This window comes from Mesocricetus auratus, unplaced genomic scaffold (assembly GCF_017639785.1).
Source record: "Mesocricetus auratus isolate SY011 unplaced genomic scaffold, BCM_Maur_2.0 Super-Scaffold_15014, whole genome shotgun sequence".
NCBI classification, from domain to species: domain Eukaryota; kingdom Metazoa; phylum Chordata; class Mammalia; order Rodentia; family Cricetidae; genus Mesocricetus; species Mesocricetus auratus.
Window position 1 is genome coordinate 61,605,822 of NW_024429186.1, and position 72,089 is coordinate 61,677,910.

A 72,089-nucleotide genomic window follows, 5' to 3' on the forward strand; every position below is an offset into this window, starting at 1 on the left:
TACTCTCACGATTTAATATCTACTTGTTTCTTTTAGTCAGTAAGCCTCTGGTGTCAGTTGGTATGATCCAAATACTTCTGGGTGTGGGACCATCCACTGGAGTAGAGTCTATAGGAGCCCGCACCCTTAAGGAACACTGGAACTCACTCTCCCAGAATCCATCGATTGTCCACAGCTCCTCGGTTAGGGATGGGAGTCCGTGAGCTCCTTCCCCTACCATGCTAGAGTGTAGCCTGTACCCATCTTGTGCAGGTCTTGCGCAGGCAGCCACAGCTGTAGTTGAGTTCAGGAGAGCAGCAGTCCTGTTATGTCCAGAAGACACTGTTTCTCTCTGGCCCTCCCAGACCCTGGCTCTTAGAATCTTTCCGCCTCCTTTTCCACAAAGATCCCTAAGCCTCAGGGAAGAGTTTGAAAACAGATGTCTTGTTTGTGGTTGAGCACTGTGCAGTCCCTTATTCCTGGCATTTTGGCCAGTTGTGAGTGTTTCTGAGATTTTAAATTCCTTAACTATTATGGACATAATAGCTTCAGACACAGAGCTCACAAACATTCTTTCCCATTCTACAGAGATTTTCTTCATGTTGATGACTAGTGGCTTTGCTGTGCACTTTTTAGTATGTGATAGTTGAATTTCCCTCCTGTACCTTTAGAGTCTTGTGCATTCTAATGTCCTGAGCATTTCCTCCAATGGTTTCATTGTTCCAGGGCTTATGTTTAACTCTCTAATCCATTTGAGTTGATGTTTTTGCAGTTGGAAAGCAGCGCAGATCTAGTTCCATTCTTTTGCATATGGATACCAAATTTTCTCAGCACCATTTACTGAGATCTGTTGTTGTTGTTATGATGATGATGATGATGTGTGCCTGTCTGTCTGCCTGTATGTCTGTGTCTCTCTGTCTGTGTGAACACCTCTGTGCAGGTGCCCTCAAAGGTCTGGAGAAGGTGTTGGGTCCCCTGGAGCTGTAGTTACAGGTGATTATAAGCTGCCTCACATGGGCGTTGGGGACTGGACTCATGGTTCTCTCAAAGAACAGCAAGTTCTCTTAACCGCCCTCAGCTCCACTTATTGAAAAGACTGGCTTTACTGTGTCTCTGCCTCTCTCTAGCCATATAATCCTGTTTACTTTCCCTATGACTTCCTTGTCTCATCACTGGATGGGGATGATTATAGCACACATGTACAGGCTTCTGTGAAGGGTACCTCAGTTCATCTCACATGCTTCAGGAAATAGCAGCCTAGGTCGTGAAGAGCAAGAGGTTTGGAGCCCAACAGCCAGGGTCTGAAGGTACCCTGACTCTGCATTGCCCGGCATGGGGCCAGCTACTTTACTCCCTTGCCTGGTATCCTTTTTATGGAGATCATTTGGTTGTCATGAAAATGAGTAAGTTAATCTGTACAAAAGGATCAGGTGACACCTGTACTCAGCAAGTATTGTGGGCTGCAATTAGCATGATGGATGATACAGCAGCAGATTGAGTGCGGCTTACAACAGCCATGAAATAATATTTTCATTCCACCGGAAGCACAGATTAAAGACAGGAGCTCGAGGAGGGACTCCACCCGGTGCAGCTCAACGGATCTCGTGGTGTCTCTGTGGGTGGCTGAGCTACTTCTGCTCCCACAGGTGTGGTCACCGTGGCATCATGCCTTTTTGCTCAGTCACCATACCTTCGCTTCTGGAATATCCACCCAAGACATTGTTCCACCCTCACATACAGCCAGGCAGAGAAGCGGCTACCGCCCCCACCCCGTGTGGGGTAGCTGACAGCTTGCCGGAACCCTGGGACTTTCCTTTTGCCCTGGGCTCTGACTGTGAAACAAAGCACATGAAAAATAATTTCCTTAAGGAAGCTGTCCTGGTAGACAATGCCTCTTTGTTTGCAGGTAAATGATGCTGCTGAGGCCTGAGATTTTGTGGTCTGGAATCTGAACAGCTGGGCTGACTTTCTGGCGTCTGGGGCCTGCTGGGAACGTTGCTTCTCCCCGTGTCTCCAGTGTGCCCTTCCGCGAAACCCTGTCCTACTGGCTTTCGCGTGTGCTGTCGAAGCTTGGCTTGCACGGAGAGACAAAGGGCAGGTTGGGAGGTGGCTGAGAACCAAGGCCCCTGCAGGGGAGATCCCAGAGCACCAGGGCATTGGAGCTGCTTCCTAAGGTCTCCGAAGTCACACTCCTGTTTAACCCCTGTGCGCCTCTTCTCACAAAATGAAGGTGACATTAACTGACTTTGGCGAATAGCCCGAGACTAATTAAATCTTTGGGAAAGAGTTAAGGAAATAAAGGTGATGGTTTTGTAGACAAAGCAGTTCCACTTATCAGACCCCCAGGGTTTCAGGGCCCAAGGGCATGGGGAGTTGAGGAGAGTGCAGGTAGGAGGGCTGCATAATTCTCCCCATCATGCCGCCTCCATTTCCTCTGATTCTGCCTCCCCAGCGGCCTCCTCCAAAGACCTGGGAGGCTTTTGTGAGTGGCTGCTCCCTTGAGCAAGTCTGAGAAAGTCACACGTTAGCCTGCAAAATTTACCCTTCTCCTGGAACCTTTCCATTTCCTGTCAGCCCTTAGCCTCCCTGGGAGCCTTCATTGGCTTGACTTAACTGTCCTTCGGTTTTAAACAAAAAGGAGCCGGTGGTTGCTAGGTTCCATCACAGCTGCCACCCGGGAACCTGCTCTGCGTGTGTGTGTGTGTGTGTGTGTGTGTGTGTGTGTGTGTGTGTGTGTGTGTGTGTTTGCCTTTCCCTCTGGAAACTATGTCTGCTGAGAGCCCAGAGAAGGGTGCATTTCATCCTGTGTGCTCAGGCCGGTGTGTGTGTGTGTGTGTGTGTGTGTGTGTGTGTGTGTGTGTGTGTGTGTGTGTGTGTGTGTGTGTGTGCCTTTCCCTCTGGAAACTATGTCTGCTGAGAGCCCAGAGAAGGGTGCATTTCATCCTGTGTGCTCAGGCCGGTCTGGTAACACTGCAAACCATAGCCCTGCTGTTTCCTAGCTCTAACATTTCTCTACCAGGCATCATTTCTCCTCAGAGGGTTTTAAAGTGGCTGCTACACTCCCATCTCTCAGGCCTTGGGTGATGAACTAACTCAGCAAGTAAACTCACCGTGCCCAACGTAAAGCCAGACAGAGAGCAGGAGGACGAAATAAAGCCATCTCCTTCAAACTCGGATTTAAGCTAAAAATTCTAGTCAGCCACCAGAGGGTGCCCACAGAATTCTCTGAGAATGGCCGAAAACATGAAGAATTACAGGAGAAAAAAATTTCCATTGTGTATAAAACCAAGACAGAGTGTGCCCACCCCTGACTTAGGTGGGGAGTGGGATAGAAGCCGTGAAGAAGGCAGGAGTGGGGACCTTAGGATGGGAAGGGGCGCGTGATAGAAATTACCAGAATTTGAGCTGAACAAGTTGCTTCTGGATTTTAAATTGGCAATTGAAATAGCACTTTGTGTACTGGCCCAGGAAGCGTTTCTAAGCAAAACTCTCTACCCTACCCATCCCCCATCTCTGTGTACAAAGGAAATGCAAATACATGTAAATATTAGTCTAAACCGAAGGCTTCCTGGAAGGTAAGGCAGCTGGTACTGCTGCTGCGCAGAGAAAGAAAAGAAAGAAGTGAACTGTGATGGAAATGAAAGGTTAGATTTTTTTCTGAGCATGGGTCTTGTCCTAGGGTGGGATTTCAGAAGTAAGAAGTGTGGATCTTCTAAAATGGAGGTCTGGGTTGAACTGAGCCAGGCAGAGAGCAGACCCTACCCTCTTGAGCAGGGCCTGGCTTGTAGGCAGGGTCTGGCATCTCTGGCTCCAGGGTCTGGCAAGATGACCTACAAGTAGTGGGAGCCTGTGAATGTTTGCTGAAGGAGTCATGAGTGACTGGGAGGAGAGCTGGGGAAGATGGGACGGCCCATGCCGGCTGGGAGCCTGTGCCGGCTGGGAGCCTGTGCCGGCTGAGAGCACGTGCCGGCTGGGAGCACGCAGGGAAAAGAGTGGGCTGGGGTGGAAGGGTGGTTCCCCCATGGGAAGTTCTGCTGCTGATGACTTGGGGGTCACATTCTGCGCAGACAACAAGCCAGGCTCTGCCACCCATCCTGAATAAGCCGATTAAAGGAACCAAATTAATAGTGGAAAGCAGAAAGAGGAGACTCACTCAATGTGGCCATTTGGGGAAGGAGGGACAAAGAGTCCTAATGACTTCCCCGAGTCTGTCTTTGAGGGTTCTAACATGTTTAAATAGAAAGCAAGAGATATGAAGCATAATGAAACAGTCTCCAAGGAGCGGTCCCCTCCCCCCATTGCCTCAGCTTCAAGTGTCTCCCGCAGGTGAGTCTCTCCTACAAGGTCATCCAACAGGTGCATTTTCCTCCTGGAAGCAAGTTCTTCCCCCTGATGCCTTCCCCCCAGCATAGGCGACTTCTGAGGACACTGCAGTTACTTGGGGTCCATTCTTTCACCAGTCTGATAAAGAGGCTAAGGGCAAGGGTCTCTGTAGAATGGATTTGTTCCTGGTAGACAGACAAGTTACACCGTGCTGTGTTAAGTTTGAGTTACCATGACAAAATGACTAAGATACATAACATATACCTTTTGGCTCATGACTTCAGAGCATGACCAGGGGCCTCTAGTTGTCTCTGGGCTTGGGGTGACACAGACATCATGGTGGGGAGCACTTGGTGGAGCAAAGCCACTCACCTCAGTGTGGTGTGACTTTTCTTGGGGAGATGTTAAAGAAACACTATATTTGCCCCAGATATCTTGCCTACAGACCAGACACGGATTCCACCCGGGCCTAGGCTGCTGGACCAGAGAATTTTTTGGGCCACTTACCTTGCAAATGTACCATCTGGGAATCCCAACCTCTAGTATTGACACACAGGGTGCTGTACCCCAATAAGACTTGTACCTCCTACATATGCTAACACCCCAATTACCTGCCCCAATTCTGGGGCAGGATTGCATGCAATTGGGGAAGGGGCAGGAGGGAGTAATGACTGGAGTTTGCAAGGGAATGTTGACTTATTTGTTATTACTACAGACTACATTATTCTGTTTATTTCAATGCCATGACTATGGGCCAAAGTTTTCTATAGGTCACCACAGGACTTCTGCTTTGAGGTGGTCAAAGGCTGTCACATGTGTCGCATCTGCTGCGCGGCCTGTGTCCGAGAACGTGCGGAGGGTGTCGGGGATTGACAACACAGAGACTCGTTCAACGGTGTAAAGAAAACTTTAAGCAGGCTCCAAAAAGGTTCAAGAAAACTTCCTAAGAAAGGCTCCCACCAGAGAAGCTTCTGCTCTCTCCTCTCCCCTGGCTGGTTCTGCTCTGACCCCAGAAACTGATCTGGGCGTGGCAGAAGAGGCGGTTAGTCTTTGGACAAGGTCGAGCTCAGGGTGGTTTCTGTGGGCAGGCCTTTTCCAGGAACTTATTGCCCCCGGGCATTGTATTGTTTTTAGTAAACATGTTTTTACTAAACATTGTCTTACAGCTGCCTACTCCCAGGCAGAAGGGGAAGTGGGTTTCTGCTCAAGGTCTGGTGTTCCCACACACATGTTCATGGTTGTTAAGAAGAAATAAAAAGGAAGGAGAGGAGAAACAAGCAAACAGACCAGGTATAAGCACATCCTTTAAGGGCACATCTGTGACCCAATTCCTCTAACTAGATCTCACTCTCAAAAGTTTCCACTAACTCTCAATAGCCCATTAAGCCACGATCCTATCAATTGATTAACCTACTGATGAGGTTAGTAGAGCCTTCCTAGTCCAATCACCGTCCATATGCCTAGCTTCCAAACACTGCTGCACTGGGGATTCTGGGGACATGAGCTTTGGGGAAACATTTCAGATCCAAACTAACACATGCTCCTTCTAGGATTCCTCTACCTGCAGCCTTGGACGTTAGCAGCAAAGCTAACGTCCAAGGCTGCAGAACAGAAGTGTGACTGTATTGACTTTGTCCTTATGATAACACTTGTCCTGTTGAACACTCCGTTCATTCACATAGGTTTCTATTCATTCAGAGTTCTTGAGTTCTTGACTCTGGCCACGGCTTGTCCCAGACAAGGACCACAGTCTCTCTTAGCCACCCCACCCCCCCCACCCCCACCCCCCCACCACCCCCCGGGTAAACTAGGAAAGTAAATGTTGGAGGAAGTAGGCCCTTACCAGTATCCAGCAAGATCTCAAGTTCACTGGGAATCCAGCCAGTATGGAATGAGGCTGAGGAACTGGTTGCTGGGCAACTGGGCTGCCATTTATCTTTCTGGGTAAGTGAAAGCACTGTGTATACATGTGTTTTCTTTCTCTCTCTTTCTCTGTATGTATCTGTCTCTGTCTGTCTGTCTGTCTGTCTTTCTGTGTGTGTGTGTGTGTCCATGCAAGCTGGAGAGGGCTTAGTGATGCCTTGCTCTGACATGGGGTGTATCACTTACACAATGCTTTGGCAGGCTTTATTGTCTCTTTCTGGTATATGCAGGAAGAGTAAATATGATTCACGTTTAAATTTAGGAAGAACTGTAGAACTATAGTTTGGAGACATTGTTTCCCTTAGGTTTCTGTACTTCAGCACATCACAGAGGGAATTACAATGTTCACACCTTAGCCATGACATAACAAGGTAACTCTGCATGTTCTCCTTTCAATACTTCTCCCTTGAACTTATTTCTACAAAAGACAATAGTTTTAGGAGTTGTCCTGCTTCTCCCTCCCATGCCCATGGCTGTGTCTGTCCATCTGACTAGTCCTATAGTGACCATCTTTCACCAGACAGACTGGGGATGGCTTTCTGGCTTGGAAATCTTCACATTGATGAAGCCCTGATGATTCCTGGGTCCTGTCTGAGCCTGCTAGGGTCCATATTTTGAGAGGCATTTGAGAGTAGATTGTGTGTGCTTCAGTACATCTACAGCACTGTTTAGCCAGAGAAGGTCAGACTCAAGACATGTTTGCTCTCAAGAAGCTGCCGGACAGTGAGAGAAGCAGGCAAGAGAGCAGACAGTAGCAGAGGGACAAGCTCGTGACCACTGTGGGAATCTCCTGGTCCATTGCTGTAGAAGGAACCCAAGACTCACTCCTCAAGTGCTGGGTCAGAGATGGGCATCTAGTGATTGGCAGGAGTCAGCTTCCCTGGAAAAACAAACAAACAAACAAAACCACACCTGTAATGCTTAGATATAGGGACTATGCTTCAAGCTGAGAGACTTGGGGCTGAAGCTACCTTGGTGAGCCATGTACAGCCAAAAGAAATCCAGGAGAGAGATGAGACGGATTCATGGAGAGGGTCAACACCGGGGTGTGGGTAGAGGGTGACTTCCTTTCCCAACCCTCAGTTCTGCATTACAAGGCAGGAAGCTTTCATTCCTTATCTGTGTTCTGTGAAATGTGATCCCTCCCTCCCTCCCTCCCTCCCTCCCTCCCTCCCTCCCTCCCTCCCTCCCTCCCTCCCTCCCTCCCTTTCCTTTCTTTTCATATGTATTGGTGTTTTACCTGCATGTATGTCTGTGTGAGGGTGCTGGATCTCCTGGAACTGGAGTTACAGACAGTTTTGAGTTGCCATGTTGGTGCTGGGAATTGAATCTAGGTCCTTTGGAAGAACAGTCAGTGTTCTTAGCCATTGACTCTCTCTGGCCTGACTATAATCACTATAATTCTTTAATATAAAATTCCCTCTAGGTATGTAATCCTTTCTTTTTTTCTTTCTCCCTTCTTTCTTTCTTTTCTTCCTTCATTCCTTTCCTCCTCCTCCTCCTCCTTTTTCTTCTTCTTCTTCTCCTCCTTCTTGTCCAGTTGAATGTTCCTTGATTTTAATTTATAGTATTGTAAAACGAGATATTAGTCTTGTAGGGCTGTGACAATTGATGACTTAGTACAACAAAAGTGTACCCTCTCATACTTGTTGAGGCTAGAAGTTTGTTGGTTAGGTGTTTTGTTTTTGGTAAACTTGATATAATCTAGAGCCATCTCAGAAGACAGAACCTCAACTGAGAAATTGCCTGCATCAGATTGGCCTTTGGGCAAGCCTGTGGGTCATTTTCTTGATTGATGATTGGTGTGGAAGGACCCAGCTCACTGTGGTAAGTGCCATCCCTGGCAGTTGGTCCCAGGGTGTGTAAGAAAGTAAACTGAGCAAGACAGTAAGCAGCCTTCCTCCATGGCTTCTGCTTCAGGTTTGTCTTGAAGTCTTGCCTTGAGTTCCTGCCCAGACGTCTCTGGACGACAGACTCCAAGCTGTAAGATGAAATAAACCCTTTCCTCCCCAAGTTGGTTTTGGTCAGTGTTTTAACACAGCAATAGAAAGCAAATGGATAGAGAAACTGGCAATAGTATTGTGGGATCTTGTTATGACAGAACTGACTGTGTTGTTTTTGTGGGGATTGTGAAGTGTTTGGAATTTGGACTGGGGTCAAAGCCCTTTAGTGCTCAGAGCTTAATTGGACGTTCTGAGAGAACTTGCAAAAGAAGGATATTGAGAGAGGTGTAGTATGAAGTTTTAGAGGGAAATTTGAGAGTCTCTCAAAGGTTTTCGAGGCCATTTGTGGGATATTTTGAATTGAAAATATGTGTTTTCTGAAGGTCCTGCTAGGGATAAAGAATCAGCTGTGGATGAGAAGAGGCCATTGCTGCTGAAGTAAGACCCTCCTCTGTTGGAACAGCTGGTGCTGGCTATTAAGGGCTAAAAAATCAGCTTCGATTAACTTGTTAATCCAAAACTAGCCTCTTTCTTAGGATCATCAAAGAGAGCAGTGATCTAGAGGAGGCCAAGGCTGCATCTCGAGCTGGAAGTTAACTTGGTAGTGTGTGAGTCTTCTATATGTTATTGATTTTTGTGGCAAGCGTGTTGTAAGACTGAAGGAGCAGCTGTAGCTTAGCCTTGTGAGAGGCAAGGAGAGGCCATTGAGGAGGTACAGCCTCAGTGTCAGTAGACACGCTAGTATGTTGGAGATTCTAGGACTGAGAGATGGCTCCAAGGACAGAGGCAGATATGGAGTGGAGCTGACCTGAGCCTAGGAGACAAGCCATGTGTGTTGTTTTGCACAGCTAGAGAAGGGAAACTTCTCAAGCCCTCTGGAGCCCAGAATATCACGAGTGACTGAGCCCTGGCATTGCACACTGAATTGTTTATGCTCTTGGACTTTGGTTTTGCTCTGATTTGATTGTGATTGTGCTTGGTTATTTCTTTTTTTTTTTTTTTTTTTAGGAACCCATAGTTAAGATGCTTTGCATTTTTAGAGAGACTTAGGATTTGAAGAGAGACTGAATTTCCTAGAGTGTTAGGAATTTTAAAGATCACGGGACTTTTAAAGTTATACTATGTTTTATATTGGGACATTAATATTAACATGAAGTGTTGGAAACAAACAAGAAGGAAAATTTATGGTTTAATAGTGATGTGTCTCTGTGTTAAGTTAACAAAGGATTAGTTGTGTTGGTTAATTTTTTTGTTAAGTTGATACAAGATATTGTCATCTAGGAAGGAGCCTCAACTGAGAAAATGCCTTCATCACATCTGTAGACAAGCTTTGGGGCATGATCTTGATTAATGTGGCAGCATCCAGACCACTGTGAGTGGGCCCACTTCTGGGAAGGTGGTCCTGTGGCATATGAGAAACCAAGCTTCTAAGCCTGGAAGTGGCGTTCTTTCTTGGTCTCTGCTCTAGGTTCTTGCCTTGACTTCCCCAATGATGGACTGAGTTTGAGAGTTGTAAGATGAAATAATTTAGTCAATGTTTTATCACAACAATAGAAAGAAAACTAGGAGAGAAGTTTAATCTTTGGGTAACGGCAGAGTTGATGATTTCTGAGGGAGAAACCATTACAGGCATCTCACTATCCGTCCATGATATCCTTTGATTTCTGAACACAGTACTTCAATCTCTACCTTCATCTTCACCTGGCTTTCTCTCCACTGGGTCTCTGAATTATTATTCTTATTAGTTATTTTGTCTCAAGGATATTTGCCATTGGATTTAGGACCAACTTAATCCTGGATAATCTTGTCAAGAAATCCTTAATATAATTATGTCTTCCAAGATCCCAATTCCTAGACCCCAACTCCATTTTGATGATTGGAGTTGCCATACCTTTGATGGGTAGACATAACTGAGAACACTACCAATGGTGTGTGTTTATGGATAGATTACTCAGCTGGCAGCTTGATTATGAGATGCAAGAGACTTGCAAGTTTGTTCTTCTCCCCCAAGTACCCACCCTCTTCCAAACTGTCATGTTTGGAAGTCTCCCCCATCCTGGGTGGCTTGATTGATCTAAGAGACATCTCATTTACTTCCCAGTGATTGATTCAAGAGTGGACATGTCCAGTAATTGTGGCCCATGACACAGAAAACTTCTGAGAAATGTCTCTTGGTTCCCAAGGGTAATAGAAGAAGACACTTTCTCCTCTTCTACAGAGTCTCATCAGATCTGGGGAGGGCACCTGGAAAAATCCATCCCGTATTTCCATAGCCAGACACAGGATGAGGATCAAAGTCTGACTCTGGTGATGGCAGGACCCGGAGTCTATCTGTCTTTGCCTCCCCGCTAGAGGCTGCAGCTCTGCCAAACAATGCATTTCCTTGTGGCTGAAGGTTGTTCCCTCTGGGCTCTGCGACTAGAAACTGAAGGCAGTCTGACAGCAAGGCCTGCTCTTTAATAGCTTCTAGGCTTGATTTTAAAGTGTCAGGCATAGGGCTAAGAAGGTTATCTCTCTCAGGAGTCTGGTCATGCATGTACTAGGATTTGGGAATGGGAACTATGGTGTCCTCTGGTCTGGTCCTCAAGAGCTTGAACTGGCTTCACTTATTTGGCTGTACCCCTCGAAGGGCAGAGAGTAAAGCTCTTTTTCCAGACAACCGAGTAAAGCCTGGCTGTGAACCCTCTGAGGGAAAGCTACAAAGCCATGAGGGCTGAGCCAGAGAAAACTCGCTTCTGCCTAGCCACTGGCCAAAAGGAAAGCTTGGGAGACATGAAGGTTTTCTAAATTGAAATATAATTAGCTTGAATTTAGCTTTGGAGACTTGAAGCAGCATGTGGGGTACATGGATGGAGCAATAAAATAGGGCCGGGTAAATTGAGAAGGGAGCCATTCATGCTCACACGTGCTATGAGTAGAAAACTCTGAATCAAGAAAATTTCATCTGCACTGACCATGTGCAGATTCGCTCTTTCCATTGGTCTCTAAACAATGTAAGCAGATAATATGTTATATTATTTATGTGCCTGGTGTCTGCATGTAAGTTGCTCACTTTGTACCTTGCCAGACATTCTAGATGGATGGGTAGGAGATTAGACACACACACACAAAATTGTGAATGCTTTATTTTTAATTTAATTGTTAAAATTTAATTTTCATTTTATTCATGTGTATGCTTGTGTGTCTGCCGTGAACGTATGGGTGTCCTTAGGTGCCAGAAGAGGGTCTTGAGTCCCCTGGAGCTAGAGTTACAGGCGGTTGTGGGGGTTCTGGACCTCTGGGAAAGCAGTGAGTACTTATAATAGCTCAGCCATCTCTCCAGCCCACTAAAGCTTTTTAAACTAATTTATGGCTGAAAAAAATCCAAAGTACAACACAAATCACAGCAGTCATTAAATAAGAGATTAAAAATTTAGCTACATAAAAAACAATGCTCTCTGCATGCAGAAATGGCCATAAGCAGAGTCAAGAGTCAATACTGAACAGAGGAGCAGACTTACAGCGCATTGCTACACAGTCAGTACAGAAAAGGTCCAAACCCAGGATATTGTATCCTGAGTGGCAATTTGGCAGTCACTATCAGGATTACAAATAGCATTCTCTGGCTCAGCAACTTGATTTGTAGGCATTATTGATAAGATCTATCTCATATGTTAATGTCAGTTCTATTAAATTACTTGTACACATCTATAAGTAGAAATCACTTAGGTAGAAAGTGAATTATTATAGATTGTTGGAATGATCATTGATAGGGAGAATGGTTGAACAGAGGAAGCTGTGCTAAAGTAATAGCTTACCATCCATCATAAAAGATTGTATGCTGGTGTGGAATGATCTCTAAATTAGTGAGTGAAGACAATTGAGAGACAGAGCATAATGGCAAGCTACCATTTGTATAAGTAAAAGACAGTGGGTGGTACTTTTATACAGACTCACTTAAATACTTCCTCAAAGAAAAGTAATATGCCCTGGGTTGGGATGAGAGCTGGGGGCGTGGAGCTTCAGGGAGCAGGATGGCCCCACTGGATACAATTATGCGCCTGTTGAATTAAGAGTTACAGGAATGTGTTATCTACCCCAATGCATATGTTATAGTTCAAAAATATTTTGAAAGACAGTATAAGAAATAAACTCCAACACTTGAGAAAAACTCAATAGGCATAGTAGCAGATAGTTGGGAGGTTGAGGGAGGTAGATCATGAATTCCAGACCAGCTGGATAATACAGTGAGTCTCCACCTAAAAATGAGAAAAAAACAAAGAAAATGGAAAATAAAGAATTGTGAATCAGAGCCTGTAAAGCCAGTGTACTCATTCAACAGGAACAGGACCAAACACCCCCACCTGAATCTCCAAGTCTACCCACCTCGGGGCAGGCTGAGGCTTGATTAGCCAGCCCCTTTAGCCTCTTCCCATCCCTCCTGGTCAAAGATCAAGTCTGTCAACCAGAGATTTGCCTCTGTGCATCTATCTTCCATTTGTTCTGGGAGATCTGGGGCAGAGCACCCAAGCGAGGTCTCCTAGCTTTCTTGGCTGGGCACATACAGCTCATGAGTACACACAATTCTTTGTCTGAAGAAAAGAAAGAGGAGTGAAGATACTTAATTGTGGAAAATTTGACTATGACAAAAAGAAATCACTCCATTGTGCAGGAGGTCTGTACCTGCAGGATGGGGCAATGTGGCAGGACGGACCATCATGTAAATTCTAGAAGGCAGGGGAGCCTCCTGCTTACCACAGTTCCACTGAATCTGTCTCTCTTCAGAGCTCTGTGGTTGACGCTTTACGAACACTGGGGGAGATCTGATGGCTTGTTGCATCCTGCCCTGACTTCTGAAAAGGACGGAAAGCGGAAAGTATGGAAACCAAAAATCGATTGCGTTCTTTAGTTTTCACCATCCCTTCGCGGAGCCGTGGACTAGAACTTTGAGTGCCTTCGTTGTTCAGGTTATTAATAACAAAGAAGCCAAAGCATTTCAATTCCTAAAGAGTCTTTCATCTCAAAGGAGCCGATGTAATTCACTAATTCAGTTACCTGAGCTACATTTGGTAATTATTTGAGGATCACTTCACCCAGAGGTGAATTTCGACGAGTGGTGTGACACAGTCCATAGTCACTTCATTCTCCAGTCTGTGCCAAAGAGAACTGCATAGCTAATCGGGATGCCCTCCTGGAGGGTTTTCTCAGTGAAAACTTCAGGGAGATGGATGCTGAAAGAATGTAATTAACTGCCCGAAATTAATATCTCCAACCTTACTCAAGGTCTCCTGACCTCTTTACTAGTGTCAGGGTGGAGAGGTAGCTTGTTTCAGAATGGGCCTCTCTGGTGGCTGAGAGACCTGGGAGCTGCCGGCACTTCACTTCACTGCTGCTCCATTTCTGCCTGCATCTAGTGTGTGTGTGTGTGTGTGTGTGTGTGTGTGTGTCTGTGTCTGTGTCTGTGTCTGTGTCTGTGTCTGTGTGTGGTTGCAGATGGCACTGTGCTTACAACTATTTCCATACACTCACTTCCAGAACCTGAAAACAACTGATTTTGCAGGCTGTGTTTGTGACCTTGCTGGGTTCACTCACTGGTTTGAGGAATATTTTTGAGGAGTTCTAGAGATTTTTCTCCTCTAGCCATGGTAGTGTCTATGAATGGATACATTTTTGATTATTTGTCTATTGTTTATTTCCCTTTCTTGCCGTATTTACCTGGCTAGCTCACCACAGCTTGCAGACGGTTTTCTCTCTAAGAGCCTCCAGGCCGAGGAGAGAAGTGTTCAGCACTCTTCCATCATGTAGAGAGCTAGGATGCTACTTGCTAAGATTTTTGTTTGCTTTGGTTTGGGGTTTTGTTTTCCTATTTTTTTGTAGATTTTTTTTTAATTTAAACTTTCTCTTTAAAATTTACTTATGTTTCTATATGTCTGTGTGGGTTTATGTGCACTACATGCATATAGGCGTCTGTGGAGACCAAAAGAAGGCGTTGGATCCCCTTGAATCGGAGTTATAGGTGGTCATGAGCTGGGAATCAAACTAGGTCCTCTGTAAGAGCAGCAAATGTTCTTGTCTGCCAAATCACCCCGCCAACCCCAACTGTAGATGTTCTTTATCTCACTGGGGAAGTTGTTCACATTCATAGTTTCCGAGTCTTTAAAGATCATGAATGACTGTTAATTTTGTAGAATATCTGTGGTGTCTGGAGCTAGTGCCAAGATCAGTACTCAGAAGCAGCGGGGGAGGTGGACAGAGAGGCCTCCGGCTGAGTCATTGTACAGCAGCTGTCTGGGTGTTTTGAAGGGACCAGTCTTTATATGGGATGTAGGTAGGACTGCTCCTTCCCCACTACAGCAACTCTGCCAGCAAAGAAGGTGAGAGTCAATAGCAGCAGGGAACTGAGAGCCTGCCAAAATATGATGCGCGTGCCCTCTTAGTGAACACACGCCTGGATTGTAAGTGATCTGTCTATTATACCCACGAAACCAATTGTTCACTGTCTGACATTATGTTTTTCCTAGCCAGAGAGACTCAAAATTCCTTTATTAGACTCGTGACTTCAATTTTATTGTAGAAGATAAGGTTCATGAAAAACAAAACAAAACAAACCCTCGCTTATTATTTGTTCAAGTTGCTTGAGACGTGTAATTCTTTCTTAAGGCATAGTTTGAATCTCTTTAGGTCATAGTCCTATTCTGCAAGAGAGGTGGCAGGTGACAAGGTGTAGGTCAGCAATATGGTTAGTCTGTGACCCAAACAGGGAGTTAGATTGTGCTTCCAGGCACATTGATCCCCGCCCTTGACCTGTGTCACTCAGGATTCCCTCTTATTTCACCAGGAGGCGTCACCACCCACTCTGTTCTTTCCTGTCTAATACAGTTGTGATGGGCACCATTGGGATATAGTGAACTACCGATGCCCGGAGTCCACTGAAGATGAAAACTGGGTGTGGGTTAACTGATCTGTAAGCAGCTAAACTCTTTTCATGCTTTTTATAAACCTCATACCAGTGCCTTCGTTTTTTCCAGGCCTTGTTCCCTTTTCCATAACTGTGGGCTTAGACTAGATGTGCTCTGTGGACACGACATTCAGACATTCTGGGACCGTGTTTCCTGCTCCTGTCACCTCCCTTTGTCTTCCCTTGGAATGTGAGTCACAAGCAGGGCTTTATTGAAGCTCTCCACCTCCTTTCTTTCTTCAGGAAGAATGGTATTAAAAGCCATCCTGCTTCCTAAGTCTCACTGATGGAGACTTGAGATTTGTATTCCAGATAGTAGAAGGTTTTCCCAATGTAGCTCTTCAAGTTAAATGCCCACAGCTATGTTATAATACCTGTTTGTTCTTGTCCTGTTGATGATATGGTTGCTCATAGGAAAGGCTGAGACAAAAACAAAATAATGATAGGATGAAGAACATTTCCCAAAAGGAAGAAATGGCGTCTGGGTATCTCATTGTCTTCTTATGGCTTCACTTATTAGCTGATTCTGTCAATCAAGAACCTTTGGCTGCCTGCTATGCCCAAGTCACTCATGACATGGGGAACAACTGATTTACATGCTGATCTGATCTACACTGCCAATTACTACTATGACATCATTCTCTGCCCCACGCGTCACGTTTTTTTTTTTTTGTTTGTTTGTTTGTTTTTGTGATGGGCTTCTCTGTGTATGTAATAGCCCTGCTTGCCCTGGAACTCATTTTGTAGACCACCCTGGCCTCAATCTCACAGAGATTCACTTGCTTGCCTCTGCCTCCCAAGCGCTGGAATCAAAGGCATGTATCATCACCTTCTGGTACATTTTCTTTAATCCTTACACTTACACACACACACACACACACACCATATAACATGGTTTATAGAATTTTACTGCCTTTGTCTTCTCTGTTCTTGTAGCCCTTACATGCCAGCTGATGACACGTTCAACCTTTGAGTTGGTGAGATCTGTTTATACATTCCAAGGGGATTTACCTAATAATCAGAAGGATGTTAGACCTCAGAGGTGGGTAATAAATAAACGGCTATCTGTGGAGTCAAGATAGTCTAAGATCATTTGGGTCAGAACCTTGAACATTCCAACTCTCTACTATCATTGGAGTTCTAGTCAGATTCAGCCTTGAAGTGTGTTTAATGTGGGTGGGGCTCTTCTGCCCTGGGAACATCACCTAACAGGATATATATATAGCTAAGGCAGTCACAGTTTATCTGGCATGATTGTAAGGTTGTTAAATGTAGTATCCTACCCACTCTCCAGCACAGGATTCAGGCTGGCCAGTCATGAAACTTCACATGCTTCTTGACAGGGCTAGGGCCTGGGATTAGGAAAGTGATAAAAGCAGGACTAACTCTTATGAGCCATGGGATCAAATACTATTTGCTGGAAAAGAACAGGCATGCATGTCTTTATTCATCTGAGCCCTAGATCTATGTTATCTACCCCACAATTACACTTGTGTTTCCATAAAGCAGTAAGTCTCTACCTTTTATTGTTGTGTGGCTTAAACTGCTAGTTCAAATCATATAAAAGTGCCATTTTTGTGGGTTGGTTATCAAAATTTCACATATTCTAACCTACGCATGACTTCTGCTGCCTGCAAGTGAACCCTGACTGATAAGGTGGTGTCATCGTCTTTGGCTCAGATAAAGAAAACCAGACAAGAAGAATCTAGGATTTTCCAAATATGGGTAAGCAAGAGCTCATACCTGGTGATGTCAGGGTCCTTCTTCTTAATAACCCAAGACCAGTCCTACACAGGGTTAGGTTTGTTTTTTTAAATGGTAACTCTCTCGATGGAGACAGCCGTGAGCTGATTTAGACCCTGGAGTAAGATGCTTGCCTCCCCCTGGACTGGGATCAGTTTTATAGACTGGCAGTAGGTGGGGTTCTGCTGTGGAATATCCTTGAGACTGCTGCCCACCTGACAGCTCTCCCCAGTTGGGGGGATGTCAATGAAAGTCATGGGTATGCCATGTCACAGCTAAAAGCTTCAGGTCATTTGTTTGATCCAAGCTGATGTCTTGAAAAGGAAAATGGAATAGACATAAGCGAAATGAAAGATCTAAGAGGTGTTAATATTTTAGCAGCAGCAGCCATCAGCTCAAGCTGGTGACGATGTCGCTCAGTGGTTAGAGCTCTTGCCTATGCCGTGTAAGACCCTGGTACTGTCTCAGGCACTGTGTGTGTTGGGAGTTTGGTATAACAACCCACAAATACTTATTTCTATGTCTCTAGAATTGCTGCAGTCCCTGTACTTTTGAGGTATACCTATTCAGCTCTACTTTTTGTGAGATTACCAATTAGCTGTTGAAGTAAATTTCTCTTGTTCTAGGCCAGCTAAAGTTTGTTTCAATAGTACATTAGCTAATTTAAGACGAGATCGGGCACGTTCAGGGTGGTATGGCCATAGACACATTAGCTAATTTAAAATATGGGAACTACCATGTCTGTGACTCTGGATTACGTGTATAATCTCCAGTATTTGTTGGCCTGTAATGATCATTGCCTATAATTCCCTGTCCCAGTAAGAAAGGTTGCTGGCTCTGCCAGGGAAAGTCCCAGTATAAAGTTGGAATAAAGAATTTATGATGAATTTCCTATCACTGAAGACTTGAAGGAGGCAGCTAATGGGAAGTCTGAGATTAAACGATGCTCAGCAGCGAGTTGAGTGCAGCCTGGGGTGGCAACAGAAGGTGAGGAAGGCAGCATGTTACTCCCACTGTTCCTGAACTGGGGGGAGAAAACAGCAAAACAGATCAGAGCAGTGGTGTTAGGAGTCACTGGGTGAAACCTTCTAGTCTTGATGCTTCTGACATTATTTCAGAGGCTGCACAATTGTCACCTGCACATTTACCCTGGACCTCTATGATCTTAGCTGTGAACGGGTTAATCTGCTTTTAAAGGCTATCCAAATGCCACTAACCTAATCCTTACATCCCTTTGTTCTTTCTATTTAAAAAAGAAAAGTACTGGCAATAATAGACACACCTGAGAGGCATAGCCAAGAGAGCTAGCCCTATGAGTGCTGTCTGAATAGAACAAAAATTAAACGTGGCATTCAGATGTCTGTGCTTATAATTCTCCATATTTCGGGCCTCTTCTTGGACAGATTCTTCAAACTCTGATGATTAAGGTACACAGCTCCCTTTTAAAATTGTGTTGTTGGACATGTAGGGAGCATCATCTGTAAGACTCCCAACATAACATTATATAGCCAGTATTTTTATTGTTCTGAATTTCAGGGCTAATTTAAGTTTAAACTCTTTATCTTCGAAACCACTAACAGCAGCTAATTAGCACATCTCATTCTGGGTGTATTTGCCAACCAATTTCAGAGACTCATTTGCCTGTTAAGAGATTTTATTGAACACCAGCACCACAGTCTCTTCTTTCTTTCTAGTAAACAGCTCATGCTTATTATCTTATTACAGGAATGCCACTGGTTAAATCAGACTCTGAATATAAATAGCCATATTACTGCCATCAGGCATCAATGTTTATTTAGTGGCTGTGAGTCATGCATACCTCTTTGATCGGGTTTGGAATGAGCCATTGCAGTTTTTGTTCAAAAAGGCTATTTGCAAAGGCTACAGAAGTATCAGTTAGATTAAACATGAAATTAATCAGCGTGGGATTTTATCAGCCATTTCAGCCACTGAACACCAGGTATCAGAGCATGTGCAAATGAGGGCCAGGGCATAACGAAGTCGGGACAGCTAAGTTGGGAGGTGGGAAAAGATCTGTTGTGATTTGAGAACTGTGTCCCACAGGCTCATGTATTTGACACTTGGTCCCCAGTGCTGTTTGGGGAAGCCATGAAAACTTTAGAAGGTAGAGCTTTGTTGAAGGAAGTTCAGCAAACTGAGGTCCCAGCCCTCTTCCTGTTCTGTCTGCTTCCTGTGTGCGAATGAAATGTGATCTGCTAACTTCCTGCTCCTGCCTCAGCGTCACACCTTCTCTGGCATGATGGACACTATCCTTTGGAACTGTAAGCCAGAAATAACCTGGCGTTCCTTTTTGTCAGGGTGGTCTATTGTAAAAACAGAAAAGTAGCTAATACAATGGCTGCCATGGGGGTGGGAGGAAGGAAGACTGAGGGCCGGAGACAAGAAGGGAGGGAGAGAAGAAAAAGCCACAAAGGGGTCTTACTGAAGGTCTCACGTCCTCTGAACTGCTCGGCCATCGCACCCACTGTGTCCCATAGTACATGTCTTAATTACATTTCTCACCGTGACAGAAACAGCTGGAAAAAAAGGAGCTTAGGAAGGAATGGTTTGTATTGCCTTGTGATTGGAGGGACCACAGTCCTCCACGCTGGAAGGCTTGGCAATGGGAGGTGAGTAGTGGTTATGCTGCATCTGAAGTCAGGAAGCAGAGGAAAATGATGTCACTGCTCAGCTCGCTGTCTTCCCTCACTCAACCTAAGATCCCAGTCTATGGCGTATCATCCACATGGAACATGCATTTTTCCCTCCTGAGTTGAATTCCCCTGGAAATATCTTCAAAGACCACATGGAGGTGTGCCTTTGGCAATTCTAAGCCCAGTCAAGCTGACAGCGAAGACTGGCCATGACAGCAGCATGCCTGAAATGGGAGTTAGGTAACCTAAGAAGCCAAGCGCAGAGGTCTTTAGAAGAAAGCTTAGTGCCTTCTTGTATCATGGAAGCAGATATGTGTAACACATAATGAACCTATAGAAAAACAGGGAAAGTGTACAACATTGCGCCTGTGTGGTGTGTGTGTGTGTGTGTGTGTGTGTGTGTGTGTGTGTGTTGGTTGTACACGTGTGTGCATAGATGTCAGAGGTGAACATTGGGTGTCTTCTTCAATTAATCTCCACCTCTTTTTCGTTTGTGTTGTTTTTGAGACAGGATTTCTCTGTGGCTTTGGAGGCTGTCCTGGAACTCACTCTGAAGGCCAGCTTGGCCTCGAACTCACAGAGATCCACCTACCTCTGCCTCCCAAGTGCTGGGACTAAAGGTGTGCGCCACCACCGCCCAACCTCTACCTTCTTTTTTGAGACAGGGTTTCTCACTGGACATGGAACTCACTATTTCAGTCAGACTGACTGGCTGGTGAGCTCCAGGGATCCTCCATTGCTCTGTTCATGTCCCTAGCACTGGGGTTACAGTTATGTCACCACGCCTACTGATTTACATGGGATCTGAAATCGGATTCTTACGTTTGAGCTATCCTCTCAGCTCCCCAACTAAACTTTTCCCTTTCATTTGTTAAGACTAAAACTATCACAGAGGGCAAGACAGGTATATGTGGACTTCGGCTGGTGGAACTGTGGGAGTAGATAAGATGTGGGGGATATAAGATATGGCCCTTTAACTGGAGAACGCACTTAAGCTGGGGCGTTCATTCATTCAACATCAGCAGTGCTGAGACAGGCCATAAATAATGCAACACCCTGTGTTTAGTGCTGTGGAGATTCCCATCATAGATTCCTGCTGACCTCATTCCTAACCAAGCCTTCCTTACTGGTCAGCAATCCGGACACATCCCACGGGTGACTCCCTCGTCCTCGAGCTTATGTCTGATAGTCTGCACAAGCTTTTGCCTCCAATTCCTTTTACTCCGTGCAATGTAACCTCTGCCATGAAAATAAATTCATTCACACTCATCTTCCCCTGCTGCCAACCAGAGAGAAGACCTTTTCACTTCCTGCCTGTGAATGGGACCCCATTTCCTCCCAGAGTTCTTCTGCCCAGAACTTTCATCTTGTGCCTCGCAATAAAACCAAAAAAACCCAAATCAAAACAAAACAACAGCAGCAAACCCCTTAACAGTAGTCTCTTCCTTGCTGATGACAAGTTCTTGAAAGAATTGTCTGCTCATGACTCTCACGGCCTCAGGCTCTCGGGAAGACTGACATAGATACTGCATGCAGGTGGATTATTTGGGAGTGCTGTTAGGAGCAACTCCGGTACAGGGCTGGCAGAGGAGGAAGTAATACTGTAGCTGTAGTAGCGGCATCTCCCAGTTCCCAGGGACTTTCAGATGACCCGAGCTGAGACCAAGAGGACAGGCTTTCTAGCCCTGCATTAACCTAGCACTGGATACACAGAGCAGGTGTAGAAACATGGAGAAGGCGGGGCCATCAGGTCCGGGTCATTCCTCCAGAGGGATCAGCTGTGAGACACGGCCAGACAGCTGCGGAGACATGAGAGAAGGAGAGCTGAAGTCTCAGCGCGGACTGTGGGTGACAGCTTAGCACACACTCTGCCCAAGTGTCAACCTTTGGCTTCCTGGTGTTGCCTCTGCCCAATCTGTGTTCAGTGCAGAGAGCTGTTCCCGTTTGGATACCACACAGGAGTGGATGAGAAAAGTCCGCTGTGGGTGTCAGTTCCAGTGCCTGAGAGCTGAGGCAGGAGGACTGTGAGTCTGAGCTCAGCCTGGGTCACATATCAAGACCATGTCTCAACGACAACAAAGTGGCCATAAAGAAATTCAAGAGCAGTGCTCCTCGCCTTCCGCCCCTCTACTCTGTTCCCCAGGCTTTGTCTAAGGGAAGACTGGCGAGTGAAGTCTCCCTCCCGTGTTTACTTCAGGGAGTTTCTTGTCTTGCCTTTCTGGGGATTCTTGTGTGTAGGGCACATCCCAAGCGAAGCCCTGTGTTCCTGGGTGCTCAGGCAGGCAGGATGGCAGACTGGTTGGCTGCTGTGATTGTTCACAGCCTTCTCTGCTCATACTCTTCCCCTTGTCACCCCGGCTTGCCATTTCCATATAACTTCTTAGCTCTCTGACTTTGACTCGGGAGAAGATGCCACCTTTTTTCTTTTTTCTTTTTTCCAAATCTTCCACTTCAAGCAACTTCTAAGACATATCAACTCCAGTGTCTAGAGAGATCTAGATACCAGAGAGGGCATTGGGTCCCCTGGAGGCAGAGTTGCAGGTGGTTATGAGCCACCTGACAAGGGTGCTGGGAACCGAACTCAGGTCCTCTGAAAGGTCAACAGACGGCCTTAACCACTGGGCCACCCGTCCAGCTCCATAAATCTGTGCCTTCCTCAGTGATTGTATTACTGCCACTGAATCCCACTGTCATTACCACTGATCACAACCTCCTCCCCACTGGCCCCCCAACATCCCTGCTTGCTTTCCTACCAACTATTTGCCAGCTGGTAGCATGACGCACAGTGACAACTTAATGAATATTACTGGCGAGAGTAATGAATGAGTTTATCCCAGGGTTATAACTGGAGTATGTTACAAAACATTGCACTGCAAAAAAAAAAAATGCCTTGGGTGTAGTAATTACTCAACACCTTATCTTTTCTTCTTTTCTCTTTGTCTATTTCTAAAGTCTCACCAGGTTCCTAGGAGTTTTAAATGCTTAGGACAGATAGGTATAGCAGGGAGCAGTGCCGGGCACACACTGAGCATAGAGCCTTGTGTAGTTATTGAATCATCATCTCATGGATTCTTACCCTACTCCTTCCTCCCATCTCCTGAGAGGTAAAATCATCTTAAAACATTCAACTCAAAATTGAATAAGTTCTAGGCAGGTGTGGTGCTACCCACCCATAGTCCTAGCTCTCAGAAGAGCCCTAAGTTTGGAGATAGTGTGGGCTACTTACCGTGTTCCATATATACAGATAGAGTTAATGTACATAAGAAATTCTAGGCTGTATCCTTTAAATTATATTCATATATGATATAAATATACATATCAGAGAGAGAGGGAGAGAGAGAGATTAAAGATTAAACTGTTTCCTACAGCTAACAGTCCCAGCAACACAATATAACAGAGAGGGCAGAGTTCAGTGGCAGAGCTGGGACTCCTACACCTCCAATACCTGGCAAAGTGATGCCTGCAGAAGGACATTGGTGCCAGCAAAACTGTAGAATGGGGACTCTTCTGCTCCCGACCCCACTGGCTTTCGTAGGAATGAGCTCTTATTGCTTCCTAGTCTATTATTCCTGCTTATGGTTTTCCCTTTATTTATTGTGGTTTTATATATGTGCTTGACAGGCTGAGGCAGGAGAATTATAAGTTTGAGGCCAGTCTAGACTACATAGCAGACCCTGTTTCAATAGCAACAAGGAGTCAATGATTCAGTTCAAAGCCCTTTGCCTCTGCTCTGTAAGCAGAGGAACTGGGTAACTCAGTAGCACCCCTCATGTCTCCCTTGTGGTTTAGTCAGTGTGTGTTTACTTTCTGGGGAGTCTTATGTGTAAGGCTCTGATCCCCTAGTGCTGCAAAAAAAATGTGATAGGAACCTAAGCCATCATCAAACAGGTATCAGAGTTATTGATGTGTCTGCAACATATTTTTGTGGATAAAAAGAGCAATTTAAACTCATGACTTGAGGCTGGAGAGATGGCTCAGGGGTTAAGAGCACTGGCTGCTCTTCCAGAGGACTCGGGTTCAATTCCCAGCACCCATGTGGCAGCTGACAACATAGCTTACAACTGCCTGTAACTCCAACTCCAGAGGACCTGACACACACGCAGACATGGATGCAGGCAAAACACCAATACACATAAACTAAAAAACAAACCTCGTAACTTCAAACTTATATTCAATTAGAAAGTAAAATATAAATTCAATTTTCTTTAAGCTTTTTATTACAAGTTAGTCTTATTTTATGAATAAACATAATAAATATTGGATTATAGTTTAGACCAAGTATCTTCAAACAATTTTGTCCCATTTATATCTTAATTACAAAATTCTTTCAAATATTTAGATTGCATTTCAAAGTGGAATATATTTTATATTTTAATTTTATCAATATATGTTAATTGTATAGAACAGGTTTTATAGTGACGTTTTTATTTTTTAAAGACATCTCTGCTCACCTTACCTGTTAAAGCCTTCTCACATTAATAAATTTCTAAAGTTTTAAAATAGTTAAATGAATGAGGTCCATATTGATTTAATTATATAGTTTCCAATTTTATTTATAAGCTACGATGGTTAACAGCATCTGTCAGGTCCAAAAGAAACCTAGGACATATGGCTAGCTGTGGTGCCTATCAGCATACCAAAGCCCATGCTGGCCTCTAGGTTCTCTGCTCCGGCACCGTTGTGGAATCCATGATGGCACCCTGGCTCCTCTCAGCTCTTCTGGGCTCAGCCCCTACCCTAAACTTCTCCAGCGCACAGGCAGCGCTTCCCCGGGCTTCTCATTCCTGTGTAAGCCTGTCATTCTGGCCATGCTTCCCCTTCGCCCTCCGCGCTCTCGGTTCCGGTTCCCTCTCTTTGTTCTCTCTTCGCCTCCTCTCTAGCTCTCTTTCTCTCTCCCCTCATAGCTTGGTTCACTCTACTGGCCACGTTACGTCTGCTGCTTTCTTTCCCTGTTCTGAACCCTCCCAGATGCCTCTGACGGTTCTCTCTCTCTCGTAGGCACCATAACAACCTTCTCCCCAAACACATCTTGGAGTTGCAGTGTCCTCATTTCATTCAGTATTGATTTCACAGGATCTAGGACCACCTAGGAGACGATTAGGGCTTGCTGATTAGGCCAGCATGGCTACCCAGGGAGCCTCTTGACTTTCTGTGTGACTACTGGGGGTCAAACTCAGTTTCTCATGCATGTGTCACAAGCACTTTCCCAACTGAGCATCTCCCTGGCCCCTGAATTCTTATTTTTATTCAATGAGTCATTACCCATTATTACAATACTACTCTTGATGCTCAGACTACCTCAGATTTGACCAGTGACTGCACCTCCCAGTAGGGTCTTGTGTTCTTTTGAAATAATCTGTTAAGGCCTTGTTTCCTTTCTGATATAAGATAGCTCAGGTTCATCCCATACTTTCTCTGGCCTCTCTCTGCTGGGGAATGATATTTCAAATTCACAATTTGCTATATTCTCATTGTTGCTAGAGCATTGAAGACTTTAGATCCTTCAGCACACAGAGCTAAGAAGCACATGAACACACATGCACACATATGCACATACACAAACACCTGTTTCCATGTCTATACGATATGCCAAAAACCCATAAAGCTATATATTGTAGTCAACTTTAATGCGATAACCAGGACCTTAGTCTTCCTTTTCATGTCGGTAGCTCCTTCCCCAACAAAAACACACATGGTTCCTACCATCCACAAAGTGTTTTCTTTCACAGTTCTTGGGATATAATCTCAGAATTGTCCATCCCTATAACCAAAGACATGTCTATACTATTGCTTAATACTTGCTTGTAGTTCGTTATGACGTTAGATTGAGATTAAACAGGCAGAATGTTACACTTATTTGGCTTTTGTTTCTTTAGTATATTTAACAGCATTCATTTAAATTTACAATAAAAGTTGTTTCTGTTCAAATTTTACTCCAGGTTTCTCATCCACATCCATCTTTATTGGTTCAAATTCATGGCTCATGGTTTTTGATTAAATGAAACAGTAACCTGCTTCAAAAAGTTAAAGATATACCAAAAAAAAAAGCCCTCCCAAATTCTTACTTTTTTCTCTATATCTGTTATTATTTAGAGTTTTTGTCCACACCAATAGATAACCAAAGTTTTACAAAAATAAGCAGATACATGCAGATTTTCCTATCATTTATCCGTACACAAATATAGCATGCCGGCTCCATTCTTTCAGAATTAATCTTACTACACATTCTGTAAACCCCCACTGCCGTCTCCATATCTTCTTTCTTGTTCTTTTGGTTATCCTTGCTTCAGTGTGGACTGCAGCTTATCCAAATACTCCCCTACACATGAGAATTTAAAATGCCATCAAAGCTTGGCAAAGTGTAGCTACTTGTTATATCCATATGTCTTTCTGAACTGCAAAGGCAAAATTTGAGGATAAAAATCATATATGGGGCATTGCTAGCCAAAAGGTAATATGTGTGTACAGCCATTTTATACCATCAAAACTCCCCACTGTTAGTGCGCATTGTTTTTGCATTTCAAACAGAAACGTAGGAGGTGACTAATTCCCCCATAGCCTTGCTAACAGAATGTCTTGTGAAGGTTTTTAATTATTGACAACTTGATAAAAAATACTGTGTCAATTGACTAACATATTTGTTATTGTTTTAGTGTTGAACACATTTCTTCATCTTTATAAGCTGTTTCTATGCATTTTTATTTACATTATTTGCCATCTGATTTTTAGTAATTCCTGCCCCCCCATGCAATCTCTTTAGATTTCTTTTTTACTAAATTCTTTCACACTGTGCATTTTGATCGTATTTCTTCCTCTCTCCAAACCAAAACAAGCAATCAAAAAACAAAGTATGACGAATAAACAAAACAAAGTACACACACACACACACACACAAACAACCCAGGGAGTCCATTTTCTGCTGGCCAGTTACTCCTAAGTGCACACTGTGGATTTCTATGCTAGTTCCCATCTAATGCAAAAAGGACTTTCTGTGAGGAGAGTTCTGTAAGAAAGCAGGCTGAACAAGTCATGGGGAACAAGCCAGTAAGCAGCACCCCTCCATGGCCTTTGCATCAGCTCCTGCCTCCAGAACCCTGCCCTGTTTGAGTTTCCATCCCTACTTCCTTCGATGACAGAGGAAGTGTAAATAAAAAAAAATAAACCCTTTCCTCCCCAGCTTGCTTTTGGGCCAGCAATAGATACCCTAACTCAGACACTTCCTTAAGTTGCTTTTGTGGTGTAGCAGCAGTGAGAAAAGTAACCAATGCATTTAGTCACACTGTTTTAAAGACTTGATGACAAGTATCCTTGGGAGGCTAATTGTTGGTGTGCAGACACCTTTGAGAAATGGCAGCAGAAACGCCCATTCACCTTCACCCCTGGGGATGTTGCAAAGTGACACAAACTGGTCCAGCAGACAGCCAAGGGACCCTGCCCCGTGGGAAGGAAGGGATACTTTAAAAGCAAAGCAGGCAGCAGGCACAGCGTGAGGTCTGCCATGCTGTTCAGTTCCGCTTGTGTTCTGGTTGGCTCACAGGGTTGTCTTAGGGCTGAACCAAAAGAAGTGAGGCTGCCACATTCCAGGCCAATGGCAGCAGTCGGGGTGTGTGCAGTAGGTAAAGCCAAAGGATTTAAGATTTCTGGGAAAGCTGGCATTTCCTGGATGCAGATTCAACCTCGTCTACCCATTTTCCAAGTGGGAAACAGAGGCCTCAGGGGGTGAGCAGCTCCCTCAAAGTCACAAATGCATTTTCATCCAAAACTCTTTAAGTCTGAAAATTAATACTTAAATATGTAGATAATCTGTAAAACTAATAAGCTCTTTCCACATAATCCATATTAGAAATCTGCATTTAGATAAATTTTATATTTTAAAGTCATTTTGGGTCAACTATAGTTTTAATTTTAAGTGATGTGGTCAGAACTTTTCTGAATTTCCCTTATCAAAGGGGCCAGCCTCTGCCTTTTTTCATTCATTTACTTAAAGAATACATTTTTTTTCTGAATTTTGGGGGGAGTTGCTCTTTTATTAGACATCAGTCAGACACATACAGGTTTTTGTTGTTTATGTCTGTTTAATAAAAAATAAATCTCACTATAATTAGGTTTGCTTTCTTTAGTTACGTTCTACTTTTCAGAATATCCTTAAATTAACTTAATTGGACTCTTGTGTTCCTTAAGTCTTCTAGACAAGCCATTTCTACCTAGATTAATCTAGTCTATTATGCTCAAGTTTCCCAAAGTGATGATAATCACAGGGGTGCTCGTTAGACATACAGACTTCCGCCCTCCCCAGACCATCCACATCAGAGGCTTCTCAGGACTAGAAATGCATAATTTTAACACAGATGCACATTTGAGAAAATGATTTTTGTATTAGTTTGAGGAGTTTAACTCTCAGCTGGCAGCTTCCCCCAAATCCTCTTACGTGTGGATTATCCCCAGGCTCTGAGGGCAATGCCAATAAAACTTTTGGCCTGTGGCAGAAACACTGGAGAAGGTACCACCTCTCTCAACTCTGTCAGTTCATTCTCAGCTTGCTGGAGCCTTGAAAGGGAGAGAGCTCGTCAGAATGTGTAGGTATGTGCCTGTCAGATCAGTCACAGTACTTTAGACAGCGGTGGGTACAAACGAAGCAATCTTGGTTAGCCCGCAAGTCTACCTTTGCGGAGGGAGGCAACCGAGGCAGACATTCCTCTGGAATGTGATCTGATGGCCAGAACACCTGATGAGTCAGGAAATGACATCTCAGTCAGACCCACTCATTATCCCATTTCCTTTCTTCTCTCTCTCTCTCTCAAATTAACATTTTAAATTGAAAATAGATTTTTAAAATTCAATGTAGTCTGATTACAGGTTTCCCTCTTCCAACTCCTCGCAGATCTTTCCCACTTCCCCACGAACTCTCTCTTCTTCTCACTCCCCCATTAGGGTACAGTCATCTAAAAAATAATAATGGTATTAAAATAAAATTAGGGCTGGGTGGTGGGTATTGGTGGCACATGCCTTTAATCCCAGAACTCAGGAGGCAGAGGCAGATGGGTCTCTGTGAGTTCGAGACCAGCCTGGTCTACAAAGGCGAGTTCCAGGACAGCCTCCAAAGCCACAGAGAAACTCTGTCTTGAACCGCCCCCCCATAAATAAATAAATAAAAATTAGATAAAATGAAAACAAACATAGCAGACTGCATAAAACAGACAAACAGAAGAGAAAGAGTGTCTGGGCCACACATTGAGGCCATCTGTCTGGACTGCCAGCTAACCCAGGTTTGTACCTGGGAAGGGGCATGCAAATTAAGGAAAGAAGCAGACAAGAGACAAGAGACAGAGTTTACTGTTCAGTCTTTTTATACACCCGTCAAAGGAAGGGGAGAAGGCAAAAGACTTCCTTTCCAATGATACCAGGAACAGAGCAATTGCCCCTTCAATACCCGAAACATCAAGTAACCATATCCTGAGCTAAGTACTCTGTTGTTTAGACCTTAGGCCATGCATCCTGTTGCATCCACATCTTAGAGCAGACATCTTTGTTGTTTCACCTTAGAGGAGCAAGGGCAGGTAAACACTCTGACCTTAAGTCAAAATGGAATGGAGTCGATTCTGTGGGTCCCACACAAGAGCCAAAGAAAAAGCTCAATACACACACACACACACACACACACACACACACACACACACACACACACACACAGAGAGAGAGAGAGAGAGAGAGAGAGTTGCACACACAATCCCATAAAAACACAAAACTACAAACAAAACTATAACATATATGAAAAGGACTTGTAAGGAAAGAAAAATCTAAGACAAGGAACCTCCAGAAATTCCATTGAGTCTGTTTTGTCTTGGCAATCTAAGGCTGGGCCTGGGGCCTGCCCTCAAGAGTGATTAGTGTACCCAGTGAAACACAATCGGAGAAAACTATTCTTTTGCTTGTGAGCAGTTAACCATTGGAGATAGATACGGGCTGATGTTCACTTCCTCTCTCAGCTCTCGGACCCGTCAGGCCCAGATCTCCGCGACCCTGTGCATGCTGGTTCAACGATCTTTGTGAGTTCATGTATGTATCGGGCCTGCTGTGTTTAGAAGGACTGATTTCCTAGGTGTCCTCCATCCCCTCTGGCTCTTCCGGTCTCCCCACGTCTCCTCTACAGGATTCTCAGACCCCCCCAGGGGAAGGAATTGCCAGAGACATCCCACTGAGGACCGAGTGTCTCCCCACCTCTCCTCTACAGGATTCTCAGACCCCCGAGGGGAAGGAATTGCCAGAGACATCCGACTGAGGACTAAGTGTTCCGAGGTCTCTCAGTCTCTGTGCTCTGTCCAGCTGTGGGTCTTCATATTTACTCCCATTTATTGCAGCAGGATGCCTCCTCAATGACGGTGAGCATGACTAATCTATGAGTAGAGCAAAATGCCATTAGGAGTCATCTTATTGCTGTGTTCTTTTAGCCGAACAGTAGTATTTGGTTTTCTTTCTTTCTTTTTAAATTTAACTTAGAAGCAAGCTTGCTTCACGTGTCAATCCCAGTTCCCTCTCACTCCCCTCCTCCCCCATTCCCAACAACCCCCCAACCCCCCACCCTCTTCCCCTCCACTCCCCAGGGAGGATGAGGCCCTCCATGGGGGATCTCCAGAGTCTGTCATATCATCTGGGGCAGCGCCTAGGCCCTCCCCCATGTGTCCAGGCTGAGAGAGCATCCCTCCATGTGTCCAGGGCCCCCAAAGTCCCATAATAGGGATAAATGCTGATCTACTACACGAGGCCCCGTAGATTGCGGAGGCCTCAGTATTTGGTTTTCTCCTAGGTCACCGGTCTATCTGGTCTCAGGTTCTTGGCCACCTGAGCAGTGTCGGGGATGAGTTCCATCTCATGGAGTTGGCCTTAAATCCGATCAGATATTGGTTGGTTTCTCCTACAGGCTTTGTGCCACTATTACACTAGCGAATCTTGCAGGCTGGTTACGTCATCCTGGTTCCCTTTCATTACAGCATAAGGCTGTCAGTTTGAGCCTTCCCTATAGAAATGCTGTTACAGACCCTGACATCAGAGGAGTGTGAAGGCCTGTGCTGACAGCTGGTGTCCTCTTGTGGCTGGGGCCAGTCCCATGTGTGCCAGCCTGCAATTCCAGAACCTTCCAAACTCATTAGCAAGGTCTTGGGAAACGCTGCTCTACAGTCTCTGGTCTTGGGAAGCGCTTGGAAATCCTGGGAGTTGGTGGTCTCAGAGTGAGGATGGCAGGGCTGCCCCTCCCCCTCCTCTTCTCACCTGTGACTTCAAGACCTCTGGTTTGAATGATAAATGTCTCCCCTAGTTTTGGGCGTTTGAATACTTGGTTTCCGGTTGGTGACATGTTTGGCTGGTTTGGGAGGGAGGCATAGCCTTGCTGGAGGAAGCGTATTGCTGGGATCTTTGAGATATAAGGCTTTGCGCTTTCCCAGTTCATTCTCTCTCACCTTTCATGTTTGTGGTTCAAGATGTGAGTGCTTTCTGGCAGTTTTCTGTGTCAGCTACCATGCCTGCCTGCTCCTCCCACCCTCCCCCATGATAGGGATGGACTGTTGTCCCTCCGGTACCTAAACCCAGATAAACCCTTCCCCCTGCAAGTTGTCTTGGGTATGGCATTTTATTACAGCAGCAGCAAGGTAACACAGTCCTCTTGGAGCTGGCTTTTGCTGCATTCAAGGAAGCGCACTCGAGCCCCTTTGTGTTTGGTCATCACTCCACAGGCTGTGTGGGAGCGCGGAGTGCTGGAGTCTAACCCTGAAGGTCTGCGGATGACTGGATCTCATGTGCAGTATGCCTCTCTGTGTTCTGCAGTGTGATGCTGGTCCCTTTCTTAATCTCACTTGCCAGCTTTTGGAGGCTGTCCTTGGTTTTTGGCTCTGGGACTGATGCAGAAAACAATGACTCTGTAGTTTCTTAGTGTCCTCCGTGTAATCTGAGGGTTTTTCCACTTGATCCATGTCTCCCCAACTTCAAAGTGGACCTCATCTGTGAAATCTGCTCTCAGCCTTATCACATTGTCGATAGCTGCTCGGGTGTGGACTGTGCTAGCTGGTTGGTCCTTAATCCTGGCTCTCATGTGCCCAGAGACAATTGCATCACAGGTGAGCATGTCCCCAGTCAGATAGACACTGCTACCAGTAATGGTTGGAGCAGGGAGCTCAAAGTTCAGGCAGAGGTGGGCGGCAGCAGTTGGCTAGGAGGGTGGTACAAATACCACCTCCATACTGCCCCCTTGATCCAGAAATTCTATTTATCGAATTAAAGGTGTACTCAAATAACCGTACAAAGGTGGATGTGCAAGGTCATTTATTGTAGTGGTATTAGTTTTGTGAAAGACGGGCTGCAATCAGTAATGCTAAGTACCTCTTAATATAGCCCTGATGATGGCTTAATTAAAGCCCCCTGATCTTATGAGAACTGCATAAGAGAAATTTTTGCTAAATGAGGAATCATAAAATATGATATACTTGAGGCAGAATATTTGACCTAAACTGTCTAAATGTAGAGATTCATCACTCTTTCCATGTTGAGACACACCCTTCTCTCAGTATGGGTTTGCATTTGGTATTGAACCCACAGCAGGGAGCACAAGCCACCAAAGCAGAGCTTTGCCTCTTCAGAGGCGATCTGACCTTTTATACTCACATGTTAGTTAGGTGAGGTAGCCCCATCAGCAGGAACCATTCACTGGAGGAGTGGAATGTCGCACCTGCTGAGCAGCCTGCATCCCAGAATGTAGCGAGGTGGTCGGGATAGATGACACAGAGACCGGTCGGTTGCTTTAAGAAAACTTTATGCTCCCCAAGTCGGCTTAGGAGAGCTCCCCAAGAAAAAAAACGCTTCCCTTTTTAAGGACTTCTGCCATCCATACACACACAATTCTCCAACCGAGCTCTCACACACCTCTCACAGCTCTCACAGACTTCTCACCCTCTTGGCTGGTCTTTAAAATCTCTGGCACCGGGAGAAACAGCAGGGAGCAGGAAGAAGCATCTAGCCGTAGGGGGTGTCAAAGTCATGGTGTTTCAGTGGGGGGGGCCCTTATCTGAGCCCTATCAAGAGCTTTATGGCACTGAATTGTTTTCAGTAAACATTATCTCACAGCTGCCTGCTCCCAGGTTGAAGGGGAAGTGGGTCTCTGTTCAAGGTCTGGTGTCCCCACAGTGGAACAGATAGGAGACCTTGGTACCACCTGGGGGACTCTCCAGTAAAGGTTGTCAGTGTTGTGGGATGTATGATCACACTGAGATTGCATTATTTAAATAAAGTCAACCATGGGTCAAGAGGTAGGTGGAGCCAGCAACCAGTTGACCCGGCAGCAACCACAGAGAGTGAGGTAAAGTTAGGGGGTCACAGGGAGATGTACAGGAAGTAGAGGGGAGGGGCATCTGGTTTTGTTTCAGAGGGGAAAGGTCAGCTGGGTGCTTTCCCTGCCTCTCTGAGCTAGCAGGTTTTCACCCCAGCATCTGGCTCCTGAGTCTTTATTGGTGAAATGGGATGATAGAGACTTAGTTAAAAATAAATAAATAAACAAAGGCTCCCAAAGTGAAGGCAGCTGAGGCAATAGCAGAGGGAGCAGTGGAGGGATGTGAGGCGCCTCCTCACCCCCTGGCCTGCATTCTTGGACGTGACTGCTGCTGGAGGTGCAGCCATCGGCTGAGGCAGTGATAGGACCAGGCTCCGCTCATGTGCCGCAGATAAAACGACATATCGGAGCTTTGGGTTCTGTTTCGTTTTGTTTTCCTGAGGGAAAGTCTCACTATGTAGCCCAAGCTGGCATCGAACCTGCAACCCTTTGCCTCTGCCTCCCTGCGCTGGCTGTTTAAAAGGCACTCTACATGCACTCTGCAGAGGGTAGAAAGATTGCTGCATAATGGGCCGATGGGAGATGGGGCTAGCCTTTAGAGTTATTGGTTGCAACATGGTCCTCTGACAGCTGTGAGGGTTCCCTCCTTATAAGCCGTATAAGCTCAGGGAGCTTCCATGCCCTCTGCACTGGGAGAGTGTGGCGAGAAGGTACCACCTAAGAGTCCCTCATGACACACTAGTGAGTTGATGACGGATGTCTCGGCCATCAGAACTGATGTTTTTCTGTCGGCTTAGTGGCTGCACATGGATCTACTAATATTTTAATTATCATTTATGGCCCCAGGGCCCTGCAGTCAGTGTCCCACTGGCCACTCAGGCCTTCCAGAAAGCCAGGGCTGTGACATGTAGGTTTAAAATTAAGTCTCTATCATCTTATTTGCAAGTAAGACTCAAGATTCAAAGGCTGGGGTGAAAACCTGTTAGCTCAGAGAGGTTGAGTAGCAACTAGCTGACCTTACATCTCTTTCTTGTTCCTAGAACCAAAAGGAAGCTCAAACTCTAGTCCTGCCCTTTCCTTTCTGTGTGTCTTCTCTATCCAGATTGCTGGCTTCTCTAGGGCTAATTCTGGTCTGCTAGTCCCTGGCTCTACTGCCACCCCTCCTCCCCCATTCAAGGCAAACTTTATTTAACTGTTATTTATTTAACAGTCCTGGAGTGCCACAGTGTGATCAAAATATCCCACAACACAGAACTGTTAATCAGGGGGTTCTGTTGTTTATGAAGTATTGAGTGTCAGGTATTTTATCTAAGCATTCCTGCATGAAGTAATTCAAGTAGGCTCCATTTCACCAGCCAGCATTGCTAGGAAATTCAACGATAATATAAAATGGTAATATAAAAACAGAGAATGGGGTGAATATCTGGTGGCCAGGTACACAAGGAGTCTCCATACCCCTGCCCTTAGCTACGTTTATGTGTTCTTCTCTTATCCCCTGAGAGTACTCGGTGTGGCCTGCGATTCACTGGTTTATTATTCTCTCATGACTAAAATGTAAGTGCTATGAGCATAGGAGCCTTACTGCTTATGCTCATTGCTGAAACCGACGAGCCTAATGCTATGTGACTATGACCCCAATAAATGCTGACTACACTTCAGATGGTCTTCTAAAGGTACAGAGACACACAAAGAAGAAGGAAAAATAATCACGAAAGGGATTTTCAAATTATGCTCCCTGGACTGCAACCAGCAGCAGAAACTCGGGACTAGTTACAGATGCAAATTCCCAGGCCTTGCTCCAGGCCTCGTGAATCAGAAAGCCTTGAGCTGGGTCCCAACAGGTTTTAAACAGCCTGGCCGTGTAGCTTTGATACACAGCAGTTTATCATTACCACTGTAGACCGGACAGGGTTTATGCTGAGCATGCAGTGGGAAAGAAAACTTGGGGGTTGGAGAGATAGAGATGTGGTTAAGAGTGCCTACTACTTTTGAAGAGGATCTGTGCTCAGTTCCTAACGCTCCATGTCAGGCTGCTCACATCTGCCTGTAACCCCAGCTACAGGGGATCTGATACCTCTGGCCGCCTTAGCCGCCGGAATCACATGTACATACACACATACATAATTAATAAATCTTTAAAAATCCAAACAACTTGGGACCACAGTACTGTGACAGGGCAATGTTGAAATTTAGGGCTCAGAGGCAGTTCAACGGTAGAGTACTTGCTTAGGATGCGGGAGGATGGGTTCTTTCCCGGAACTCATGCACAAGATTAATGTAACAATTGCTCTATGCACTGTGGGTTTATTTTCACATCTCTGGAACACAGGGGAAAGAAGAAAATGGAATCTGTCCTCGGTTATCAAAAGAGTGGCTAGCTCTTTGAATTCTAGTGTTTAGGAAACTGGAGTAGGTGGACTTAATGGTATTTTCGTTGTTTAGGGGGGAAGAGGCCACCCTATAGATATGGCCATGCCTAATTACTCCATCTTCATACTCATTTACAATTGTATGATTCCTAAGCATTAGCTTAATTTTTAAGGTAGTTTTTTCATTTACATAAAAATTGCCCAGATGGTATGGAAATTTCCCTGTCCCCTACATGCAATTTCTATTATTAAATCTTAATATGGTACATTTTTCGTAACTCATACACTAGTATTGAGGCATAATTGCTAAAGTCTCAGCTGTACTCAGGTGCCCTTGATTTCTACCAAATATTCTTTTTCTGTCCTGGGGTCCTTTAAGGATTCTGCATTTTGTTAAATCGTCATGTCTGCTTTGGACTTCTTTGACTACAGCAGTGTCTAAAACAGGCTTTGGAGCAGTTTAAGCAATGTGGGATGAATGGTTTGCAGACGGACCCTCCACTTGACCTTGCCTGGTGTTTTCCTTCTGATTAAACTGGGATCGTGGTTTGAGAAGTCAGACCACAGAGGCAAGATGCTATCCTTATCACATGGCATCTCAGACACTCATGATTACATGATGTGTCACTATTCATCTTGACCTTGACCCGGTCAGCCCTAAACCAGGATGGAAGATGGATTTGTGGGAATGTTACAAGGAAGAATCTTAAGAACTTGGCTTTGCTGGGTGGTGGCGCACACTTTTAATCCCAGCACTCAGGAGGCAGAGGCGGGAGGATCTCTGTGAGTTTGAGGCCAGCCTGGTCTACAGAGCTAGTTCCACTAGTCCAGTTAGGACTACTCACAAAAATCCTGTCTCAAATAAATATAAATAAATAAATAAAAATCAAAACAACTTTGCATTAGTTGGTTTGCAGAATGGTTTGGGGGAAGGACAAAAACAAAAACAAAACAAACAAAACACAGAGAAAGAACCCAAACCTTTGTTTGCCAAGATTTCAAACATGGGTAGTTACATGCATCCTTCGCTAGCAAGTGCCAACATGGCTGGGGTGCCAATGATCTACTGGGTGTGGAGACAGTGTTCTCTTCAGAGCTTGGGAAGCCTGTGGAGGGAGAGTGTCTGGCTGAGGCTCTTCTGCTGCCTGGAACACAGAGCCTGAGAGGTGTGATCGGCACACAGTCCCTTGCTGGCTGTACCTGCCGCTCAGACCACCTGGCAGAGTGGCTTCTGCATGTACCTGGCAATGACAAGGTCTCTCCGAGAATGTAGATGTAATGGCAGGAGCTGGGGGCATTTCAGCAATCCCCCAGCTATTTAATCATTTGGAAAGTCAGTGCAGTGGCTGCCTCAGGTCAGTCCAGGGAGCTGTGGCTGAAATCTCCTCAGAGGAAGTGGACCACACATCCATCCCATAGACATGTGTGGCTGTAGGAAGAGCTGAAGGACAGCAAAGAGCATGCTAACAGCGCCTCGCCGTGTGTCGGAGGCCAAGGCTCTATTGGTTTCCTGGGGGAGGGAGTGTGGTTTTCTTCTAAACAACAGAAATTTGCTGTCTTGGAGCAGGTATGGAAGGGCACATTGTAATTCTAGCACAGAACCCTGCCTCAGAAAAACAAAAAGACACTGGCTGCCTCATGTACTGGAGAAGTTTGCAATTGTAGTCCTGGGCTTATTCTTCTTGAATATTGGAGGGGCAGGTTCTGTCCAGCTTGGTGGTTTGCAACAGATCTTGGTGCTGCATAGGTTGCCACTTCCAGTGTTTGTCTCTGAAATCACGTGATATTCTGCTTATATGTCTGTATTCAAATTTCCCCATTCTTATAAGGCTACTAATCATGTCACACTTAGGGCTTGTTCTTTCTATTCTAGTCGGGCTTCACCTTAAGTTGGTTACCCCTGTAACGGCTCTAACTCTAGTTTTTTTTCATAGGTTCTGGGTGGACATGGATTTTTGAACAAATACTCCTCCACGCTAAAAAGGGAAGATATTTCTTTTTTTATGCATATGTGTTATCTGTTTCTTTTTGTAACCCACACATTACTTCTACACTAGCAAAAGAGCAAACAAAAGTTGCAACCCCCTCCCAACCGATAATCTTTATTCGAGTTTGAACAATGCAACAAATTACATTTAGCCAACAGTCAGTACTGCAAAGGTTACTGGTGCCAACTACAGTGCCTTGGGCTAGGAATCTCCCTGCAAACCATGCCAAAATCACATTGGAAATACCGGAAGGAGTGTTAGCTGTCGAGCCTGGGGAAGGGTTTCAGCATTTCTTCCCAGGACAGAGTAGAGGGAGGTGTGCCCTGTCTGCTCCAGGGTGAGCTGCTGGCTTCCTGTGTATGGGACTTCCCCTGGGATGGCTTAGATGCTGCAGCAGTACCCTGTCCTGAACAAACATGCTGGGAGCCCGGCAGCTTGGAAAGTGTGAAGGAGATAGCTGCAGCCATGTTCCCCTATAGCTGGATAAACACTCCCCGCGAAGCCGACTGTTTTCTCAGACTCTGTCAGGTACTGGAGGCCCATAGGGTGATTACTTTCATGGCGGCCACACCCCACCCTGGCTTTGATTAGTCACAGCACGTGCTTAGCTCTGCCTCCTTCTGTTCCCCTGATACTCGGCACGTCTCACCATCCAGCGGTGCGTGCTTACCCCTCCCTGGAGCAGTTTGGGTGGAACAAGACGCCTGCACCACGTTCCTTTGGAGCAGCTGGGAGACAGGTTTAAATCTTGGATTTTCAGCACAACCGAGTTAAAAGTCCCTTAGGTGGGTTTTGCTTACGGGTGCCCAAGACAGGAGAGAAGGAAGCCTCGGTGTGCTAAACTTATTAAAAATGCCCTCAGCTTCTTTCAGAAGGCCCTCCTGCCACAGTGGGGTTTGAGGCAACTGTGTGGCGACTAAGATTTTCAGGGGACATTTTGGCCATTAAGAAACAAAAACACAAATGGCAAAGGATGTGATAGTAAGAGGGGGGTGTCTGGGGGTGAAGGGGTCCTAAAGGGAAGGAAGAGGGGGGGGCAAGAGAGGGCAGTGGGGGAAAGGCCTTGCTTCGTATTCTGAAAGTAGATTTAAACAGACACACATGCACACACCACATGGTGCGGAAGCAAAAAGGGCACTGTTTGTAGGGAGAGAAGATCCCAGCATGGGGGGAGAAGGGCAGTTATGGAGGCAAACATGAGCAAGTTCAAAGATGTATGTCTATGAAAATGTGAAACCCAACATGAAGGAAGAGATAAGCCCACACCTGGATCTTTGGGGGGGAGGCGGTGTTGATACTTCTTAAACTGTTTCTAGACCTAAAACTCTTGAAGAGTGTCGGTATCAAGTAGTCTTTCCTGCAACTGAGGGCCAGCTTCCATCCTTCCCCACACAGCTGTGTAGCTCTTCAGCAGAGCAAAGACCAACCCAAGGAGAAGTGAAAGTCTCCCCCAGACAGGCTTGGTCCAAAGACACAGGTCCCTGGTCTACAGGCAGGCCCCGGTTCCCAGGACTTCCTGTGGCTACTTTCGGATGCTTTGCTTCATCATCCCGTTCTGTCCCCTCGACACCACTTTTATTCCCACTTCAGAGACGGGAGCAGAAACTCATTACACAACATGCCCTGCCTCTTGGTCATCGGCACCCTGAGTCTAGCCGTGAGTGACTTCGGAGCTGGGATTTTGTTCCGTCGACTGACTCTCAGAGGAGACAACACCCAGAGAAGTGTTTTCAGCCTCTGCTGGGAATCACGGGCATACTGGCTTTTCATCTCCCTCATCACCGCGTTATCAGCGAGACGATTCAGTGCTGTGTGTGCCTGCAGAGCAAGTGCTGTCTCCTAGCTCAGTGGCTCTATGGCCACATGGTATTTTCCCAGCAGGTACCAAGAAGAATGCTGTATTCTAGAGATACCAAGGACTGAAATGTGCTGCAAAGCATAGCAGTCAATCAGCAGCGCCCCAATCAGCAGACGCTGTGGCCAGTCTCCACCCCAGGGTGGAGTGAGACGGGATGGGGCACCATTCTCTGTCTTCTGCTGCGACTAAAGGCCATGGGTGTGAAAGTCTGGTTTTGCCCAAGATGTGTGCATTTATTTGTCAAAGCACTGACCCTTGCAAGCATAATTGTTTTTAACTTGAATACACTGAAAAGTCCAAATGAAAAAAAACAAAAAAACAATGACCACCCATAGTCCTGCAACCCACAGTTAGCCAATGTTGACATACTTGCTTCTAGGATTGGCTTGTGCCTTAAAACAAAATAAGCTTCCTCATATTCAAGTATATCCTTTGAAGTAATCATTGCAGCAAGGAAAAAGCCGAATTGCTATGATATCATGACAAATGCAATCTTTCTTTCTCTATTCAGAAATGGCTATAAATTAAATGTGCAGTTCTTTCAGTATTAAAAATATTTGCATACCCAAATTATATTAGCTCGTACTGTGTATATCTTCTTTCCTTACATAGTATCACGTTACAAACGTCATTTTGCATCTTGCTGTTTTATTCAATGTATTTTTGAGACACAACTACTTTGATGCACATATATACAGATTACTTCTTATAAAAGCTGTAATGGTATGGTACTGTGCAAATGCCCCATTTACAGCTTGAATGTATATTTTTTTGCTATTATGAACAGTACTAAAACGGTCACACTTGTCCTCGGGATTTCCACCCTGAACAGCCCAGGAAAGCTGTACCCACATCTATGTGACTGAGCCTTCTGGAGTTGTGCGGCACTCAACAGCTTGTTCTCCTGTGTCCAAGGACTTTTGCTCTCATCTCCTGTATCCACATTTGTAGCAATATTTATTGAGTACCTACTAAACATAGGACATTGCTCTGGTGGTTTCCTTGTCTTACTATATTTACTTCTCTGAAAAGTCCTAAGAGGTAAGTCCTGATTTCACTGTTCTCCTATTTTGAAGGAGGAAAACGAAGAACAATGGTGGCCATCAGTTGGCTAAGGTCACACAGCCTGCAAGCGACAGAACCACCACAGAATCTAGACGGTCCAGCCACTGTCTGGGTGCTGAGCCATTCTTTTAAGCCTCCCTTATGTCTAACTCTACTTGGTTAGCAGCTCCCCTCAGCCATGAACCCTGAAGCAGGGTCCTTGGGGTAGTGCTTATTTTTCCACTCTGAGTCCAAACAGGGGCTTTCATTCTGGGGTCCATATTGCTCTGTTAATCATTTTTTTTCTGTGTCCCCTTCACTCCCTCCCCCACCCCCGTATATTCCTTTCCCTTCGAAAGCACCCCTCTGTCTTCCCACGAGTTTTGAAAAAGTAGCATTTTGGGGCTGGTGAAATGGTTCACCTGGTAGACTGATGATCTGAGTTCAATACCAGGGGTCCATAGAGGGAGACAGCAGTCCACAAGACAGCGGTGCCCTGTGAACACAAGAACACTCATACAGGTGTATATACAAATAAATAGATGTAGAAAAGAAAAAAAGGGACATTGGGCCAGGTGTGGTAGTGTATATCTTTGATTTCAGCGCTAGGGAGGCAACTGCAAATGTATCTCTGTGAATTTGAGGCCAGGCTGGTCTATATAATGAGTTCCAGAACAGCCAGGGCTATGTAGAGAGGTCCTGTCTAAAAAAACAAAACAAAACAAACAAAGCAAAACCAAAAAAAGGAAAGGAAAGGAAAAAAGAAAGAAAGAAAGGAGGAAAGAAAGAAAGGGGGAGTGATCTTTGCATATTACAAACATGAAAAAAAAAGCGTTATAATGTACCCTAACTTGAGGAAAATAACCTGGGGAAAGAGTAAAGGAGGTTGAAATTCTTTGTGCCCTCAGGAGGCCCAGGCTAGCAACTCTGCAGGTCCAGAACTTAACAGGAGGTCCTGCTGCGCTCACACTTTCAGCAGAGTACTTCTAATTCTGTCCTTCAGCTGTCAGGCACGTAGGCAATTTCCTTTTATAAAGTCAGTGGTTAGAACTAAACAGGTGCAGGTTTCAGGAAACACAAGCCAGCCCTACACCAAGAGATGTGGTTGATAAGGGGCTCCCCGCCCCTTTCAAAGCTTTCCCAGCTCAACTCCCAGTCCGTCCGGATCGTGACCCCTACAGAACCATTCTCCCTCTCCCCCTCTCCCCGTCTCTCTGTGTGAGCCCGCCAGCCAAGCCTGCGTGCTGCACAAAGGAAACACTGGGGACCAGGAGAAGGTCAAGATTGTGCTGAGGAAGGACCACCCTCGGGCCGATCTCAGCCGGCATCTTGGCGCTGGGGATGCCTCTGGTCGTGTGAAAGCCGCGGGCAGGCTAAGCGGGGCGTCCCCGTCCCAGGAGGCGGGCGGGCTGAACGATGAGGATGGCTCTGACTCACCCTCCTGCTACGTGAGCCTCGGGTGGCAGGCAGGGCCAGGCTGGGCCGGCCGGGCGGGACCCTGGACTGAGTCCTGCCTTGCGTCTGGCCACCTGCCCAAGGCACACCCGGAGGGACTTCACCCGGGCCGGGCCTGGCTGCAGCCCCGTGGCCCGCCCTGCTGGCCCTACGGGTGGCTTTACAGTGGGGGCTGATCTTTGGTCTCAGGTGATTGCTAGGCTGGAGCTGTCCGGGTTTCTGTACATTGCGCTAGCTTGCGGTGAGCCTCTCCTTGGCCTTCGGGAAGTTCACAGAAACCCCAGATCTGGCCCCGAGCTTCTTTCTTTCATAGCCTCTTATCTAAGTGAAGACACTGGAGAGTTACTGCAGGTTTTGTTGCTTTTAAAATCTCTTGGTTTCTAAGCAATCTGAGGAGAGGCTCCCTTCATCCATTGGCAGTGAGGAGCTCAAGACTGACTGCTGTTGAATCGGTTGACAGCTAAGAGCTTTTTATACATAGGACTGAGATCTTGCCATTAGCATAACCTGTTTTGGTTCCATTTTCATGTTTCCCTGGAGAGTCAAGTGAGGAGAAAGGGGGAGCCAGGCATATTGGTGTATGCCTGGGTCAGGAGGATCAGAAGTTCAAGGTCATTCCCAGTTCAAGGCCAGTATGGGCTGGGACGGGAGTCTTTGTCTCAACGCCCACTCGACCAAAATTGAGTGGCAGTTCTGATTAACAGGTGTGAAATCACCCTGCTCTTTAGTTAAATCTCGGCTGCCCTTTCTGGTAAAGTTAAAGGGCACAGTAGTGCTTGCAAGGGGACTAGGTGGGCCTTTGGGTGTGGTGGGTGAAGCTGACTTTCAGTTCCAGGGTGCCTGTGATCCCTGGGCTGGTAATTCCAACAATAGCCCTTGCGGCCTGAGTGTCACACTGTGCGCACTGAACTTGCCTCGGGGCTGCAGTAAAGTAAAGCACTAGCTGCCAGTGGGGTTTCCTTAGAGATCGTGGCCATGGAAATGAGACCGGACACTCTTTTCCTTGTCTAGGATACCTGGATGGGGGAAATGCCACTCATCGCCTACTTCAGAAATGCCTGCCATTGCTCTCGTTTGCTCCTCTTGGGGCAAACCATGGAGAGTGCAGTTTGTAGGAAGCCAGTAGGAACAAAAAAGGAAATGATTTAGGCAGAGTTCTGGGCTACAGGCTCCTGATCATGTGCATGGAACTAAGCCATTTGTAGAGTACCTTTCAGTTTTGCTTATTGTGTATTCTGGTTTGTTTTAAGGTTTGGGGAAGGGGGATTTTTTTCCGAATGTTTCCTAGAGGATAAGATTAGTAATACTCTAATAAAAGAATAAAGTGAAATACCCAGAATGAGAAGCCTTTGCTTCATTAAATCCCTCACTAACACACAACATAATGCTACTATTTCTGGCATACTTCGTTCCGGGTATTTAATAAATTAATTTAACATAATGGAGAAAGCACTATGTAAGGTACCGAAAGCACCCACATTGATAAACCTTTTGCTGCAACTTTTAGTTGTTTTCAATAGTTCTGCTATTGTTGGACATTAGGTCGTTTCTCCTTTTTGGCTAAGTAATATTCTCTTAAGTGTTTTTACATGTAAATATTTGACCACTTGGTTAATGATTTGCTTAGCTGGAATTTTCAGATCAAACAACGTAAATGATTTTGTGACAAGATCACATTGCTAGGCACAGTCTCTGTCCCAGGGATACCTTCTCCTTCTGGTTTCCAGCACTCCGCACCTGCTTTTTATTGAATGTTGCTGAGTGGGTAAAGGATGGAAGGATTTTTTTTACCCTTTAGGCAGAAATTACTCAGGAAATGTTAAAACTAAAGATGGTATTTAATTATAGCTAGTTCTAACCACCTGAAATTGATGAAGGACCATGAATTACAAGGATCCCCATGTGACCTGTTTGAAGACATTTTATTGGCCAATGGTCATAGGATTTATTAAAAAATAACTGTCTAGAATGCTGGTTTACAATGCTTAATTAGAATAATCAACAGATCCCAGCCCACCTTGTAGAATTTGAAAAAAATTTTTAAAAACCCTAAACTCTGGACTTTAAACCTTTAACATTCAAACTTTATGATTCTATAACTTGCCTAAATATATAAAGGCTAATAAGGAGTTTTCTATTACTCTGTGAAATCAACAGATTCCTGTAGGAGTCTAATGATTAGTGTTAATCCCAAAGATTTGAGAAGAAATACCACCCACCCAAGTCATCATGGCCAAATTAATTAAAGTAAACTTTTTTATTTATGTGTACAGGCTGCTTCCCCCATGGGCAAGACAAGGGTTTTTATAGCTCAGGGGCAGGGGATTTACAAATGGATTTGGCAGGCAAATAGGCAGGTTATAGAAGCAGACCATGACAAGGTAGTCATAACAACGGGCGATTATAATAGCCATTTGAAACAAAGGCATGGTTGCCATTTCCTAGAACAGGCAGTTAGTTAAGGTATTAAGGTTATAGGTGGGGCATAGCCCAGTCTTGAGGAACAGACTTAATCATAAACAGGAATGAACCTAGTTTGCCTTTACTAAGAGATGGCTTTCAAGCCTAAGATGGAGGCAGGCAGGTTTATCAAGGGCACAAAAGGATAATTCCCAGAAGCTGTGGCTTTTATTTATGCTTTAAAAAAAGTCCACAGTGGTCGAAGAGTGTGAATGCACTTTGCATTGCAACTCTATCCTGGCCCTTTAGAATTTGTGAGCAGGAAATAAGTATGAAATTCCATGTAATGCTTTTACATGGACAATACTGATTTATAGTCCCCCCCCATCAACTTTTGATCTGTGCAATCAACCTGTAAACTTGTATTTTGCATATTTATTTTTCACATTTTTTTGGTTATTGCATTTGTATGTACATGTAACAATCTACAGTTCTATGTCAGGGTCTTGCTGTGTATGTAGCCTAGGCTAGTCTTGAACTAATAATTATACTGCTTCAGCCTCCCAAGTGCTAGTATCACAGGGCTGTGCCATCGCAACTGGGTTATGGGCAGTTTTAAGGGTTGCTACCTGTTTGTTTATAAAAACTGCTTCTTAGCCGGGCATTGGTGGTGCACGCCTTTAATCCCAGCACTTGGGAGGCAGAGGCAGGCGGATCTCTGTGAGTTCGAGGCCAGCCTGGTCTACAGAGCGAATTCCAGGACAGCCTCCAAAGCCACAGAGAAACCCTGTCTCGAAAAACCAAAAAAAAAAAAAAAAACAAAAAAAAACTGCTTCTTATGTATGGCGACTTGCTGACTCATGTCCCGTTACCAGGTCACCATAATTTTCAGTTTTTCTAGTGTTCTGAAACAATGGGGTATACAAGCCAGAAGTAGTTCAAACAGGGCAAAGACAAAATAGGCAATGACAATTAGCCAAAGAATAGCTTGAAATGCCTGTCTGCCAAGAGTCGAGGTCAGGCCCTGCCTCACTCTAGCTTATGCCGTTTTATGTAAAACTGTGTTTTCAGGCTGTGCCTCGGCTGGGGAGACCGGTTTACAAATAGCACTGAGCTTCCTTTGGAGTGCAAACACCAAGCCAGATGACTCTGAATGGTGTGCACATAAAGCACCACCATTCTTCCAGCACCCACAAAGCACAGACTAATAACTAACTTCTCCTTAAAGTGAAGAAGGTGGGACCTTATGAGTGCATCAAAGCACATTGGGATTCTAGGAGCACAGGGCTGCAATACCGGGACGACTAGACTTTTATGCATCTTGTCTATGGTTTGCTACTGGAGATGCTTCTCTGAACGGGTAGAGTGCTGAAACCATGAGGAGGCGATGCAATGTCCTCTCTTGCACGCGGGGCTGGCTCTTGGTGCTACTTTGCTCCACTGATGCCTTTTGCCGTCTGATTGATTGAGGTGATGTGAAATTGAAAATAAGAGGTGACCGACTGCTACATGGCAGATGTCCTTCTGTCAGAGCAGTGTGCGGCATCTCAAAAGAGTGGAGACTATGTACCCAGGCGCAGGGGCTTGGGAGGGCAGAGAAGAGAAGTTTAATAGTGGGAGACTCTGCACGCAGAGCTGTCCTGCTGTGTCTCTAAGTTGTAAACAGCACGTGTGTTGATCTTCTTATCAGGGGTTTCCTGTGTCTTAACGTCTTGGAGACGTTGTCAGCTGTTAACTTTCCGGTCAGCTTACCTGACTTTACTAGCCCTGGCCTCCCTCCTCTTTTGGAGCGATGAGAAGGGGAAGCGGCAGTCTGAAGGGGAAGAAAAGCAAACCACACAAAGACCAGGCCCAAGAACTTACCAAACACACCGGTCCAAGGAAGGGGACATCTACCAAATGGATGTGGCAGCACATGCCTCTAACTCCAGCACTCAGGAGACAGAGGCAGGCAGATGTGAGCTTGAAGATAACCTGGTCCACAGGATAGATAGCCAGGGCTACATAGAGAGATGCTGCCTCCAAAGGGAGGAAGAGCAAGAAGGAGGATGACATCTACCTCTGAGATGGAGTGGCCCCACCACCTGTCATGTGACCTCCTGGGTGCGTGCTAAGTGACTGACAGGCAAGCGCTGGTTTATCTCGGTTCTTTCTCCACTTGTGTTTCCATGCTTTCTTCTGCCTCTGTCTAGACTGGGTTCTGCACCCTACTTCTGCAACCTCCATGGTACCCTCCCCCGCTAGCTTCCAAAATTCAACCCCGAGGCTGGGTTCAAACCTGTGGCTCAGCAGCAGCAGCACCCACAGAAGACGTCCTCTCTTTCCGGCTGGTTTTCAACAAGGCTCATTGTTTAACTCCTGCCAATTCTCTTTGCATCTCTTTTAAGCGTTCTGCCCGCCTCCAGGACTCGAGGAGGGCCTCTCTGAACTTGAACTCTGCCACAGCCTCACATGCCTACATAGATATATTGACTGTGTGCTGTGTAATGTGCAATCTGAGAGTTAATATTTGTAATTAAGATTATAATAAAATAACTTGTGTTTGCCAGTAGCGAACTTTCAAGGGAAACTGGGACTACTTGACAAGACGCTGCCAATAAAACTCACACAGCTTGTGAATCTGTTGTTAGTTAATAAATTCAGATGTGGGAAGACATAAACATGGCCATCTATGTTTCTGGCATGACACGTTCATGATATAAAGACAACCAAATAAATATTATACTACAGAAACTGTGGGCACAGGTCAGTAATAGAATACAAGGGTCCAGGCTGAGTCCTCAGCCCAGAAAAGTCCATTATATTTGAGCCTGGGTGTTGGAGTATACGCCATAAAAGGTGTTTCCTGACTGATTTCAGGCAGAGTGGGGGCCATTTTAATTCCCCCCAGAAAAGTCAGAGACTCGTAGCTTCTTTTTGTTTATTTTTCTAACTCTGTCAGTTCAGTTTTGTGCCCATTCTTGTTCCACCTGATTCTCTCTCTCTCTCTCTCTCTCCCTCTCTCTCTCTCTCTGTCTCTGTCTGTCTCTCTCTCTGTCTCTCTCTCTCTGTCTGTCTCTGTCTCTGTCTCTCTCTGTCTCTCTGTCTCTGTCTCTCTCTCTCTCTCTCTTTTGAGTCAGGGTTTCTCTGTGTAGCGTTAGAGCCTGTCCAGGTGCTCGCTCTGTAGACCAGGCAGGCCATGAACTCACATAGGTCTGCCTGCCTCTGCCTCCCGAGTGCTGGGGTTAAAGGGTTAAAGGGCAGCGCCCAGCCAGGTTAGTGATTTTCTAAACCCACAAGCCCCCCCCCCCACTCCCCCGCAGCAGTTATGGCGCTTCCTGTGAGTCCAGTGCTGTGATCTCACAGTCAGCAGAAGCCCACCTTTGCCAGAGTCCTTGGCGCTTGTCGTGCTGCTGTGACAACACACACTGACAAACAGGACTTAAGGGACAAGGTTTCTTTCTTTCCTTTTTTGAAACACTTTTTTATTATATATTTAAATTAGAAACAAGCTTGTGCCCATGTCAGTCCCAGCTCCCTTTCCCTCCACTCCATGCCCGCTCCCCCCCCACCCAATCCCCACTCCATTCCCCAGGGAGGGTAAGGCTCTCCAAGGGGGATCTCTAGAGTCGGGACAAAGGTGTCTTTAGGCTCAGAGGTGGAGGCTGTAGTCCCTCACGCTGGCAGGGACTTGAGGTGGCTGGTCACATTGCATCCATAATCAGGAGGCAGAGAGAGGTGAACCCTGGTGCTCAGCTTGCTGTCTGGTTTTCACACAGCCCAGGGGAAGGTGCTGCTCACAGTGTGGGATGCACCTAGTCACCTAATCTAGGAAATTCCTCACAGGAATGCCCAGAAGCCTGAGTGTTTCTAGGTGATTTCCTGGGAGGTTTTAGATCCTATCAAGTTGAAAAGACTTCTCTGTGAAGCTTTTGTTTGTTTGTTTTTTGAGACAGAGTTTCTCTGTGGAGCTTTGGAGCCTGTCCTGTCACTTGCTCTGTAGACCAGGCTGGCCTTGAACTCACAGAGATCCACTTGCTTCTGCCTCCTGAGTGCTGGGATTAAAGATGTGTGCCACCACTGCCCAGCTCTGTGAAACTTCTTAAAGACATAATACTTATCGTGGGATTGATTTTTGTTGTTGTTGTTGTTGCTTACAAGAAGCTTCGAGAAAGGAACTAGAATAAAACAGTTTCATTTTGGACGAGGCTTAATGTTGCCATGGCTAAAGAGGTGACCTCACGAAACATCTGACAAGTCTGGCTACTCCTGGAGCAGACAGTAATTATGTACTTTGAAGTCTGACTGGTAACACAGAATGTTATCTATGCTGTATCTGACACTAAAGCCTTAACATATCTCTAGGCATCTCAGCTTTGTATAAATAAAAGTCTAATTAACTTTGGACTTTAGGGGGCCCTCTGGAAATCCCAAAGCTACTTGCAAATAAAATTTTTTGGTAATGTATTAAAAACGCAAAAATACTGAGTCGGTGAAATAAAGGTTTGCAAAGGCAACTGAAGGTTATATCATTTTAAAGAAAACTTAACTTTTTCAAGATTGAGAAGTCTTACATTCCATAAGAAAAATTATTAAAAATAACACAAAGAGCAAAAAATTATCTTAAAATACAGAATCTTTGTTTTCCAGGCTATTTACCTAAAAATGAAGAAATGGTACAGTTTATGCTTTCTATTAAGAGAAAATCAATACTATAGATAACCTTATTTTAACACAGAGGGTTATATTTTGGTTTTACATTAGTGTGATTTTGATATAAAAGTTTAAGCTATAAAATTCCTTTTAATTTTAATCAACTTGACCAAGCATAAAATTGTTTTCCTAAGAGTCTCCTTCCATGAGCCTTTTCCAGATTTCTCAGGTCCTCCATGGTTTGCTTAAACCATCAATTGTGTCCTAGAACTTTCTCCTTGTCATTTTGAATTCAGTACAAAACTATTTCCTTATCATTTTCTTTTAAATAAAAACCATGCTCTCTTCCTTTACCAAAAGCAATCACTTATAGCTTTCCATACTCATGCATGTTCCATACTTACAACTTTCTTTATAAGCTATATCTCAGATAGACCTGTCCCCTCCCCATTTTCCTGGTATTGGAGACCAAATTCAGGGCATGAACGGTAAGTACTCTGCCACTGGGCAATACCCTCAGCTGTGCTGCTTTCCTTTTGATGTTTAGTTAGTGTATATTAATACTCAGCAATTATGAATCAGCCTATAGGCCAGTACCAATTTATAAAAGGAATACATTTTCACTGACATAGTACTTGAATGTGGAAACAGACTTCATATTATCTTTTTGATCACATAAAATAAAATGTTAGAACAAATAAATTTCATACTTACATTTAACAACCAACATTTTAGTACTTTAACTTATTTAGAAATGACACAGGACACAGACAGCTAACGAAAATGATCCAATTGGAAACTTGAGAGATGGCTGAGTGGTTAAGAGCACTTGCTGCTTTTATAGGGGACTAGGATTCCATTCCCAGCATCCACAAGGTGGCTCACGATCATTCATAACTTCAGTTCCAGGGGATCCATAGTCCTGTCCTGACCTCCAGGGGCACTACACAAATGTGATACACGGACATACACAGGGGGCAAAAATGCTCATTTGCATAAAACAAATAAAAATCTGAGAAAAGAAAATTACTTGGTTGGTATAACATGACTAAGATTTTTCCAAGCCAAATAAACTTTGAAAACTGATTTTATTTAGGGTGATTAATTTGTTTGTTTATTTTGGTTTTTCAAGACAGAGTTTCTCTAGGTAACAGCTCTGGCTGTTCTGGAACTCTCTTTGTAGACCAGGCTGGCCTCTGACTCACAGAGATCTGCTTGCCTCTGCCTCCCAAGTACTAGGATTAAAGGCGTGCACTACCACCACCTGGTTCTATTTATTTCTAAGTCAAATTGGTACTGTGTACATAATGCACACACTTGTATTAATATAAACATACATGTAGAAATACTATATACACATTTGCATATACATAAAAATTCAAAGAATTTATAGCTGTCATTTAGATCTATTTGCACGCATTTAGATAGTTTTGAACCCTTAGGTTAATGATATTTGTTTTATTGTTGTAAACAATTTTAGACAGGCAACCTTAATTATGACTTTTTTGGTGAAGCATGCTGTGTAAATTTCATTCTAAAGTAACAGAACTTATACATGCACAAAATGTCATAATGAAACTCACTATTTGGTAGAATAAATGTATGCTAATTTTTAAATAAAATAATGCAGTTTAGAACTATGTACTACTATTTACTAAGATAAAAGACTAAGATTATCATTCAGAACTTTCCAGGGAGCTGCAAGATCATTTCAGGCCATGACTGAACCTTGAAATGAGAGAGCATTAGAAGAGAGAGTGCTGAACCCTATGTGGCATGATAGGACCTTGACGGGATGGGACCTTCCCTTCAGACCCTGAGAGGAACTGTGTTCGGAGAGAAAACTTCAATGCATAGATTGATAGAAGTCCAGAAAGGAGAGAAAGTCTTCCCTTCAAAGCCATAGAACACTTAGGACTCTTATGGGTTTCTAGGGTGGTGGATAGTTTTCCAAACATGGGATCCAGTCTGGTGTGGCCTAAGTGCCAAGAGAAACAGAGGCAAGCCTTAGGTAGGACCATAAAGTTGCCTTGAAGCTGCAGCAAGTACAAAGGGATGGGCTTTAGGAACCCAGCACAGCCGTGTACCTTTTTATCAACTGTGTGTCCAGGAAAGAGGGCTTCAGAGAAGCGGGAGACCCTGAGCTTGCTTTCCTGCACAAGGCTGGAGTCTCAGCAGGTGGCCTCAGTTGTTTACCCTAAGGGGTGGACTGGGAGGGGGCAGCCTGACTTCTGAGAGAGAAAGGCATTTGGGGAGTCTGCAATCTAACACACAGAATAGGAATTTTGGCTTGGGGACAGTCGCAATTACATTTTGATTTGCTGTTTTGGGGGAGACTACCTTTTAAAAGTAGTGTACAAATATGCTAAATTCACAATTTCTTCATCTTGGCCATCCTTCAAATGGACTCCTTTCTGGGTACTGTTAAGTGCTGTACATAAACCCAGCTGGCTTTTTTCCCTAGAAACTATTAAAAGGAAGCTCAGGCTTTGGGGGCCAGTTTTCCATAACTATGAATCTTTAGGGATGTGACTAAGCCTGGGCTGAGAGCCAGATCAAGTGAGTTTATGAATTCCACCCCCCCCCCCACACACACCAAATAAGTACTCCTCTAACTGCTTTGACTTGGGTTTACTCCTTTACATGTCTCCCAAACCCACTTACTTCATAGCAAGCAAAGTGATTGAGGTTCAAAGTGGTCATCCTTTATGTGTATCTTCTATATCCAAATCACGCCCCCCCCTCCTCCGCCGCAAATGTTACATCCTCTGGGGCTGGAAGGAGCAATATTTGTTGCATGATGTTTGATCACACTGTACCAAGATGTGTCTCTCTGCCCTCCCCTTCTAATTGGTTTAATAAAGAGCTGAATAGCCAATAGCTAGGTAGGACGGGATAGGCAGAACTTCTGGGGAGCGAGAGGAAGTTACAGAAAGAATCTGAGAGACTGAGATTTGCCAGTGAGGCACAGGGGGAAATGGACATACTCTATGGAGAGGAGGTAACGAGTCACTTGGAAGAATGTAGATTAATATTAACAGGTTAATTTGACTTTAACAGTTGGCTGGGAACAAGCCTAAGCTAAGGCCAAGCTTTCACAGTTAATAAGTCACCATGTCATTATTTGGGAGCTAGTAGTCCAAAGAAAGACTGACTACGAATATTCTTTTTTGTTTCTTTTCCTGCAGACTGAGTTGTGTTCTCATTTGTTTTTGTTGGAGTCATGTAGGAGTACTTTCTTATCACCCCCAGACAATAAGAAGTAGTCTAGCGAACACAGCACCCACATTGATAAGAGGTAGAGTGGGTAGTTTTGGTCATCTGGTAAGTTTTGTATGATTGTCATTGCTTAGGGGGCTAGCTGCAAGCTGTTATTAGTCATGAAGGGAGGAAACTAAACAAAGGAGGATAGAGTCAGGGATCTTTTTCTAAAAAGAGAAAAGGGATGATACAGAAAGGGGGCTGAGAGAGCCTTGGGGGGCCAACCAGTAAGCAGAGTTCCTCTACAGCACCTGCTTCCGTTCCTTGAATCTTGCTTCCCCGTTCCAATACTGATGAGTATTCAGCCAAGGGCCTTACACATGCTGGCAAGTATTCTATGCTTGAGGTATACCCTCAGCTTTTTGACTGAGCTTTTAGAGTCAGAGAATGTAATGGGGTCAGTTTCTGGTGACATAAATGATGATTCTAGAAGGAGCTGCCTATAGAACCTTTAGGTGGGACCTGTCTGATAGAGGTCGGTAAATGGTGGGTTTTTTGAGGGTTATAGCCTGCTCTTGCTTCATGCCATGGTCTGGGCTTCCAAGTCCAGCTGCTGTGTGAACAGCATGTGACCTCCATGCCTTCCCTCCCTGATGGCCTGAAACTCCCCTAAAAATACGACAAAAACACCCCCTTCATCCTTTTGTTTCTGTGAAGTATTTGGTTGGCATGACACAAAACAGCTAACACCCAGGAGAACACGGACTCACTTGTGCCCATGAATTGAACTCTAGGGCACTGGGTTTTTATAAATTAAATACAAAACAAAACAAAACCAATAAAGATTGCTTGTCATGTTGGCATTGATCAACACAAACAGCACAGCTGACTGGCCATCAGTCACTTATGTTATATGTCCCAGGTAAGAACTGTGCCGAGCAAGAAAAGGCCTTTCAGGTTATAGCACCAGGGAGTCTGCAGGACTTTGCTGTCTTACATCAGAGAGACCCAGAGGTCTCATCCTTTATGTTTCCCTCAGGCTATAGAATTTTGTTACCTTGCTATTGTGACATTTAAAATCCTTTCTCAGTTTACTAGAGTGAGGACTTGACTTCTTGAACATGAGTGCATTTTCTTCTTGTATCTCTTCTTTTCACAAACTTTCTCCCTCATTCTGCTCTGTAATTCAGCCTCCCTCACCATTTCCAGAACCTTCAGGATGCCTCTCCATCCCTGCAGAATGTCTCTCCTTTCCACCCAGATGTGTGTCCCATGTGTAGCTAATGTGGTATCTTGTCCTCTTGGTGCTGTAGAGGAAAGCTCTTTACTGTCCCCTGCTCTGATCTGATAGACTTCTATGGAAAAGCAAACATAACTGTTTCATTTTGGGAAAACAATATCATTGTTGTACTGTAGCTCTCTTTCAAATACAGATACAGATATTGGTTGGAGGGATTTCAAGGTTGAAATGGAAACACCTGGGCCCAAAGATAATTTGTCTTCTCATATACAATTCCAAGAGCCCATACATCCCAGCTGATCTAGCAACAAAAAGGCAGTCAGGTCTTAGAGACAAAAATAAAGGCTAGGCTTGGTGGCCATGGCTTTTATCCCAGCACTCTTGAAGACAGGTGGAGCTCATAAATTCTAGGCAAGCCTGGGCTCCATACAGTGTTCTAGGGCAGCCAACCAGGGCCACATAGTGAGACCCTGTCTTAAAAGAGCAGGTGAGAACCAACATGCATCCGTTCCAGGGCCTGCCTACCTTTGACAGTGACAGTTCTAAAAGTTTACTCTAAATTAGTTGTGTGTGCTAATTCTTTTAACGTTTGTTAGTCTTGGGGGAAGTAGGTACTTACATCCCTAAGGTTGTTGATGAAAGAGGGAGTTGACACTATCATCTTTTATGCTCAGATCAACAGTAGGTGAAGATGAGGAGAGGTGGGGGAAAAAGAAAAAGAAAAAGGGGGGGGGGAGCTTTTAACAGAGGTTTAGGAATTTAAGTGCGAATGAAATAATACTTTTTTAAAAAGGCTATCCAGTGAAGTGTTCCAGTTAAATAGAAACAGAGCTTAGGTGGCAGCAGTGGGGAACAGTGGGGCCAGGTGCTCTGCCAGGTCATCAGGCTCTGCCCCAGCATGTGCCCAGAGCCACAGGAGTGCCACCAGGCAGGGGTCTGACACTTTTCTGTACACTACAGGTAGTTTTTATGGCGAACATCTCCCTGGGAGCACAGGAGACAGGGTGAGGGACTGCTAAGGGACATTGCTTGGAAAGTTCCACGATGGGAGTGTGAACCAACAAGAGGGAGGAAATGAGTTTCCTGACCTTGGATTCCATTCCATTGGAAATGCAAATAAGGCCTCCAAGAGTCAGCATGAGACTGTAGGAAAGAACCTGGGTGTGACTGGGAATCCCAAAGCTAGGACAGGTCCTACGCAGTGGGTGCGGATTCTTGGGAAGACTCTCATCATTACAAAGTAGGAACTTTTAAGCCATTTAAAAAAGCAAACAAACCCAAACAGTGTTTCTGGGAAAACCTTTTTATTTTTTGTACGTGACGGAAAGCAGGCAGCCAGGACTAGCTGTAGCTTGTGTTGATCAAGTGTCCTCTTGTGCTTTGGGTGGCACAGGTTTTGAACAGTGTCACAGAACAATGTCACTTTTAAATCAGTCAGTACTCTAGTTTACTACTACACCATCTGCTACACCATGTTCACCACGGCCAAGTCCAAGTATCCTCAGTGAGCTCTTTTCCCAACTCCCCTCCAGCTGTCCATGGAATCATCTTACTTGATTATTGTCTTCACTCTGAAACTAGAACAGAAACTGCAGGAAGGCAGGGTGTTGGCCTTGATTACTTCTGTCTTCTCACTTCACAGAACTAAGCTTTGGCACTCCAAAGGTGTTACGACAAGTTTATTGAATGAATAAATACTCCACTTTAATAAGTTCCAAGCACTTGTGCTCAGTTTTGTGTATACGGCGATGAGAAAATCCAGAAATGGCCCCCACATTCAGGAGACTGCCGTTCAGAGAGGAGAGGTACAGTAATTGTTGGTCAACTGTTGGAGAACCACCCACATTTCAGAACCAGGTGCTCCCTCATCCCTCACCCCACCTTCAGTGACTCAGCATCAGGGATCCACAGCCCAGGAGACAGCTTCGTCTTCTCTTTATGCTCAAGCTCCATGCCCTATATAAAGTTAGCACCACCATCACCTGCTCCCTCTTCTTTCACCCTGAGCAGCCTTTTATGCCCTCCCTTCACCAATAAATGTAGCCTGAGGTCTGTTGAGTGGTGTGGTTTTGTGGCATTCCTTGGTCCCCCAGTCACCAAGATACCCTTTTGCCACAAACCCTTCCAGTAACGATATCCCAAGCTGCACAAGTAGAGCTGCTAGTTGGATGGGCAGGGGCCAGCAGGGAGGGATGGTGTGATGCTGGGTGGGATCTGGGACCCAGGGCCAGTGGGGCTGGTTGTGTTGCGCCTGGAAGATGGAGGGAAAACATCTCTGAAGACAGAATGCACATACCAAAGCCTGTGGGAGAATGTGCAGCCTCTTTTGGGAAATACAGCTAGGCCATTTAGAGCAGACAGCAAGATGGCTCCTGGGGTACTATGGGGCCAGGATGGAGGGGCAGGCACAGCCAGGCCACTTCTGACAGTAAATATTGGAGACTTGGTGGAGAATTTGGTTACTTTTCTTGGGAATTATAATTTATGCAAAGGATTATAAGGTGTATGTGTGTCTTGTGTCCTGTGACTTTGGGAGGGCACTGGGAATTGAACCCAGGACCTTTGCATGTTAAGTTTCTACTGCTGAGCTACATTTCACACTTCTCTTGTTTTTGTTTTTAAGTGAACATTGGGTAAATTACCATGATTCCTCCATCCTAGTGCCTAAATGGTTAAAATTAGCCAGGGAAAGACAACAGAAGCATGAGGAATTGTAAAAGGTAGTTTGTATAGCTTTATTCTTCTTTCTACTGCTGGATTAACCCTGACATTAAAGGCAGAAGAGTGGAGAGTGGAACTATGACTCAATAGTTTTTGAGGAATCTTCTAGACATGGTCCATGATAAAGAATAGAAACTATGGAATGACTGTATTCAAAGCACTCTTGAAGAATTTGTGGGAAGACAAAAAGGAAGTCCCTTGAATGTTCTTCCCTCTGGCAATCTACCGTCGGTTGGGAATAAGACCATACCACAATTTCCCATCAGGTTCAATCAGGGGGAAGCATACTTCCTGATGCATTTCCAGCCTACATACCTCTTACTCACATGTGATCAAGCATATCCTGTACAGATGGGTCAAACAAACTTGTTTAGGGGAGTGAAAACATAAATAGCCTCCAGCATTTAACTTTGGTTCTAGGTTAACTTGGATATTTAATGAGAAGATATGCGATTGAAAGGGGCAAAGGATAAAGCCCTTCACATGTCTGACAAGTATTATTGCCTAGCCATACCCAGCACAAGTTAATGTCCAACCTCCTTGGAGCAAGGCACATGTCTAAATCACTTAGTTCCTTCCCTGGAAATTAGCCCAATGCCTTGTCTCAAAGATTTGCCAGTGAATTTATGAATAAGGCTGAGCCTGATGGCCTTGGGAGAGGAAACCATCATGCAGTAGGTAAGCCCCAGTGGTACCATCATCATAAAAGCTACTTATAAAATAATGTGAAGCTCCTGGGTACAGAGCTCAGTCCAGTTTTTGGTTGTTGACGCTACATTTCCAAAGCGACTTCACTGTTATTCAACAATATCTGTTGAACAAATGAATCCATTAGCTTAATTAGCCTCTGGAGTGATCAGGGGACTTAGGGAAGGAGTAGGTAAGTAAATGAATGGTGCTTCCAGATGATGGGGGTCCCAACTAGCACCTAGAACAAACAGGAGGCTCAGAGACCAAATGCTTGAGGTGGAACCCCCAGTTCTGACAGATATCGGCTGTGTGAATGCAATGCAGTTTCTGTAAAATGAGTATAATATTAGCATATACTCCAAAGTTATAAGAATTGGTGCACCAATACACAAGATAATAAATGCATGAGCCGGTGCTTGATTAAAAAGTCTGCTCTCCATGAGTGCTTTATACATAGCAATCCTATAATCCCCATAAGGCCCTTGAGAAGCAGTATTCCAATGAGCCCCATGTATAGTAAGTGATAAGGAGTAACATTTCCTCATGATGGGATGGGGAGAGGTTGGAGGATTTTGAGGAGGAAAATAACATGTACTACTTCATATTCTGACATGATCACTGTATCTACTATGTTGAAATTAGACTGAGGGTAGCTGGGGGCATGCGACCTGGGAAATGTAGCAGGAAAATTGGTGAGGTTGGTTGTGACTCTGGCCCAGCCCAGTTTGGTGGTTGGTGCTGTAAAGCAATGGGACTCAGGATATCCCTGGAAGACAGACAGAATGTGAAATACTGGCTGGTAGAGTGGAAAGACAATGAGCCATGCTATGGATCCAGGATACTGGGAAAACGGAGTTGCCATTAACTAAACACAGAAGGAACATGGAAGAACAGATTCTCAGTATGCAGCTTAAGGGAAATGCTTGTCCCCAGACAGAGATGGTGTGTAGGTTCTGGAAGTCCAGAGTTCAGAGGAGAGTTGTAGATGGAGTTTCTTTCCTGCCTGGTCCCACTACTGTTTATCTCCAAATAAACACAGAGTCTTATATTAATTATAAAATATTTGGCCAGACCGGGGTTGGGGGGGGGTGGGGGGTAGTGGCACATGCCTTTAATCCCAGCACTGGGGAGGCAGAGGCAGGCGAATCACTGTGAGTTCGAGACCAGACTGGTCTACAAGAGCTAGTTCCAGGACAGTCTCCAAAGCCACAGGGAAACTGTGTTTCGAAAAACCAAAAAAAAAAAAAAAAAAAAAAAAAGTTTGGCCAATGGCTTAGGCTTCTTAATGCTTATCTCTCTCTTAATTATTAACCCATTTCTCTTAAACAATGTATTGCCACGAGGCTGTGGCTTACCCGTAATCCGGCATGTTACACCTTCAGCAGCTACTTGGTGTCTCCTCTCTGCCATCCTCTCCCCAGAATTCTCCTTGTCTGGTAGCCCCACCTATACTTCCTGCCTGGCTACTGGCCAATCAGTGTTTTACTCATCAACCAATAAGAGAAACATAAGTACAGAAGTGCATCCCCCATTAGAGAATTCTGAGCTGGGCATATGAATGTGAGCATCTTTAGGATATACAAATGGTATTAGCGTATGGATAAACAGGGAGCAGAAGCCTACACGTGAGTCCAGTGTTCATAGGCTGTGGAGAAAAGAAGCTGCAAAGAGCCTGAAATGGGCCAGGCAGCTAAGCAGGAGGAAAGGAGGGACTTAGCAGATCCCCAGGGGCCATTAAAGATCAAACTTTGCTTCATGTGTATTCAAACTTAACCCATGGACATGGCCTTGCCACTTGTTCCTATATCAATGTCACAGATGTCACTGATATTTAGTTTGCAGCAGAATTTATGTAGCTTGCCCTCTGTTTTGTTAAATTGCTTGTCTCCCTCTCAGATTGGGTATACCTGTGAGATAGATGAGCAGAGCTGTACTTGGTATGGTGAACTGGGATGCCTGGACCCTTGTGAGTGCTTTAGACTTTACAGCAGAATCCTGAGGTCAAGTGATGGGCGATGTCTGGTGACTCCACTGTGGAGGAAGAGTCAAGGGGCACATTACGTCTGTTTGGCCTCTCGACCTCCTAAAGGAGGTTGCTCTCGGAAAGAGTTTTAGCTACTCTAACTTCTCCTCTGTTTTTTTTTCTTCTACCCATCAATTGATGCACCCTGAGCTTGCAACTCTGCAAACAAAACCAAGTTAGACACAGCAGGGAAGTATTCCAGGGCAGCTTTAAAGCTTCAGTAGGAGTTGCTATGCTAATTCGATGAATGAAAAAAAAGAAACCCAGAACTGCTTCATTTAGAGCAGAAAATAACATTACATTCGTGGGCACTAGCCATGTGTGTGCGTGCGTGCGTGTGTGTGTGTGCGTGAGTGCGTGCGTGCGTGCGTGCGTGTGTGTGTGTGTGTGTGTGTGTGTGTGTGTGTGTGTGTGTTGGGCCAGGGGGACAACAAATCCTGCAAGGAGTTTGCTTGTTGAATCTATTGATGGTAACTATGTGAACCAGTCACCTCAGAAACATGCCTCACTGTGGCCAAGGAATGGAGGAAGACTAATGCTTTAAGCCTCCTCTGAGGCAAGGGTCATATGACAGAAGATAGAGATAAGGGTGGGATGTCGTTATGAAACTTTGTCTACCTGAGACAGGGCTCAAAATTGCCAAGGAAGGTAACCCAAGAATGTCTCCTAAGACACCACTATTTCCTTAGAGGACACAGCTTATCACCCTGGGAAGATGAAGAGATAAATGTCTGAGACTGTCAAACCCATGTTTTTGTTAATTTGTATACATTTAGTATTTCAAGTATTTGTAATATTTAAGGAAAATTGGCCCATTAGAGTAATGTGATCATCCTTTTGACACCAATTTCAAATATGTAATTAAGACATTGATTTAGTTTTCTAATTTTAAATTAAAAGACATTCTAAAATTATAATCAGTGCTGCAATACTTGAGAGAATTTAAAATTTCCATATTTTAAAGTTTAATTTGCTAGAGTTTCAAGAAGATTTTAGACAATTGACATAAGAGAAATAAAATGCTTTAAATATGTAAACATGATTTAATAAAGTACCTGAATGAATTTTTTAACTAATGTATAAATGAAATAATACATAAAGCATTAGAATCAAAATAGGTCTGAATAGTTATCTGTGCCAAAAGCAGTCCTTGAGACTAACAACAACAAAAAAAGCCAATTTCTTCGTTAAGGACCCCATGGACAGCTCCCTGCAGGACAAAGCCCTGGGCTCTTGGATGTTGGGACGGTTAGGTAAGCCCCTCTGTGGGAAGAGGTGCCGGGAAACGCCATTCTCTGACTCAGGGATGCGCTTATCCTGTGCCCCAGAAGTTGAACAGAAAATCCGAGAGTATAGAAACAAAAATCAAGAGAAGATGGCACGAGTGATGGGGGAAAAACCCTAGAAAACATCAGAACAAATGCATAAGTTGCACAGTACGCGGGAGAGGGATATTAGTCAGACTGAAACCCTGGAGATAGAGGCTGTGACTCAAGTCACTATCAGTCCCCGCCCCTCCCCCTTCCCCCCCAGGACCTCCACAACTCAGGTTTTAGGAACTTTATTTCAAATGGGCCGGGGGGGGGCGGGGGGGGAGGGTGTCAAATGGCTTTGAGCCCGAGGATGGTGTCTCTGTGGGTTACTGTTCGGATAGAGAGGGGCACTGCTTTCCAGAGCTCTGGATCAAGGTTCGGTAAGCTTTAAACATTTAACTCCCTCTCCTCCTTGCAGTTCTAATTCTCTCCTGTATTCTGAGCCTCATTCCTGGACCTTTCAGAGCAACCTAGCTGTGAGGGGCTGCCCTCGTCCTCATAACTAAGGGAGCATAGTCTCCCCGGGAAGCCTGAGTGAGGTGCCAATGTGGCTGCGTTCGGGTTTCGGGGTGAGCAAAAGTAAGGGGCCCCGAGTAAGAGGGGTCAGGGTGCCCCTGAAAGCAAGGAGGCCAATACACACTAGAAGCAGCCTTGAATTCCAGCCCCTAGGTGGCCCTCTCAGCGGGCAGCTGAGCCTTGAAGGGAATTCTCCCACGTGGGCAGATTCCCACCAGTGAGTGGACTTCTCCAGGGACAAAGGAGCGCGATGTTCAAAGACCCCATCCTACGCGAGTTCCTTCAGGATGGAACACGTCTAAAACATCGAAGAACAGGGCATTAAATAAGGGTTACACGGAGAAAGGGAGCTGGAGAGACGGCGTGGAGGTCAAGGACACCCTGTACATTTTGTAGAGGACCCAGGTTTGGGTCCCAGCATCCACAGGGGGTTCCAGAACCATCTGTGAATTCTTATTTTGTGGCTGAAGGTTCCAAGGCCCCAGAAAGATAAAGATGTGTAATTAAGAGAGGGTAGAGGGTGGGGTGGGGGACAAGAGAATGAGCAGAGGGTGGTAGAGCTCAGTTCTGGACATAGGTCTGCTGTTGAACATTTTCTACATTTTATCATCCTCATCCCCCGCCCCCCTTTTTTTCCGATGCAGGGTTTCTCTGTGGAACAGTCCTGGCTGTCCTGGAACTCACTCTGTAGACCAGGCTGGCCTCGAACTCATAGAGATCTGCCTGCCTCTGCCTCTTGAGGGGTGGGATTAAAGGCGGTTGCTACCATCACCTGGCTTTATTTGAAGATCTTTATTGCTGGGCCTGGCCGCACATGTCTCACGGCTGGGAAGAGCCTGGGTCTGCTTAGCTCATTTCTGGAGAGGACCCGGTCCTGCTGGTGTTGCAATACTGTGTGTGATGGAGAAAAAGAACACATCTCAGCACAGGAAACCGGGGAGTGATGCAGGAATCAGGCTCGGATTTATGACAGCTTTCTTTCCAAAGTACTGCTTCCTAAGGGCAGGGTCCCCATTACCCCGGGGGCTTCCTTCCCACTAGCCCCTCCTGCCTCAGCCTCAGGAGCAGGAGGACTCTGGGTGTACACCACTGTGGAGGCTTAACTCTGGAAACTTTCTAAACCCACCCATGCTGTTATTCCTTGACTTTGCAGGGTTGGATGGTCTAACTCCCATCTCTCATTCTCTCCTCCCTCCCTCCCATTCTCCAGATGGATCACAGCACTGTTCTATATTGTGGATGAAACACAGGCTAATCTTTTGTGGATATATAACTATATTTCAAAGTGAGTTGTATGCGATACTGAGTCCTTTCTCCCTTTTTTGTTTTTGTTTTCGTTTTTTTCGAGACAGGGTCCCTCTGTATTGTTCTGGAGCCTGTACAGACCTTTCATCCTTTTAAGTAAAACTCTTGTCTCCTTGCCACCATTTTCTGTTGTTAGAACCGAGACCCAAGGCTGACATTCTTAGGCTCATTTTGCTTCCTGATTCAAGAACGTAGCACCAGCAAACAACTGACTCCTGGCGAACGGCTCGCATTGCTCCAGGTGAGGCAGAAGAGCAGAAGGGCAGGTGCAAAGAGAGGAAAGTGTCAAAGAGATAGCCCATTTTATAACAGCAACCCGCTCCTGCAAGAACCGATCTACCCCTCAGGAAAGACATCCATGATCAGAAAGGCCAGGCAGGTTCTGGAAAGACCACTGCCTCTGTGGCACAGCGGTCAGCTCCAGCAAGGCGCTGGTAGGAGCCAACTGCATGCAAACTCTAGCATCCTTGGTGTTGCTGACCGCGTTTTCACCGCGTAGTCATAGTGAGCATCTGGTCCCCTCAGCAGCCTGGGACTCACGCCCTTGTGTACATCGTGTCGGCCCGTATGCAAACAGTCCTTAATACTTTTTTTCCGAGACAGCCCTGCTGGAGGTCCTTGTCCCTCTGTCCTGTGAGAACTGGTGGCCCTTGTGGCTTCTGCTTGCTTTCCTGTCATCACCCCCGAATCTCTGTCCTGGGGAGGCTTTCCTCCATCTGTGCTTTCTTCAGCTGGTTGCGCACATCCCTTGTGGTGGCTGAAGAAATAAGCATCGTTGTGTTTCTAGGTCAATGTAAACCATCGATACCACCCTCACTGTGTCAACAAGCCCGTGTTGCTCTGTTGACTCGGAAGTACGGTTGGATTTCTTACTTCCCACCCCACCGCCCCTGATCCCACAGTTTTTTGTTAATAAAACTGTAATCTGAAAATCCCAGCTATGGCCATCGAGGGAAACAACAGCATAAAAATGGCTCCACTAAAAGAAAAGGAGAATTTCAAGCGAGAGCCTTTAGCCTACCCAAGGCAGACGCCTGAAGCCTCTGGCAGGTGATGCGCACGCGCGAGCTGCCCTGCCAGCCTGGCTTCTCCTGGCTCCCTGCTCGGGCCCCTCTGTCTGACACGTCGCCTGCAGGTTGTCAGATGTGACTTCAGTTTCACTTGCCACATTGCTTTAGGATGGAGGCTGAGCCGATGACAGGTGCTGGGGCGTCGTGGTGGCTTTTGAAATGGTTACAGTGACTCATCTCAGGACATGCTTTTGTTTCTCTTCTGATCTTCCCCCAGCTTCCTGCCTGTCCGAGTCTGAGCTTTCTCATTTCCTACCAAGAGGCTGACTTCCAGCTTTGTGAACAAACAGTGGTGCCCGAGACGGAGTGGGGGGCAAGATGGGAACTCCCCTGTCAATGGTGATCCCATGAGCACCAGTCCCGTCTCAGGACCAGGACAGCTCCCCTCTGAGGGGTGGGGTGATACCACTGCAGATGGCTGTTTCTCAACATTGCCAGATAGTCCGGTGCACGGCAAGAGGCGAGCTTGCTCTCTTAGCCCTCGCTTGTAAGCACGCTTCCTTTCTGGAAAGCACACATCACTCTACATTTAGTAACAGCTACTCAATTGTTTTGATTGATGGGAACTTCACCAGAGAAGATGCTAAGAGCTGCTGACCCACAGTGCTTCAGACGGGAGTCAAGGTCCTCCAAGGATGCGCGTTGAAATGAATTATACATTCAGATCCACTAGTGCCAGAGCAAGAAGACAACTTAGAGATCACCTCCTGCGGACCCTCCTTTTGACAGACAAGGATCTCAAGGCCCAAACAAACGGCTTTCTCCTGGCTGCCCAGCCAGGCCAGGCTTCCCTAAGCTCTCCTGGCACCTGACCTGCCTTTGGTGGCTGCCTGTTAGCTCCTCCCCCCTGTTTCACCCTCACCTGATCTCCACTCTCTTTCTGCACCTCATGGTGTAGCTCTCGGGCTGGCACCATCCTTCCGTGGGGACTCGGACTTCCATCGCTTCCAGGTCTGTCTGTGGCAGTGGTTCTCAACATGCGGGTTGCTGTCCCTTTGAGGGAGTTGAAAGACCCTTTCGCAGGAGTCGCATGTCTGATATCCTGTGTATGAGACGTTTCTATTACGATTCATAGCAGCAGCAAAATTACAGTTACGGAGGAGCAATGAAATACCTTCATGGCTGAGGGTCATCACAACACGAGGAGCTGTATTAAAGGGTCACAGCATTAGGAAGGTTGAGAATTACTGGCCCATGGTTCCAGCTTCCTGCTAGACTGCAGGCAGACTCAAGAGGCGGGCTTCTGCTGAGACTTCATGACTTCCCAGAAAAGCTGTGTTCAGAGTCACTCTCCACGAGCTTCACAGTAAGATACTCACTGATGACAACCTGAAGATGATGTGAACAGGTGCTGAGCTTTCCAGTTATGCTTTCCTTGGAAGTTTCCCCACTAGATCCCTTTGTTTCTAAGGAAGTATTTCTTTTTTAATTATAATCTACATCTTAGTCTTTCCGTTTTGTAAACTGCTATTTTGTCCTTGCACCCTGTTCTGATGGGCAAAGTGGGACTACCTACCGGTTTGTGTTTTTCATAGGGGCCTTCTTTTGCCAGACCATGCTCATCTACTTAGAACACCGCTTTTGGGGTACAGCCAACAGCAATGTGAGCATCCAAGGCACGTGGACACGTGCCCATCACATCTTTTCCTCTTCCTCACTGCTCCACGCGGGCACTGAAGTGTCACTCTGTCACTGGCAGTGAGGCGCTGTGCTTCCTAATGGTCCGAGTATCAGAGCCCTCCCTCTGCCACCACAGATGCTTCAACACCGTCTTCCGGCTTCCGCCATAGTAACAGCTCAGCCCGGATCGATCGCCGTCTCGGTCTGTTTGCCGCCTCTTTGATATTTCATTTACTCTGAAGGAATCTGCTGTGAAACCACCCAGTAGTGGCACCTGCCCGTCATAGGTTCTGAAGGTGAAACGGGGGGCGCGTGCAGTCGTAGATCAGCTCTCCATCTCCCTCTCCATCTCCCAGGTGCTGCCTGGTGCCTGCGTGGCGGGAATGAACAACGGCCGGGTGAATGGCTAACTCTAATTGTGCTTGCAGAACCCCCCCCCCCCCCCCTTTTTTAAATGATTTCCAGAGCAAAATTCAAAAACCACAGTGGAGACTGGAACATTCTCTTCAGTGCGCTTAGCCCCAAAAGAGAAGAAACAAAGTTATGGCCCCCGAATCCAGGGTGGAAAAGTGTCATAGTAGGACAATGGTCTCTTTCCTTTCACTCCTCACAGGCCCAAGTCACTGGACATGGCAAAGCTCCACTTTAGCGCTGCAGAATATTACATGACAGTTTTCCCTTGTCATTATATTAGCCCCAATTTTTAGACTAAATAAATTTATTTCTCAGCATAGGGGCAGTAAGCTTTGCTCTAAGAGAGAGCCCAAACCTTCAAACACCCATCAACACCTCAGATCTTAGGTCTGGGGCACCCTTATTTAACACACAAAGTTGTTTCAGAGCAGAAGCTGACTTAGGAATAAGAAAGGATGACTCTGGAGATCCACCATGGAGGGCCTCACCCTCCCTGGGGATCGGAGTGGAGATTGGGTAGGGTACTGGGGGACCTGGTGGGGAGGGCTGGGGAGGAGGGGAGGGAGAAGGAGCTGGGATTGACATATGAAACAAACTTGTTTCTAACTTAAATTTTAAAAAAAGGAAGAGAAAAAAAAGAAAGAAAGGATGGATGCTTGATGGATACTCTCACAGCATTGGCGAGCGTCAGAAATGATGCTGAGTTAAAGACGTCAGGTTCGCTCTCCCCAAGAGTGTATGTGCTGTACACTGCTGTTTATTAAAACAATTCCGGAAAAATCAAACAGTGTTGGCTAGTTTTGTATCAACTCGACACAAGCTAGTGTTATCTAAAGGATCCTCTTTTGAGGAAATGCCTCCACCATATTGCTTGAAGGCAAGTCTGTGGGGGGCATTTTCTTGATTAATGATTGACATGTGAGGGTACAGCCCACTGGGATGGTGCCACCCCTGGGTAGGGACCTGTGAATTATAGAAGATAGCAAGCTGAGCTAGTCATGGTGAGTGAGTTAGTAAGCAGCATTCCTCCATGGTTTCTGTTTCAGTTCCTGTCTCCAGGTTCCTGCCCTGAGTTCCCTTCATGGTGGAGCACCACCTTAGAGCTGTAAGATGAAGAAAACCCTTTCCTCCTCATGTTGTTTTTGGACGAAGAAACTTCCAGTGCTGAGGGAGGGACATACTCACCATTGTAATGCGGAAATGGGCACGAGTGTGTATCAATGTATTATCAAGTTGTAGTTGTCCCTTGATGTTCTTGGGGAATCCAAATACTCAAGTCTGTGCCCAATCAAGTGCCCTATTTAAATGAACTATTATCTGCATATAACCCATGCATTATCTCTAGGAGACTTTAAATGACCTCTAGATACTTATTAGGTCTAAAACACTGTAGATGGGGAAATAGTTGATATGCTGTGTCATTTAGGGAATGATGACAAGACAAAGTCTATACACGTTTAATACAGATGCCGTTGTTTCCAAATCTTTTCAGCCTGTGGTTGAATGAACCCTTGAGCACAAAGGGCCAGCAGCACAGTGTAAATACGCAGCTTGCTGTGCACTGGGTACAAGGTGTGTATTGATAAAGCTGCCCTAGAAATCATTGCAGGAAATGGAGCTGCCTGGGTCAGTTTAGACTTCTGTAAGAGACCACTGGGGACTGGGGACTTAAGTAACAGATTCCTAACGAGGTGCCAGCAGACACACTGACTACTGAGGATGTCCTTGGTGCTCTGGCTGCACCCTCACGTGATGGGAAGGACAGAGGTCATCTCTCTTTTTGTTTTGACACATCATAGCCCCGTCAGTCCTGTAACTCACTCATGTACCTTAGGCTTGCCTTAAATGTACGACAACCCTACTGCTTCAGTCTCCCAGGGGTTGGAATTACAGGGTGATGATTGCTTCTCTCCTCGTCTTCCTTCCCCTCTCCACCACATCCCTACGCAGGCAAGGGTCACAGTAGCTGTCCATTGAAAAAGCACAGAGGGAAGGACACGCTGGACAGGTGAAGGCTAACCACATGGGGTCCTAAAGGAACTGAATGTAGAATGGCAAGATGGCTTCTTTCTGGCTTAGATAAAGGAGACCCAAGCGGCTGAGAGGCAGCAGAAAGCCTTTGCCACCTCTCTCCAGCTGCCTGCTCCGGATTTGTAGCAAATCTTGCTCTGAAGTGAAGTGCGGATTCCCAGGGGACAAAGAAGAGCATCTTGGTCTGTTTGCCTTTGGAGTCGCCAGCTGACTGTCCCCTGACTGTCTAGCCTTCTGGAGGGGTAGCACAAGAGACGCTGTCTTCTCTTGTTGACTTTCACTAGTGACTCAATATGCCCAGACACTCACGGTGTCAGTGTGCCGGGGAGACTTGGCAAAGGAGAGGAGAGAATCAGGTTGGGTGGGTTCAAGACAACAAGCTTTGTGTCTTTGTTTTGAGGATGGCAGGGAGCTCCCTGCTTCTTGCTTTCCTGCGAAACTAGAAGGTGCACTCTTCACTGTAAACGCACCTGAAATGGATTTTGGCTGTGACTTGGGTGGTGAATATTGTGGCAGATCGTGCGACCTGTGTGGCATTTTTTTTTCTAATCTGAGGAATCTGGGTTTCAGGTGGGGCTGAGATTAGGTATCAGGACCTGTGTTGGTTGGCACCTTACAGGAGGAAAGGCCTGTGGGTGCAGGAGTGACGGACAACTGAAGCTATGCTCAGTCTGAGGTAGGGACAGTGCAGTCAGAATGCCTTGGGACCAGTGAGATGGCTTACAGGGTGGAGCTGCCAAGCTCTAAATTCAGTGCTGGGATTCACATAGTGGAGGGAGGGAAGGAATTCCTGCAGGTTATCCTCTTACCTCCACTCATGTTTTTTTGGGCCCGTGTGCCCATGTGTGTGTGCACTTGTGCATGCACGCGCGCATGTGCGCGCGCACACACACACACACACACACACCAAACACACACACACACACACACACCAAACACACACAATATAGATTTAAAAAAATCCTTAACTTGGGAGCACTCTATTGTAAGCAGTTATAAGAGACAGACAAAGAAGGACAAGAGTCACACATGAATCATTCCCAGCAAGTGTCTTAGGGACTTAGAGAACTGTGCTGGCACTTTCTAGGCATGCGTTGGCGGACAGACCCTGCCTTGGGAGACCAGGCCACTGTTGAAGACCTTTAGACCTCTCAGTTTACCTGTGAGAAATAAAATTCACTCTGTTGTCAATTAATAATCTGATTAGCCAACAAGTGTGTTCACTGTGAAACATTAGTCATCACTATCCCCACCTTACGAGAGGAGAGAAAGAGCTATGTGCTAGGCTTTTGTGAGCATTGAGTGGCACAGAGCTGAGCTGAATGAGCAGTCAGTAATGTTGAATCCCCTCACTGGCCGTTTCCATGGCTGCAAGGAATTGCCCCCTTCTGAGAATGGCTTCTCAAAGCAGACACAGCCCCTAGATTTGCATGTCTGCTATTCTCCCTGCAGCAAGGCAGGGCTGTGAATAAACCGCAAATCAGTAACTGCCTTTCCTGTTAGTGTCCTGGCTCCCTAAACTGAGATAAGCTATGGGCTTCTCCACCTTCCCCCAAGGGTGGCTTTGAACTTACAGTCCTCCTCTTAGCCTCCCAAGTACTGGGATCATAGCCATGAGGCTACTGTTCTCTTTTCTTCTAGGAGCCCATCGTAGTAACTTGGTGCATTGCTTACACTAAGTAGGGCTTTTGCCCAAGTACTCACTGCTAAAAAGACCAGCTTCAGGAGCAAGCTGGGACAGTTTTGGTCAGTTGGTTTCCCTAGAATCTCCTAATTCAAAGACGCTTCTCACTTTGACTACACACAAAGCTATAAAATCCTCGTGCTGCCCTTGAGTGCTGGTCACGCCACTGAAGCGGGCCTGGGAACCCAAGGGTGTTTTAAGTGGTGATTCATAAGGACGTGGTCACCACGGGGAGGAAGTGGGAGAATTAATCCTGGAGGTAAGCAAGCAGCCCGGGCTGGCTCCTTTGCTCCACCACGTCCCTGTCTACGTGACTTGGCCAGAGTGCTTTATTCCTGCCGTGCCTTGGCTTCCTCATGTGTCAACCAAGAAGCTAACGTATACATCCTGTAGGGTGGCTGTGATGCGCAAAGCAGGTTGGAGCCGTAAGTGGCATGGTACACATAGCACATACGAGCCAGCCATAACTAATGTAATCATGTCGCTGGGGAGTTGGGGGAGGAAAGATTTGGGGCCTTGAGGGAAGCTGTGACCCTAAAGAAAAGGTCACTAAGAGAGCCAGCAGCCAGGCCTCTGACAGGGGAAGGCATAGAAAGAACACTTCAAGGGAGGTATATGACCGGCTGCCAACTCTTAATGGGACAGGAGAGCTTGGCTCGCTGACAGGAATCTGCCACCCCAAAGCCCCTTTAGAATTTGACAGTCTCCGTGATACTCTGTGGAATTCCTAGATACAGTCTTGCTGCCAGCTGGCCCAAGATTTGTTCCAATGAGAATGGCATGCTAGTCCAGGGCTGAATCAGTCACAGCCCCTCTGTTCCGTCTCCTGGACTCCTGGGCGCTAGCGTACAGACAGGTCCAGCCTGGCAGACAGCTGACATCTGAAGGAATCAGGTTGTTATCAGATGGACACTCACTAGACAGTGTCCCTCCCGGCCTCTGCAGTGCATACAGCAGCGCACGTAGGCCTGCATACCTCCCATCTCTGCCCAGGCGATTACATGCCAACCACCCTGGCCCGTTCCAAGGCAGCTGGAGCCAGCTGGGACACAGCGCTTAGGGCAGGAGCCAAGTAGCTTTTCTCTCCATTTTTGATTCCACAATGATTTTCTTCTAAGTATAGGCTGAAACAGCAGTGGTCAATGTGTGTGTGGGGGGTATAAACCTGCAAAAGCAGGAAGCTAAGCTTTACCTGCTCTGAAAGGCGGCCAACGGGCACAGCCTCTGTCCTCCAGGACAGAAGAGTGGGAAACGTGTTCAGATCTGGATTTAAATACTGCTGTGGGACTCAGAGTCTGAGTGGGTAAGGATGTGTGTGTGTGTGTGTGTGTGTGTGTGTGTGTGTGTGTGTGTGTGTGTGTACATGGGTCCTTGGCCAGGATTCAGGTTTGCAGCCCACTATGCTAGATACTTTTATGTTAACTTGATACAAGCTAAAGTCATATGGGAGGAGGAAGCCTCAATTGAAAAACAAGCAAACAAACAAAAAAATGCCTTGACAAGATCAGGCTGTGGGCAAGCCTGTAAGGCTTTTTTCTTAATTAATGACTGATGGGGGAGGGCACAACCCATGTGGGTGGTGTCATCCCTGGCCTGGTGGTCCTGGGTTCTCTAAGACAGCAGGCTGAGCAAGCCACTGGAAGCAAGCCAGAAAACCGCATTCCTCCATAAGCAGCATCCTCCGTGACCTCTGCATCAGCTGCTGCCTCCAGGTTCCTGCCCTGCTTGAGTTCCTGTCCTGACTTCCTTTGGTGATGAACTGTGATGTGGAAGTGCAAGCTGAATAAACCTTTCCTTTCCTTCCAAAGTGGCTTTGGTGATGGTGTTTCATCACCGCAATGGTAACCCTGACTAAGACACCCCGCCCCCCCCCTTGGTCCTCACAGCTGGTCTTCAGCATCAGAAACAATACGGGCCCATTCTGTCAGCTTGTGACGACTCTCCATAGTTCGTGGAATCTCTGGTGTGTGTTCCCTTACATACACACATAGTTGGAACACTAATGGTCAGGACCACTTCCTGCTGGCTTGCTCTGCCCCAGGCGGTGGTAAGGATGCTTTGAGTAATCATTTCCTGCTGTCTCCCCACCAGGGTTCAATGACCCTGTTGTCAGTGCTGCTGGACAGGTGAGCACCCACAGCTGTAATGTTAGGGAACCTGGCCAAGCTCCCCCCACCCATCCCCCGACATGGGAGGGACTCAGTAAGCACCCAGTGCCTCACCGAGCTCACTCATTGACTGGGAGCGGCCCGCAAGGGCGTGGCTTGGCCCTGCGCCCAGTTGAGACCCAGTCAACATTGGCTTTGCGAAAGTAAAAAGTTATCAAAGCTGTGCCTTGCATAAAAGGGCACGGAATGGTCCTTTGGAGGCTGCGCAAGCGTTTGTTGAGCAGCAAACAGAATTCGAAATTTTAAAAGTGTTCATTGGATCTTGAGATTTCCTTTCCTTTTCAGCTTTCACTGTCTCTTCAGCGGGGCAGAGTGCATTGCTAAGTTTTCGAAGAAACTTTTGGCTTAGGAAGCTCTAGCCTTGTAATTATGCTCGTCAACAGTCCCCTGGGGCTCTGTCTTTAAGCTTATTTCAAGCTTAAAGTGTGTGGTCAGCACGGTGGGAAGATTTTGTCTCGAGTTAACCGCACTTCTGGGTGGCAGGGACTTCGGAGCATGAGCACAGGGAGCCCTGGGGGCTGGCGCTTCGCGACTCACCCCAGGCACTGTTCAGTTTGGCTCAGTCACTCGCATGGTGCTTACTCATGCTACACTCGCTCAGTGCTCAGTGCCAGCGGGAAAGGAGACATGGTGTGTGATGGGCCTCCTTTCTTTTCCCGACAGACTCTCCAGAGGTTCCGCGATTCTCCCACCTCTCCAGGCACGCCTGTTGTATGCTATGGCTTGCTTCCCACCTGCTTATCCACTTCACCGCTGGCGTCATGACTTAACCTCTTAGTGGCGCCTGTTTAGTTGATTGACCGCTTTTAGGACTTGAGCTTCACCTAAGGCAGATCCTGTGCCTGAGTTTTCAGCCCATAGGATGAGGGCGGGACCGATTAAGGCATCAAATGAAGTCTGTTGAAATGCATGCATGGCTCGGGGGTAGGTCAGACCACTTGCTCCGCAAGCATGTGGATCTGAGTTTGAAACCCCTAGCACTCATGTTTAAAATTGGGGAGGGGCTGGACATGGTTGGATGTGGGAGAGGAGACACGAAGATCCCCAAATCTTGCTGGTTAGCCAGCCCAATCAAAACAGTGAGCTCATGGTTGGTTCAGTAGAGACCCTGTCTCAAGTCAGAAAGGCAGAGAGTAATAGAGGAAGGCACACAGCCTCCTGTTGGCGTCACATACATGCAACACATACACACACACACACACACACACACACACACACACGCACGCACGCACGCACGCACGCACGCGCTCTCACACACATGTTCACGCATCTCAATTACAGCAGGGGGAAGAGCAGCTTTCCCAAGGTGAAGAGACAGCCTTTGATAGGAGGCCAGATATGTTCGTGAGGAAGGGGCCTGGGTGACCTGGTGTGGCATTGATACCGTCACTCCTTGCACAGATAATTTGTGAAAGCTGTAAGACAGACCCAAGGACAAACTAGAATAGAAAAAAATGGGGTTCCAGGCAAACCATGGCAGCCCTTGAAAACCATATTCAACAGCTCTCCATGGGTCAGGGAGAGATAAAGGGA

At 45.8% G+C, this 72,089-nt stretch overlaps 1 long non-coding RNA gene across 1 annotated transcript; it reads left to right on the forward strand.

The window, feature by feature from the left end:
- Positions 1–3,069: 3,069 nt before the first annotated feature.
- Positions 3,070–39,599, forward strand: LOC121139380. The gene is made up of 2 exons (XR_005876339.1): positions 3,070–3,623; positions 38,762–39,599. It is a non-coding gene; the product is annotated as an uncharacterized LOC121139380 (long non-coding RNA).
- Positions 39,600–72,089: the final 32,490 nt, after the last annotated feature.